Source organism: Carex rostrata, chromosome 1, assembly GCF_964058835.1.
Source record: "Carex rostrata chromosome 1, lpCarRost1.2, whole genome shotgun sequence".
NCBI lineage: Eukaryota > Viridiplantae > Streptophyta > Magnoliopsida > Poales > Cyperaceae > Carex > Carex rostrata.
The window spans coordinates 2,812,637-2,884,725 of NC_135918.1; the positions used below are offsets into that span (position 1 = coordinate 2,812,637).

Sequence of the window (72,089 nt, forward strand, 5' to 3'; positions counted from 1 at the left end):
TGATAAAAGTGGTTATCCACCTGTTTCATTTGGTAATTTAATGTTAACCAAACAACATTTAAAAGCTTGTCATGAAAAATTAAGAAGATTAAATTAAATGATTAATTTTTCTTATTTTGTCAAGGGAATTGTTTGCAGCCAAAATGCGTTATACAAAACGTTCCAGTACAGCCTGTGGTAACATTTTTGGGTATAGTATACCTTTTTGTTTACACATATTTCTGTTTGGCTTGAGAGTCATTGGTATATAGTAAGGTAGATATGAAGCCATCTTCAAATTTAGCTTTTGATTAATTGCAGTGTTGTTCCTAGCTTTAAGGTTTTTAATGCTAGTATTTTGCGTTAATTTGTGCATAGATCAGTGAATCAGAATATTAAAGAGAATATTTACATATAGCTTCTTGACCTGTAAGAAGATATTAATTTATTATTTTGTTAAACAGGTAATGTCTACCCGCCAGTGCTGCTAGTGATAGGCGGTTATGATCCATTGCAGGACTGGCAAAGGAGGTACTATGAAATGTTGAAACAAAAGGGGAAGGAGGTACAGCTAATCGAGTATCCAAATGCAGTACATGCCTTTTACGTTTTTCCTTTTGATGAGTCAAAGCAGCTGATCGGCGAGATTATGGCGTTTGTGGAGGAGAAGAGATCGAAGGCCACTTGATTAGCTAGGTGGGTATGTGTACGATTAGATGTAATTAGATATTAATAAATCATCGTTAGTTGGCATGATCCTTTGGATCATATTAGCATTCTGTGGTGGTTGGGTTTGGTTGGATTTAGATAGAAATTTGGCTTATAAAAATGTGCTTGCCGGGTAATAAAGATATTATTGTAGTAAAAGATTGCAATTGTGATGTCAGCGGTCTAGTTTTTTTGAGATAAAACTTAAAGTACAAGTCTTCTAACTTCAAAAAATTATAAGAAATTTTTTATTCGAATTTTGAAACATGTAATTTTATATGCGAAGAACATTATCTCAGATACGAAATTAGATTAAAAGTTAGTTTTTAACAGTCTAGCTAGTTGTTTAATGGGGGTGCTTGTGCACTATGGAGGGAGAGGAACAGAAGGTTACGTTCTTTCTCCAATAAGAGACAACCGGAGAGCATATTAATAAATAATATGTCATTCGATATCGGAAGATGGTTGTGTAATGCTTAGCACTAGTAGGAAAGATAGTGAGTTTTGCATCATGCTTGCGGCCATTGGGGCAAGTTAGAACAAGTAGAAAAACTTGCGAAGTGTAGTGATGTAGAGGGGTTCCTACGTGACTTAAAAAAAACTTTTTGCTACATTTGTGTAAATATAATCTTTATTTTCTATCAATAAATTGTCAATGACAAACTTTGCTTCTAATTTTCAAAAAGAAAAAAAAAATCTAGTTGTTTAAGCGAATAGGTAAGTGGGTAGGATTTCTATTCTTTTACTTTTTGCAAATAAGATGAGTGTGTTATGTTATGTTGATCAAATTGTCCTCAAAATTGGAAGAACTTGCGTGCAAGAAAGAATAACTCGTAAAAGAAATGTGAGAAACTCGGTCATATTTGTTGAACAAGCTACCGAGCTCCAACCATGGAGTGCTGCAGCTAGCATTAGACATTTATAGATAATCGTACAAGTAATTAATTCGATTTGATGCCATATGCAACCTAGCCGAGAAGTTTGACCCTTTTCAGAGAATGAAAAGCTGGTATATTTTTTATATTTGCTCAGGATGCTAATTAAATCGACTTCAGTGTAAAAAGAAATAGATAACTGGGCAACGATCTTTTCACCAATTTATCTCCAAAGACTGTAGGCAAAAAGCTCCGTTTCATTTGGCGAGTCCATTTCGAATGATAAAAGTTGTTCTCATATTGATATCGTGAACCTTTTGAATTTAGTTGGTGTTGTAGAAAAAATGACGTGTTTATGACTTGATCAAATAATGTGACATTATATAACGTGATTAAAATATTTCTAAGTGATGTGACTAATTTGATATCTGAACATTTAAGAGATTCTGACAGTTAAAGAAATTGACGATCAAAAACTCATCTTCCGAACAGGTGAGGAAGTTGTGAACTTCGGTGTTCACGGATCAGATCTCCACCGCCCATCCCTGGATTGTTACTCTAGAAATGTGCTAAATTCAAGTATCTCATATAAAATTTGAAGCAATAAATTTTAGTGTAATCTCTTCATTGCATTTACATGTTAGTTGTACTTGTTTACGCCAACCAGTACTTTCAGTCTATAACAAGTAGGGGTGGCAACGAACCGAACCGAACCGAACCGAACTTACCTTAGGTTTGAGTTTGGTTTGAATTAATTTCGAACCGAACCTGGTTTGATTTGTTTCGAACCGAACCCATTTCGAATCGAATTAATTGCGAACTACACATTTTTCGAATCGAACCCGAATCGAATCACGAACTAAATTATTTTTTAGCAGTCCTAGTTATACCGGTAGTTTATACATTAATTTTTTCTCGCGAGACAATTCACATGGCTTCCTTTTACCGGTATGAACTATGAAATGAGTGTTTTTAAGTTGAAAAATTGTTTATGAAAAAATATATCAGAGACGGCTTTCCTGGTATAAACTATGAGAGACGACTGAAAAGAGAGGAGAGACAGTCATCTAGGCCGGAGAGACAGCTAGTCGCCGAGAGCGTCGGCTAGATTTTAGAGCTAGAGGGAGAGTGAGTTAGGGAGAGGTGGAGAGAGAACTAGGTTATTAAGATTTGAGAGCGAGGGAGTATCGGCTAAGTTAAATTATGACTCTCTAGCTATCTTGGATTTTAATTTCATCAGGTAAATGGACGACCGATGTTATTATGAGATTCGAACCATAAAAATGATCGAACCCATTTCGATCGAACTAGGCTAGGTTTGGGTTTGGTTTGAATCAATTCCGAACCTGGTTTGCTTCGTTTCAATTCGAACCCATTTCGAATCGAATTAAACTCGAATCAAACCCGAATCAAACCCGAATCGAATTACGAACCTCGAATTTTTTTGCCAGCCCTAATAACAAGGCGAGGTCTTTAAAAAAAAAAGGGAAAGAAAAAAAAAAGAAAAAGAAAAGAAAAATAACAAGGCGAGGTCTAAACTTAATTTCAAAATTGCCTCTAGTTGCTATTTATAATAATAAACAGAGAACAACTGAACAAGGCGAGGTCTAAACTTAATTTCAAAATTGCCTCTAATTGCTATTTATATTATTATTATTTTGGTAGTAACTGCCTCTAGCTGTTTTACTCAAAAACAAAAAAGAATTGCCCGCAGTAGTTGTTCGACTTTCAGAAAAAAAAAAAAAAAAAAGTACTGAGAAAACAAATAATGGGAATCTCATTTTGAAGTTAGTTGAGAAGCTGTGGACCCTACACTACAGATCTGTTCCTCTGACGACTGCAATAAAATTTCTAGGTGCATAAAGACATTGACTACCCTGGCCTCATTGGCCCCGGGTGCGTATCCTCTGAGATATCTCAACTTTTGCGTGACCGACGTGTCCGGTGCCTATTCGGGGGTGATGTAGGGGTCATTATCATGTGTACTTTGAGATTCGTGTATAACGTATTTAAACAGTTGAGATTTTCCATAATGTCACGCAAAGTTTGAGATATCTCAGAGGATACGAATTCATTGGCCCCATCCCACGTTCCTCATCCTCTGCATGTGCTGCACCGCGTCCACGTTTGACGTGTGCGTAGCGGACCGTGCAGCGCTGAGGATCCATCACTATCAGAGAGCTGAGCCAAAAGTCTGATATCCATGCTACAGAGTATAGATCGTTACAGCGTTGTAGAGAATCCGAATTCATGGAGACCGTACTCAATATAGGCCGCACTGCCGCAGGAATCCGAATCAGGGGACAGGTGGATGCCAATGAAAATATCTCCTAAAATGCACGCATGGAAGAGTCTAATTCACGGATGAAAATATCTCCTAAAATGCACGCATGGAAGAGTCTAATTCACGGATGAAAATATCTCCCAAAATGCACGCATGGAACAGTCTCGCTAGATACGGATTCGATTACAGATACAAAGCGAATATTTAACGGATAATTAACTCATAAATATTAAAATACAAATACTAATTAACAAAAAAAAAAAAAGATAAAATAATAATTCAAACGAAAAAAATTTAACAATACTTAAATAATTTGGCATCATGGGACACTTAATAATAGTCCAAATTAAAAAATTCGTGAGAATAAAGAAGTAGATTTAAAAATTAGAGTTACTTGACTCATTGTAAATACATTTTTTTTATCAATCGAATTGTTAGTAGACATTAAAGTCACTAACCTTCAAAAAAGAAAAGAAAAGAAGATAGTCCAAACTAAAGATGAAATAATAAAAAATAAAATAATAGTTCAAACAAAAGATAAAAACAATAAAAATTAGACACACCAGCGCATGGAAAAGAAAAACTGTCTGGTTCGTCCAGAGCTAAAGTTATTACTCCCACATTAATTAGTTACAAAAGTATGAGACGGTTAATTCGGATCTCGTGTTCTGAGTTACGGATAATTCGGATATCAGCTCTGTTTAGGAGGCAGAGAATTTATCCGTTTCTGTATCCGCCAATTTTCTTCGTTTTTGATAGTTATCCTGATCCGTATCCGTCTATTATCAAATCCATTTAATTCGGATATGGATATCATCTGGATACGGAACGAACTCAGACCGAATAATTCGGATCCGTTTATACTCCTATCGCATTGGCATTTGAATAGAATATCATTAGTATTTTATTTTCAATAATTTGATAAAATATTCTAAAAAAAATCAGTAATATTTTACTTTCCAGAATTTGATAAAAAATATGTCTAAAATATGAGATAAAAAAAAAAATCAAACTTCAATGCACAATTTCGGTGCTGTATGAACGTCTGTATTATTTCGAGTCTTGTTTCGATATTCTAAGTGTAACCAAAATTGTTCTAATGAGAAATTTAAGTGAATAATGTCATCAAACAGTCTAAGCACTTGTCGTGATCTCTGATCGTGACAAATTAAAATCAACCTCTGCAAGACAAAACATGGAAAACATCAATCTCAAATCGCATGGAGACTAACCCCACTTAGAATATATGGTTTCATGAGGTACAAGTTCATTTCAACGCACTTGCAAAAACAAGATACTCATTTGCAATGGCACGTCAAAAACAAATAGAGGATAGATAGAACTTCAATTAAGCTCAAAGGTAAAAAAAATATACAGCGGATTGATGCTAAGCACCTCTTAATAATTAAATTATAGAGGGATGAGAGTGGGAACAATTATCAGGGCCCAAATATATATAATCTATTAACGAATACTAAGATTCAACATATCTAAAAAAATTATCCTGATCCACAGTATGAATTTGCGGTAGAAAATTTCAGTGCGCTATGATGCCGGAGAAACGGATCCAATCGGCTGTTCTGATTCTATATTTTTGGGCTCAATTAGGCCCAGATAGGTCTTCTCGGTCCAAGCCGATATTTTAAATTTTACGGATAAATAAGAAATTACGTACTCGATAAGGCCTTCAGGGAGTTGATAACGTGTTCACTGACAGAGTCCAAATGGCAATTGCTACCGTGTGCACCTCCTCCTCCGTCTTGTCAAGATTACTGTTTTTTTCAAGCTTCTAAATAGCGTTTATAGCGGTGTAGCGGGGAGACAAAAAAAAAAGCTTTAACGAATAGCGGAGCTATAGCGAAAGCTATTATAAATAGCGTTTTTTTATTTCAAAAGTTATATTTTATATTTCTACTAAATACTATAGTAAAATGAGTGATGCTTCTATGGACATAAGGGCCTATTTGTAAAATGAATATATTTTTATTTTCAAAGTTCAAATAGCCGATCCGAACCGTTCATCTTGTTCTCCATATTAATATATCTTTGGAGACCAAATTTTACATTTTTCTGAATTTATTTACTATTTATTAAGATGGGTATAAAAAATATCAAATTCAGACCATTGAATTTTGTACCCACCTTAATAAATAGTAAAAAAAAATCAGAAAAATGTAAAATTTGGTCTCCAAGCACATATTAATATGGAGAACAAGATGAACGGTTCGGATTGACTGTTTGAACTTTAAAAATAAAAATATGTTCATTTTACAAATAGGTCCTTATGTCCATAGAAGGCTTTGCCAAGTAAAAATGTCTCATCAAGAAAAAAAAGATCAAATTAATTAAGAAGTTCTAATATTATTCATATTAAACCAATACAAAGTTCAAATTGTCATTCAAAATATCCCTAATTCAAAAACTATCGATATATTTTATATTCAAAATATACCACTACCATATATTAATGCATGATACAAAATTTAATTGATATAGCGGTATAGCCCGCACATGTTCCATTGTATTGATATAGCTTAATAAAGTAAAAAAAAAAAAAAAAAAACCAATCTAGATATTAAGGCCCATTAAAATTGCAAAATCATGTTTTCAGAAAAAAAAATTGCAAAATCATAACCTATGTAGCATAGCGGACCGCTATTGCCGCTACGCGCTACGCGCTATAGCGGACCGCTATTACCGCTATAGCGGTCGTAGCTTGATTAGCGCAGTTTTAGCCCGTAGCTTAGCTTTCTGGGTCCAAAACCGCTATAGCGGCGCTATAGCTTCGCTATAGCTAGCTATTTAGAAGCTTGGTTTTTTTTGAAGTTCTGAACCTAGGAAAATCCATTGTCATTGCTTTCTTATGGTAACAGATATCCTATTTTTTTTTAGAGGAGGGGTTCAAATGCCTCCATTTTTTGTGTCTCCACTATGACTATATTTTTTAAAACTTTAATAATTCAAAATTTAAAACTTAAAAGTCAAAATAAAACCGTTGGATATGATCTAAATCATTTTATCTATGCACATGTAAAAAATTATGACATTTCAATTTTATTTGGGTTATCATCAAGAGCTTGTAAAAAAAAATACTAATATGGATAATTTCTAGACGTTGATTTTTGAACTTATTGATTCACATAAAAACAAAATTGAAATGTGATAATTTTTTATGAGCACATAGAAAAAATAATATAGATCACATCTAATGGTTTTATTTTCACTTTTAAGTTTTAAATTTTGAGTTATTAAAGTTTAAAAAAATAGAGACATGGTGGAGGCACAAAAAATGGAGGCATTTGAACCCTCCTGTTTTTTTTATTAAACTTTTATAAGTTAAATGTCCAATCCAATTCGTACAATTAGTAATTATTTATAATCAACAGCAATTGTTTCGTATTAAAAGAAGAAACAAAGGTTTCTTTTGAGGTTTTCTTATACTGATTTGCTGATCTATTTGAATTGTTTGGTGAACATTACTTTGGAAACTTCCATCGGCGTGCTAATGGATATTCTTCTTTTGTTTTTTTTTATGCCCTTTTCTTTCTTAAATATGTAAATTTTTGTTTTCCTTTTTCAGTTCTATGATAAGAAATTCTGTAATTGTTTGATTGAAGATGTGAAGCTTTGGGACATTTACATGTCGGAAGAATCTGGTTCTTAATTTTGAGGGAAGGTGGCATATATAAGGTAGCTTGCAAATGATGTTTCTTTAATTATATTCCTTGAAACAGGGAATGATTCTTCAAAATAAATCGGAAGATGTATTCATGGATTCTCTTAATTATAAGAATAAACACTAATAGATATGTCTGGAATTATAATTTTTTTTTAAATAACTGAAACCAGGGGTGTACAACAGGCGGGTTGATGATATTTTATTAAAATTTGAACCCAACTTGATTACATCGAGTTAAAAAAATTCTTTACTTTACTCACCCATAATCCAACCCAACCCATCTATTTTTTTTATATACGGGTTATGCGGGTTAGACGGGTTAAACGAGTTATTAATTCAAGCTATCATTATGGTATGTTCTCTTTTGCATAGGTCCCTTTAATACCACTTATTGCTAGCAGAATAGAGTGAACAAAGTTATTCTAAAAAATAGTTTGCTACTTTATTCTAAAATTTTGTATGAATATTTGGAGGAAGAATATAACTAAAATAAATTTTCTCAAAAGAAGTTAGATGAAGATTCATGATAAACTGTTTCCGAACCGGTACTATCTCTTTGGGTATCAAATTACAGCTAAAGACAAAAACCAATATTAATCTAGGTATTAAGCAACATACCCTAAAGGGCCTAAACAAACTAACACACCAGTGCAACAAACCTATTACAAAGCAAAATAACATAACAATCCTGATACAAAAGAGCAAATCATACAAAGTTGAAAAAAAACCCAAACTGACAACTAAAGTATATTAAGCATAAAACCTCTTTGTAAACTTCAAAATCAGCAGTTCAGCACCCACATGCCTTAAGCTCCAGCATGTTCATCAGAGATTTTCTCTAACTCTCTGGTGAGAAGGAGATAAGGAGATAAGGAGATTTAATGTGGGATTAAAGAGTGCAGGTTCACGGGATTAAAGAGATTTAATGCAACTTCACGGGTCCGGGTATAACGAGTTCCAAAACTCTAAACCCACGATCCGATCCATAATAACATGTTTGTCAAAATTCAACCTGTACTCGACCCAGTTATATCTCAATCCGGTAAAAAACGGATTGGGTCGGACGGTTTAGACAGGTTGGGTGAGTCTCGGATATTTTTGTACACCCCTAACTGAAACAATAAACTAGAGGAAAGAACCATGGTGCTTTAAATTTTCCTTTTTATTATGAAATTTAATATTCTGATGGTCTTCATTTTGTCACATTCCTCATCAACGACAAGAACGTTAAAAACAAGAGAAAGCACTAAAGCCAAATTCTTGTCTCGTCCGAGGATTATTTATGGTAACAAATATTTTTGGGCTAACTTATAGATATCTTTAATTAAGAAAAAAAAAAGTTGCCCAAGATCATTTATTTTTTGTATATATAATCATATCAGAAGTTCAGAAAATGGTTAGGCAAAGAAAAAGTTTCAAAAGTTCTATATTTTTTTTTTTGAGCCTGATAATTGTATTTCAAACAAAATTTTCAAGCGCGCCCCTCAAGTAATTTAACAGAAAAAACTTCCAAGATTATCTAACTTTCATTTTTAGCGCTAATATCCAAACATTTAAAACTCTGTTTATAACATTTTACAATACTAGTTATTCGTAATCATTTATACATCTATCTGCAAGCATTAAAATTCTAAATATGTATAGTTTTAACTCCTAACTGTTTTTTTTTCAATAAAAAAAAAACAGAAAGATTTCTTTCATCTATTTTTTTTTTAATTTTTTTTTCTCTAATCATTCTCATCAATTTTTTCGGCGATCCGTGATGAATTTTGCAAATCTAAAAATACGAACGTTTTTTACTCAATTTTATATTTCAAATGAGATCCATGAAGAATAACTTTCGAGTTATATTTGTGTCGTAATTTTTTTTATGACTTTAAATCTCTGTGACTTTTATTTTTTTATTTTGTTTCAAAATAATTTAAACCTATATTTACAACCTTCAAATCTCTATTATAAACCTCATTAATTGCACTTTAAATTTCTAGAATAAAACATATAAACATCATGTACAAAGAATTTAAATCTCAACAATAACACTGCATTTACAAAGCTCATGTACAAAGCATATAAATCTCATGTACAAAGCCTTGAAAATTTTAAAGTGCTCATGAGTTTTACTTTAAAAAAAAACAAATAACTTTAAAATTACTCAAAATTATTTCTTCATGGATCTTATTTAAAAGATAAAATCAAATAAAAAACGTTCATATTTTTAGATTCGTAAAATTCATCACGGATTGTCGGAAAAATAAATTAGAATGATTGGAAAATAAAATAAAAAAGAGTAGATGAAAAGAATATTTCCTTTTTTGGCTTGAAAACAAAAATTGCTGAGAGTTAAAACTATCTAGAAATGTTTTCAGAGGTTTATATGTTTGCGAATAACATTTTAAAATATTATAAACATACCTTTAAATATTTAGATATTAGCGCTGGAAATGAAAGTTAGACAATATTTGAAGGTTTTTTTTTTTCTGTAAAACTATTTGGGGGACGCGCTCGGGTATGATGGTTCGGGAGACCAGAATATATATATATATATATTATTTTTTTGTGTAATGATGTAAAATAAGGATCATCCCCAATCCCAATTCCCCATTCGTTTGGGCATTACATGCATAAAATTGCGTCAATATGACACTATTTCAAATGAGAATACTTCGGTCACTGTTATTGGTGCCTGGAAAGGGTGAGGGAGACAGAAAAAAATATCACAACAATCATTTGAAAGAATTTTGTCAAATTTATTCTTTTCTTGCATTCTTCAAAAAGCCATTCAAGTGGAGATAATTGGGCGCTCTCTCTCTCTCTCTCCCTACAGTCTCATCACTCTCTCGGTGGAGTATAATTCCGAGGGAAGCAAGAAAAATTCAGTCAAATATTACGAAGCAAAATATCTTTTTGAAGGTATATACCAAGGAATATATCATTTGAAGCCCCTACATGCCACTGTGGCGCCAAACACCCCTTCCAAATTCACACCATTCGTTCCTTTGGGGCCCATATCTCACACTTCCTCCTCCTCTTCTCATCCTCATGCTACATTTATCCTTGCCCTCTTATTTTATTAACTTATTTCTTTGGAATCCTTGCAATTTTCTTCTTCTTTTATATACATTCATGTAATATGTGTATATTGAATTGAGTGAAATATAGATCGAACTGAGTGGAATATGAACAAGTGAACATGATTGATTTTAAAAATTGTAGGCCGTTTATTAGAATTGTTATCCTCTTTCCACAAAGATAATAAAAACATTAAATAATAATTTTTTTACAATTTTTTTAATATGTAGAGAGAATTTAACGGCTCAGATCTACCGTTTAAATATCAACAATCGAGATTTAAACTCATACTTTTATATTCAATAAGGAAACAGCTAACAGTCCCCGGCCCTCAGTCCCTCGAAAATCCCCGGAATTTTTACATTAATTCTATAAACAAGTTAATTAGATCCGGTAATACTATGAAAACAATCCTATAAACAAGTTCAATGGATGTTCTACAGATGAAACCGCGTGGTCCCAGATGAAAACGCATGAAAGCTGATGAAAACGCGTGGTCAACGAACAAAGTACAATTGAAGTACAATTGGCAGTTAAACTGGGGACCGCCTTCTAGAAGATATTTAACGATCACCTTCTAGAATGTATCTATTGAACCGGGACCAAATTTAAATTATACAAATATACCCATAAATTCTTTTTTTAAAAAAAAATTATATTTTTATTTTAATTATTCGATAATTTTTTTTGGGCACCATTTAGAAGGTCTTTGTTCAACAGTTTGTACGTTCTATGCACTTTATAATTTTATTTTATTTGCGTGATACTTCTATAAATAATGATGAACAATTCTGTGAATTAAAAAAAAATTAAATCAAAATTTTAAAATATAAATTCATATTTCAAAAATGAAATTTATCAAAAAATTATAATAAAATGTGAAAAAAGTTGAAATCTTAAACAACAAAAGATTACATCATTGACATAACTCATCACACAATCGTGTAACATTATACTACAAATACTGTAAACATATAGGAATGATTCTATTAACAAGTAAAATTCTTTCAACAATTATGTCAACATATACAACGTAACACTGAAAAAATACAATAATTTTACATCAGACAAATCACTACTTGCATACTCTCTAAAAACTATTCTGCAAGTGTGTCAAAACTCTCATCACAATAGTAACCCAATCCTATAACATAATCAAAATAATCCTCTAAACAAAATGCCATATTTCTATAAGCTAGTAAAATCTGTTCATCAATTCTGTCAAAACATAGAATTTAAAAAAAAAAAAGAAACAATTTTACAGCAGACCCACAAACATATACAAACCTATAAGAACATATGTGTAATTCTATAAACAAAACAAATAAATTATGTAAACAGTACATATAATATGCAAGCAACCAAGTCTATTACCAAATTATCACAATTTCTCATTCATCAACCAAAGATTGAAAGTTCAGTTGATGTATACAGTACACATAAAAATGACAATCTAAGCTAATTTACTAATTCTAAAATTGTAAAAAAACTATCATACTATGAAGGTGTAATTGAAACATAAACATGACAATCTAATGTAATCAATCCTATTAACAAAACTATTGGATCCTAAACAACAATTAATAGGATCCAATGAATTCTGTTCACATCATAGTTACAATAAGTAATAAGCAATCAATCGTTAAAAAAAACAATCCATGTAATTTTCAAAAACTAAATTGAAAAATTTAATCAAAAAACTTGATTCAAAATCGTTACCACTCTATAATGAACAAAATTGATCTAAAAGCAATATTGAATGAGTAAAATGACCTGTAGCTTTCAAAACTTCGATACTGTTCTTCAATGCTGTTCTTCGATGCTGTTCTTCGAAGCTGTTCCTCAATGCTGATGGTCATCAACGATGATATTCAATGGACAAACGGAACTAAAATTACAACCAAAGGAGACGATGCTCTTCGATTCTGCGACTCAATACTGGATTCAAACAAACTAGAAAAAGAAAAGGAAAAAAATCAGATCAGAAAAGGAAAGAAAATGCAAAAACCGATTCAATTTTCAAAAAATGGAAGGCGGTAAAAAAGGAAGGGTTTAAATAGGCAAGATGGCGGCTGCAGCAGTGGGGACCGCGTTGTTGCCGGTTATGGCAGTTGAAAGCACGTGGCTGAAAAAGTACATCTTCCGTTAACGGCGGTTGAAAGCACGTCGGAACTAGGCTAAAAAAGAAAGGTTTTTATATGCGGGGATTTTCGGGGAACTGTAGTCCGGGGATTATACCTTTTCTCATTTTTAAAATAATTAAGTTGAGCTAAAATTAATTTTAAACGAGTTGATCGAACAAAACATCCGTTAATAAAAAAAAGATGTATATTTAGGGTCTAGTTTAATAAAGATTAATAACTTTTGGACTGAAGGACATTATAATTTTGTGGGAATAAGAATTTGAATTTTTTTTATTAGATGCTGGTCAGGCGGTGGCAACCGAAAGTTCGAAAAGGAGCATAAATAATTGTTGTAGGCTTGGAGAATAATATATTGGTACATGTTGGATTGCACCAGAGAAGGCTTAATGCTTAAATTATATTGTCTTTTTTTACCATCGATTTTACGGGTCGTTCGTTTCATTTTATATTTATTTAAAAGTGATTTTAAAATCGGAATCACGAACTCAGATTTAAAATATTTTTATTTTTTTTAATAAAACACAAGAAATATTTTAATATTTCATACAACTGCAAAAAAATCTGGCCTGAAAAACATCGATCCGGATTAGTTGTCGCAGTCTTTATAATAAATCGAATTATATATTATTTCATCTATTTTCAAAAAAAAATATAAAATATTTATAATATTTCAATACAAAAAATAAATAAATGAAAAATACATGAAACTAACTTATCAGCTTTCAATCTCAATTTTCTAGTACCATCTCTGAATAATTGCAATATATATTGTTGAAAGAGGAGGGTTCAAATGCACCCAAATTTTTGTGCACCCAAATGCACCATATCTTTTAAATCCTTTTTATCCGTTTTCAAAGTCCGAATAGCTAATCCGAACCATTAGATGCGATCTATATATTAAGATGTGCTTGGAGACCAAATTTTACATTTTTTGAATTTTTTTTACTATTTATTAAGCCACTTTGAAAATCGCTGATTTTACATTTTCTGGACCATTGGATTAGCGATTTTCAAAGTAGCTTAATAAATAGTAAAAAAATTCCAAAAAAAATGTAAAATTTGGTCTCCAAGCACATCTTAATATGTAGATCGCATCTAACAGTTCGGATTGACTATTTGGACTATGAAAACAGAGAAAAAAGAGAGGGTGCATTTGGGTGCATTTGAACCCTCGTCTTGTTGAAATTATCATATCAACAATTGCAATTGACTTGCAAAGTTGATTATAGCAATGCAATAATAAATGCATTTAATTTTTGAATGAGTCTTAATTACCAAATTGAAGTTAATTTAGAGATAAATTTCAAGGATAAAAATGATTTAGGAATAATTATTGAAGTCGGAGATGTGGCAGAATATATAAAAAATTGTCCTAAATCTCACGATAGATATATTATTCTATACTTATAAATTCTTACTTATAGACTTCATGAGATTTTATGTTCCATGAAAAGTGTTTAAGTAAGAGCATGCCAATTCTTACAAATACAAAACAATTATAAATCTCTTCTGACGTCATCCAACAAGAATGAGACACTTTTCGCGAGGATAAAAAAACGACTTTTTGCGACGGACTACTCTCATTGTTCAGCTTTTTCTTTTTGCGACGGACGACCGTCATAAAAGCGTTTTTTTCCTCGCAAAAAGTGTTACTTTGTTGACTGTAAATTAATACGAGCAATTCATCCTTAATTTCATGACTGTAAATTATCTCATATCTGTTTTAATTAATTTTAGTTCGGTATCTCTTCTACGATTGACAATTACAAATTTAGTCATGTAGATGTGAAAGTTTCAATGCAAGTTGCTACTCAAGATTGAAAATTAGTAATTAATTGACTTACACATATGTAATACGTGTACAACTGCTATTGTAATTATCATGTTAATGTTTATAATTAATATGCACGTGCAGCCAGGGCATCCGAACAAACCCTCGGATAGTTCTAAATCATCGGATAGGCGCTTTTGAAGAGGCCTTTGATATTTTAAAATTCAAATGAATAAGCGGTTTTGAACAAAAAAATAAATAAATTATGTTATTTACTTAATGACGAGGATCCAAATAAATCGGGACCCTTGGATGTCTGCTGATTTCCTGGCGACTCTTATCAGCTATCTTCATCAGTAACCAACCAGTAACACCTCAATTAATTAATAACCGCTCTCTCCTTTCCTTATATAAGCAAGAGAAGCTAGTCTCTTCTCTTCAGACCATAAAAAGTTCTCCATACAACCATCAAGAAAATTTCCAGAGATGGCAGGAAACGAGTGGATCAATGGTTACTTGGAGGCCATATTAGATGCCGGTGCAAAGAGAAAAGAACAAACTCGATCTCATCATCTCTCTTCTTCTGCCAAGTTCAATGTGGTCATGGAATTGCAAAAGTATGGTCATGACAAAGAAAAGGAAGCTGCATACAGCCCGACCAAGTATTTTGTCGAGGAAGTCGTCAGCCGGTTCGACGACAGCGATCTTCATAAAACTTGGGTTAAGGTTGTGATTATGTCAATGACATTTAAATGATTAAATCAATCTATTTCCGTAGAATATGATTAATTTCATATATATATCTGGCACTTGTAGTATCCTCATTCCGAGGCAACAAAAAGACACGAAATTAAGAGTCAATTCAACCAGTATACATCTAATCCGTTATTTGAAATTAATGTTATGTAGATATGTCGTTATCTTTATTTTTTTTTATGGTTGGTAAAATTATAACGCTGAAATTGTGTACGTAGGTGGTGGCAACAAGGAATAGCCAAGAGCGCAACAACAGATTAGAGAATTTAGTCTGGCGAATATGGCACTTGGCACGCAAAAAGAAACAGGTACATGCTTTTTTGTGAAGATGTGTTTAATTGATGGGATATGTGATGTGTTATGCTTTATTCTGGTATGGTGCAAACGGCAAACAACGATCACACTTCATCCACGTGTGACATGTAAATTCTGAAAAGGAAAAGGAAAAAAACTTAAAAATGAAAATTTCTCTATCTGTCCTGTCTTTAGGGACTCAATGCCTATAGTGGATAGCCAACTTGCTGGGAGCAAAAAAACCTGACTACTCTAGAATAATATTACGTAGAATTATCAGAGAAACCCCAGTTTCATCTATTCGTTTAAACTTGAAATTGTTGATTGAACAAAATTCACATAATTTATGTTCTCGATATTAATTGACAAATTAAAAAGAACCATATTGTTTTACAAGAAATATATGATACTCGCAAAAATATCTAGCAACTCCTTGACTCACTACGTTACTTCCGCAACAGACCGAATGGGATGACACGCGGCAGCTACTGAGACGGAAACTAGAGCAGGAGCAAGGGAGCAAGGAGGCAGCGGACGATTTGTCGGAGCTGTCTGAAGGTGAGAAAGAAAAAAACGATGGTAGCAACACCCAAGGCGCATCGGTTGACAACTCGAATGCAGTGGATCCGAGGATGAACTCAATCGTGTCTGACGAGGAGGATGAAGAGGGAGAAAAGGAACATCTTTATATTGTTCTTATCAGGTAATAATAAGATTGAAAAAATCTTGCATTCATATTTGGATGAACTAAATAATTAATTATGAAAATGATCTGTGTGAGTTATTGAGGTTTAATTTAATTTGAGTAACTGCGCTACCAAATTGGCGGGCGTGTAATTGATATGAATTTGTAAAAACAAGACACCTCATTTGTACTAACCAAATTATCCATAGGATAGCTCCTCTTAATAATTCAACTAATAATCTACCCTTAAAAGGAATAGACGCATCTATCAACCATAAATCTTCTAAAGTATAACAATTATAACTAAAGTTATTATGCTCGGCTATCCAGTTTCATATTAAGCTAATGTAAGAACATTGAACAAAAAGATGCTCTGTACTCTCTATTTAGTCAAAGAAGACACATTTTGTATCGCCTTGCCAACCTTTATTTACTAAGTTAGTCTTAGTCAAAATCTTGTCTTTTCGGACAAGCCATAAAAATATTTTAATTTTTAATGAAATATGGGATTTCCATATGGTGCTATAGGTAGAATTAGGCATTCCCCCATATTCTAACCATTGATAAAATGAATGAACAGTAAAGGTATCATCTGTGGACCAGCGCCATATAATCCTATCCTCTAATTGGTCAGATAGAGTAAAAAGAAAAAATCTATTTTGCAAAGACACCTCATTTGTACAATGTTTAATTCTGTAATTGAGATCAATTTATCTGCTTATATATGCATTCGTTCTTGGTGCAGCTTGCATGGCCTCATACGTGGAGAAAACATGGAACTGGGAAGAGACTCTGATACTGGAGGCCAGGTCAGACATTAATTAAGCAGCAATTTTCATTTATACTCTTTAAGTTATATAAAATAGCTGTTGTACCCTTCCAATGGGAAATCTCATGCATATCCGTGCAAAAAATGGTAATGACGTGTCCCCCTAATAGCCCTATGAGACATAAGTAGGACCTATCCTATTATCGTTCTTTTAGTGCAATTCAAATTACATATTCCAAAAACTAATGTTAACTTGACACTTTTGTCATTTACTGGTCTTTTTTTTTTTTATTACATCATTTAGGGCGTGTTCGGCGTTTAAATGGGATGGGGAATGAGAATGAGAATTGAACTAATTTTTACTGTGCTCGTGGAAAAAAAAAATTCAGTCTGAGTGAATTTTTTTTTTTCCCACACGCACAGTAGCGCACCGAACAGGCCCTTACTGGTCTTGTGGATGAGAACATGAGCCAATGCCGGCCCACTGGCCGAGGCGGTAGTCCCAAATAACAGTACACGAATGACATTTTCAATTTACCGGACAGTGTACGGTAATATTATGTTTTGCAGCAGCATGACATGACATGGAACATTCCAATCTTAAATTACTTGCAATACTAGTTTGGTCCATTTACCCTGCCTTACACTAGAAAACTTGTACAAAAATCAGGTGAAATATGTGGTGGAGCTGGCGCGAGCACTTGCGGCCACAAAGGGCGTGTATCGGGTCGATCTACTAACCCGGCAGATCTCCAGTCCAGATGTCGACTGGACGTATGGCGAGCCCGTTGAAATGCTTAGCAGTCCGTCTGACATGGAGGACGCTGACTCCTGCGGGGCCTACATAATTCGCCTTCCTTGTGGGCCCAAAGATAAGTGAGAGCCTTTATTTCTTTTTTATTTTTTTTAAAATTTTTTTTAACTGTTGTCGAATAATGAATGAGGCATGTTCGATGAAATGTCTGTTCAGCTTGGAATGACTTATTGACTGCATTCAGAAAAAAAAAAAAATTTTAGTTTATAAAGTCTCATATCCACAAGGCGTTCCAAATCAGACACTAACCGTAAGGGTTGGTGATCCAGTACATGAATTGTACCATGGGCTTGCTAACGTGAAATTCATAGTGCAATACCAAACACGATAGCAATTAGTAGTTTCAACTGCCGAAGCTCCATTATTTCTCATATAATTTTCAATTTTTTTTTTACTAGTGAATGCATAATATTTGAGATATACTGAATAAGCATTATAAGGGTATTGCTGAATTGGTTGGTGTCAACAGATCTACTGCCTGTAAAACCCAGAACTAGTACGCCTTGCTGATATTGACAATCCTTTACATTCCAATTTTGAATCAATTAATCAGGTATATACCAAAGGAATCGCTCTGGCCCCACATCCCGGAATTTGTGGACCGAGCCTTGGCCCACATAACCAATGTGGCCAAATCCCTTGGTGAGCAGCTTTCCTCCAACCCATCCAGTCCCTCAATTCCAGTATGGCCGTATGCAATTCACGGGCACTATGCGGATGCTGCTGAAGTGGCGGCCCACCTGGCAAGCATTCTGAGCGTCCCAATGGTGATGACAGGGCACTCATTGGGACGTAATAAGCTGGAGCAGCTGGTCAAGCAGGGACGTCTGACAAAGAATGACATTAACTCAACATACAAGATCATGCGGCGCATCGAAGGGGAAGAAACCGGGATTGACGTGGCTGAGATGGTTGTAACGAGCACTAAGCAAGAGATTGAGGAGCAGTGGGGGCTGTATGATGGGTTCGATTTGATGTTGGAGAGGAAGCTCAGGATTAGAAAGAAAAGAGGGGTTAGCTGTCTTGGTCGGTACATGCCTCGCATGGTGGTAAGTCAAAGTAATTTTTACCTGTAAACTTAATTTGGGTTACCTCGCATGGTACATGCCTCGCATGTGAGCTTACCTCTGAGTTTGTGTGCGTGCTCGCACATTGCACGTACGTGTTGCACGTGAAGATATTATGACATATAAAGTCGTGTTGATGTACTAAATTTTAGATACTTTATTGCTATTTCTCTCATGTTTTGATAGGTTATACCACCTGGGATGGATTTTAGCCACGTCAACACCCAAGATTTGGAAAAAGATGGCGACCTTCAAATGCTAATTAATTCCGACAGCTCCCAGATCAAGAGGGACCTACCTCTTATTTGGTCTGAGGTAAACAATAACTATAAGTCAATAACTCATCTTTAATTAATCACCGACTACCATATTTTCTTTATCTCATTTTCTACATTAGAACAGGTAATGAGGTTCTTTTCAAATCCACACAAGCCAATGATACTTGCACTTTCGCGGCCTGATCCAAAGAAGAATGTTATGACACTTTTAAAGGCCTATGGGGAAAGTCGCCATCTCCAAGAACTTGCTAACTTGGTACTTCATAATAATTTCATTATTGTCTTTCTTAGTTGATTATGTTACTGGTAGTCTGTTCATGTGGAATAGGGATAAGTGTTTTCACTCTTTCTTCTAGACATTGATTTTAGGAAACAGAGACGATATAGAAGAAATGGTGGGCAGCAGTGCAACAGTTTTGACCAATGTACTAAAACTTATCGATAAATATGATCTCTATGGTAAGGTGGCATATCCAAAGCATCACAATCAATCTGATGTTCCACAAATATATCGACTTGCTGCAAAGACCAAGGTAATTGATTATTGCAACTTCAATTTTGGTTTGTTCTTCTGGTATTGAGAAAAATAATGACTTGCTATTTTGATTGGCAGGGAGTGTTCATCAATCCAGCCTTAGTAGAGCCTTTTGGCCTCACACTCATAGAGGTACCAGAGAGATTGCACTAAAATTTGCACTTTCAAAAGATATGCAAAGTTTGGTAATGTATTTAGATGAAGTTGTCTTTAAATACGCAGGCAGCGGCCTATGGTTTGCCAGTTGTGGCGACTAAAAATGGTGGTCCTGTAGATATTCTCAAGGTAATTATTCTTCTGCTGATTTTTCTATGAAGAATTATATAATAGGGAAGAATTAAAAATTGTCCATTTCTTCTTTATAAAGTTCACGGATATTTTATCTTCCACTTTATTTGGCATTTAATTTAACTTGTGTCTTATGTTTTTCTGGGTTCTATTTGTCATTTTTAGGATCGACATGAGTTTTTCATATTACCTTTTCACTGATTCAGCAATATCGTTTGATCTATTGCTATCTTCTTTCTACTGATCAAATTTGTTTCAACATCTGACTTTTACCAATCTTTTTATGTAAAGGCACTGAACAACGGGCTGTTAGTGGACCCACATGACCAGGCAGCCATCTCCGAGGCACTGCTTCGCCTCCTGGCTGAGAAGTCACTATGGCTGGAATGCCGCCGGAGTGGACTTCGCCACATCCACCGCTTTTCCTGGCCCCATCACTGTCGCCTCTTCCTTTCTCATCTCTCATCCCTTGTTGTCCACTCATCCTCTCCTTCCCTCTCCCTCTCTGCCCAACGGGGTCCACAATCCGAGCCTCTCTCCGAATCACTTCGTGACCTCTCTTTGTATTTTTCGACTGACTCTCCAGATGCATTGGCCACTGAGTCTTTGATCGATTCACACCGCCTCCACCGGATAGAATCTTCATCAGCTCTCTCCTTCTCTCCTGGTCACAGGTATTATTGGAGACAACTTTGCCACTGGAATTTTGACCAGTGTGAGGGACAGTTTGGTGACCTACTTGCATGATGCAAAAGATAAAAAAATATAAAATGTTTTTGTTTTTTGTTTTTTGCTTATTTATATTGCTTTCTCTATGGATTGTTTTCATTTTTACTTTAGCCGTATTCATTTCTTTTTTTTTCTTTTTATTTCTTGTTGTTCACCTGGTTGCTATAATAGAGTTAGTATTGAGATGGAGGCTCCAAAGCACTTTCCTTTTACTTGAAATCCTCTTTATTTATTGTTGCTAGGCTATATCTCTGCAAAAGTGAACAAAATTTCAACTGCTGCAATTTATAGCAAATTTTTTGTTACCTCACTTCAGTATATGTACAACATGTTAAAATCTTAATAAATTTTCAGGCAAAGGATATTCGTTATTACCGTCGACTGCTACAGTGCCGAAGGAACAATTGAAATCTCCAATCTCAAAGAAATCCTTGATAAGGTGACATCAGTGGATGGATTAAATGGCCGGATAGGATACGTGCTCTCTACTGGCTCCACTGTACTTGAAACCCTCGAGGCAATTCAATCATGCCACATTGATCCAACAAGATTTGATGCTCTGATTTGCAGTAGCGGGGCAGAGGTGTGCTATCCGTGGCGTGACACATCAGCTGATTTGGATTATGGAGCACATCTAAGGTTTCGCTGGCCTGGGGATCATGTGCGAGAGACTGTTACCAAGGTTGGAAAGTTGGATGGAGCTGTGGATGATGATATGGTGTTTGATGAAACAACAAGTTCTGCTTATTGTTTAGCTTATGCTGTTAAGCTTGAAGCCAATGTGAGTCATTTATTCATATTTCATTTCATGGTTACGTGTATTGTAATCATCTTAGGCTTTTTGTCAGTCCTTTTTGGAACTTCAATTGACCAAAAAGTTGTGCAAAGCGGGAAGGTAATACATGTGTTTCCCTTTTATTAACTACAATGGGAACTAATAGTATACAACTTATGAACAGAAATTCTGAATTTTAAAAAACACAATAACACTAATATGTTGTTTTGATATTTAAGACCAATATATGAAATATATTTATCGTATTTTTTAGGTGCAAAAGGCAGATGGCATTAAACAGAGACTGAGAATGCGTGGCTTCCGATGCAATCCAGTTTACACACATGCATGTAGACGGTTAAATGTTATTCCTCTTTTTGCATCTCGATCACATGCATTAAGGTAATATCTTCTCTAAGAACTAACTTTTGTTCCATTATTTCTTCAAAGGTACTTAATGTTTGCCTACACTCAATGTGAATTGATACAATATTTTAATATAATGATAGTTCTTATAATGCTCAACTAAAACCTAGATTGCCCAATTTTAAGCCTTAGTTTATCTAATACGTGCAATTAGTCACTATTTCAATCCAATTTTGCTCTCAGAATTGTGGGATTAAGCCTCAATTATCCTAAACTTTGCAAGCAAGCTCACTTGAGACAACTGTTTCTCAAACATCTCTTAGCATCTCAATTGTGCAAATAAACAGTTTATACTTAAATTTTACAGTTACAGAAAATTATATGAATGATTCTCTGTACTCGATCAATTAGGTACTTGTCGATACAATGGGCGATCGATCTTTCAAAGGTGGTGATTTTCACTGGAGAGAAAGGTGATACTGATTATGAGAAGCTTCTTCCTGGCCTTCCCAAAACTGTGATTATGCAAGGCTTTGTCAATACTGGAAGCGAGAAGCTACTTAGAGAAGAAGATAGCTACAAGTTCGAAGATGTTGTTTTAATTGAAGCTCCTAACATTATCACTGTTGATAAAGATTTTAGCATGTCTGATATGACAAGTGCTATATAAAAAATGCATTTCTTTCTTGCGAGAGAAATTGGGAAGTAAATGTGATAATGTGATGTATTTTAATACGATACATGAAAATAAGTCATTAAAATATAGCACTATGCTAATGTTTTCTGGATTGTTTGTCTTTAATTTATATTATTTTTCTGAAGCAGATCTTGTCAGAACGAGGAGTATGGTGCATGCAACATGTAAAGGAATAAAATAGTAGTATAAAACTGAATTAAACTTGAGAGAAATTTCAAACATGGCATTAGCCATTATCATGAGTAGTGAAACATCATTCGTAGAAAAACAAAGAATATACAAATTGTACAAGATAATAATCACAAAACAACTAACAAAGACCAGGCGGGGAGTGAAAAGAAAAGTCAATCGCCTGGCCTTTGATGTTAGCTACAAGACTCGCTTTTGTAATTTATTAAATTTTCTGGACCAAACCCGAAAGACAAGCCCAAACTGATTTTTTTTTTCTTTCTTTAATTTTCTTTCTCTTATTTTCAGAGCATGCACTCAGATTAGCCCGACAAGGATGCATTAATCATCCGGAATTTTTATATATAAGAAAATAAATAAATAAAATATTAAAAACGAGAATGGGTCCGTAGAAATTTTAAAAACAGGAAGGGATACGCAGCCCATGGCGTCCCTGAGGGACGCCATGCCAAACTCCAGTCCGATGGAAAAAAAAAATTAACATGCCATGGGATGCCATGTCATGGTTGTATCCCATGGGACGCCATGCCAAACGCTGGTCTCTGAAAAAAAATGGAAAAAAAAAAAAAATCTCAGGGACGCCATTGGAAAAAACAGCCCTACCCCTTTTTCTCCTTCTCCCTCCGATACGTTTTTTAATAGAAGTAAATGTGCAGTGCCTAATCGGAGGGAATAATAATAATAAAAAGGAACATGGTGCTAAATTGTGCAGTGCCTAATCAAATGATTTTAAATGCCTAATTTGATGTTAGTAAATAGTAATAAATAAAAAGGAACAATAACTTGCTCAAAAAAAAAAGGAACAATAATAATAAAAAGGAGCAATAGTAGGGAAGAATAAATATTAGTCCGTATCGGAGGGAGAAGGAGATAAAGGGATAGGGCTGTTTTTTCCAATGGCGTCCCTGAGATTTTTTCTTTTTTCCGATTTTTTTCAAAGACCAACGTTTGGCATGGCGTCCCATGGAATACAACCATGGCATGTTAATTTTGTTTTTTTCCATCGGACTGGAGTTTGGCATGGCGTCCCTCAGGGACGCCATGGGCCGCGTATCCCTTCCTGTTTTTAAAATTTCTACGGACCCATTCTCGTTTTTAATATTTTGTTTTTTAATTTTCCTATCAATAAAAATTGCGGATTAATCATTATCGATTTTAATAAATTTCAAATGAGGTTCGGCCCAATAAAATTAAACCCATTTTAAATTCTTACATTTTTATAAGGGTTAATTTCCTATGTACCCCTCACAACTTATGTAGTTTCTTATTTACCCCTAAAGACTTGAATTTATCTTATTTACCTCTTATCTCTTACATTCTCTTCTTATTTACCCCTCATGTAATTAGTCCCTTGTTAACTTTAATTAAATTATTAAAAAAACTTACTTCATCTGTGATTAAGAATTATAAAGCCAATTAAAGTTCTCATGTACTTTTTTTTTTGAAGGTTGTCGACAATTGTCGGCAACAAATCTATTGAAAAGAAAGTTTATTTACAAGTTTCGTACTTAGCACCAAAGTAATCTATTTAGTAAATATTGCTGCCAGGAGTACACAGTATGCCCCTGCCTGGTCTAGCAAACCCCTCTTACACTTAATTTTATATGAAAAGCTCCCAATTATGTAAATTCGTTGTGGTTTCATCTATTAATACACTCAAGGTCTTTGTTGTGCCCGCGAAGGTCCTCCTGTTCCTCTCCTTCCACATAGTCCAGCACCCTCCTGCCCAGGCCATATCCCATCTGCTTCTTGCCCTTCCCTGCAGTGTCATTCGTCCTCCCAACCATGCATCCTCTATGTTCTGCTCCATGCAGGTCGGTATATTGATCTGGGCACACAGGCCTCTCCAGAACCTACTTGCAAATGGGCAAGACCACATGATGTGTCCCGTCGTTTCCACACTTTGACTGTTGCACAGCTTGCATCCCATGTTTATCTGGCATCCTCTGATAATTAGGTTTTCCTGTGTGAGGATCTTATCGAGTAGCATTAGCCAAATGAATACCCTAACCTTCATTGGCACTTTGAGCTTCCACAAGACACGATGATACGGGGACTGTATCCTCGTGTTGTGAAGTTCAAAGTAAGCCGATGATACCGTGAACATGGCATTGGCACTCCAACGCCAAACTCTTGCTGCTTGCCCCGTTTGAACAGTGACTGAATCCGTGTAGAACGACGCCATCGCTGCCAGGTCTTTCAAGAAGAAAGATTCTGACACCCGCTGTGCCATACTCACCTCATCCGTTATTCCATATAGGTGACCCATAGTTTGTGCCCACTGCCCTTCCGGTTTGTGTTGCAGCCACCAAATCCATTTGAGTAAGAGGGCCTCATTCTGGCGATCCAGGTTGAGTATTCCCAAGCCCCCGTTACATTTTAGTGCACATGTTACCTCCCAATTAGCTAAGCAATTGATACCCCTACACTCTTGAGTTCCCCGCCATAAGAAGCTTCTTCTCATTCTATCAATATGCTTGACTACTCCCTTTGGCATTCTCAATGCCTGCATGAAGTGCAGGGGTATGGCAGAAAGTACCGACTTGACCAGAGTGATTCTCCCTCCATATGATAGTAGATCAGCTTTCCATCCCTCTATCCTATTCCTGACCACCTGCAACATTGGTTGGAAGTGAATCTTTCTCGGTTTCCTGATGGTCAACGGCAACCCTAGGTATTTAACCGGTAGCTGCGTCGGTCGGGATTCCAGTATTCCCGTAACTGCCTGCACCATGTGATCAGGTAGGGCTACTGGTATAAATGCACTTTTGGACCTATTAATCTTGAGGCCAGATAACTCTGCATAGACTGCTAAGATCCGGCTAATAACCCTTAGCGAAGTCGGGTGCGCCTCTGAGATAATTACCGTGTCATCTGCAAACTGAATCGCTTGTGTCCGAAGAAAGACATGTGGCCCCATTGCCGGTTGCGCATTGGATAGGAATCTGGTCAGGGAGTCTGCTATCAGAATGAATAGCATGGGCGAAAGGGGGTCTCCCTGTCTAAGGCCTCTCATGTGGGTTATGTGCCTGGTCTGAACTCCATTGACTCTGACCGATGACGAGGAGGAGCGAAGTAATGACGTAATTGCCGATAGCCACTTCGGCGGGAATCCCCTTTCTATAAGGAGGTTTGTCATGAAGCACCAGTCCACCGTATCAAATGCCTTTTCAAAGTGCACTTTGTATAGCACCGCGGGAAGCTTCTGCTTAGAGCAAAAAATCAGTAATTCTCTAGTCACCAAGAATGACTCCATCATGGAACGTCCTTTTACAAAAGCCGTCTGGTTTTTGTCGACCAGTTCTTGTAGGTGCGGTTGTAATCTGTTCGCCATGATCTTAGTCACAATTTTGATCACCGTGTTGATCACACTGATTGGCCTGTAATCCGTAATTCCTAGTGGGGACGACTTCTTGGGGATCAGTGTGATGGTGGCCTGATTGAGACATCTTACATTCCCCCCTGTTTCAAAGATGAAATTAATTAGAGAGATAGTGTCGACCTTGATTATTGGCCAGAATGATCTGTAGAATTCTATCGGCAGGCCATCCGGTCCGCTGGCTTTATCCTTTGGCATGTCATTAATGGCGGCCAATATTTCCTGTTCTGTGATGCTATCATCCAAGGATTTCAGTGCCCCACTCATTCCAGGCCCCACTCTTTCGGTCAAATTAAATGGTCTAGCTCGTGGTCCCCTACGGCCAATCATCTTCTTGAAGTGTCGATAGATGTGGTTCTGAAGTTCGCTACTCGGAACCACCACTCCTTGTTCATTCTGAATGCCCGAAATAGCATTGGGAAACCTTTGGTGAGTACATTGAATGGAACTCACAATCAATGCATGTTGTCAGCACGAGTCAAGCCGAGGCATGGGCAATTTTTTGGAGGATACAAAATGTTGGAGAAATACAGAGATGTGTCAAGGATGGTGCTCTCAGGCTCTTTAGAAACTGTAGCATCTATGGCTTCTGTCTACCTGAACATACAAAATTGGAGATCATACACAGAGGTCTGGCAGACTTGGAGGCTCCAGGCAGAGAGAGAGAGACATGCGTATACCAGAATAGGGAAAATCATCATATGAAGATAGCTCATAAACTGACAAACATGGGTAGCCTGCATGGCTGGATTAGAAATGAGCACCCTGTACCGAGTTTTATTGCTGAGGAGGAAATGTAATTGGACCAAGGGCCTTGTATTTAACAAAAAAAAAAAAAAAAAAATAGCATAACAATATGCGCATCATGAGAAGCCCTAACATAAAATATAATTACAAAAATAACAATTTTACATAGTCCAAACAAAATAACAACAGCTCATAAATACTCAATTACCAACTTAAATAAAATAACAATAACATTCAATCTGGATCGCATATTTCTCTTTCTTGAAGGGCTCGTAATCAGTAAGTTTAACAATGTCTAACAATAAATTGCAAAAAGGAGTGAAAATTGCCAAACCAATTTTCCTAAAACTTAAGAATTTTACTCTTTAGTTAAATGATATTGTAATTATGTGGATAGAGAGATAAGAGTAGAACCGGTACAGACTTTTTTTTCTTTACAATCAATATAATTTGTCAGCAAGCATCAAGCTTACTAACATTAAAAAAAAATAAAAATGAAGCACTCCAATAGTCAGTACCAAGCTAATGTCCATTTCGTGAAATTGAAAAACATTAAAAAATTTGTCGTAATCCTGATAATTAGTGCTGATTAGCGAGTACTTTTACCAGCGGATGAGTCGAATGAGGCTTTGGCCAAACTTTGACCCTCTAACACCCTTGATCAGCAACAAATTGAATTGAACATAAGTAATTCTCAATTTGAGCGAGAAACACCAACAACAGAGTTAAAAAGTTAATGAACTTAAAATAGTTTCAAATTTCAAATTGAGTGATGTTAAGTCACTGTTTTCATTGAATTTATATTTCTTTTGATTTGCATTGATCTCCATACCAATGTCATCATGTCGTGCTTCAAATAATGCAGAGATAGGCTTAAGATGAAGATCAAAATAATCAGAGAAGTCACGGGTAATATTTTATCAGACAAGCACATCTACAGTTGGGACTGGAAAATTGCGAGAAGAGAGAAGAGAGTTTGGAAATCGCGAGAGAGAAGAGAGTTGGGAAATCGCCAGAGAGAAGAGAAAAGTGGCCTCGAGAGTTGCAGGGTGGTTTGTGCTCTGGGAAATCGCGTGGGAGGGAGGTGAGCGGGAGAGAAGGCTGGAGAGGAGAGGGTTTATCAATGGATGCATCCAGTTAATGGAGGGCTAAGTACATGAGTACTTTAATTGGCTTTATAATTCTTGATCACAGATAAGGTAAGTTTTTTTAATAATTTAATTAAAGTTAACAAGGAACTAATTACATAAGGGGTAAATAAGAAAAGAATGTAAGAGTTAAGAGATAAATAAGATAAATTCAAGTCTTTAGGGGTAAATAAGAAACTACATAAGTTGTGAGGGGTACATAGGAAATTAACCCTTTTTATAAGCACTAATAAATCCATCCACATAAAAACTCACGTTTCCAAGTCTTTCACTCGTATCTGATTGGAAGACAGCTTAACTTGCGAGCTTTTGTGAATTTTACAATGAGTTCTCAGGGGTCATTTGAGTTTTATTTAGATAATCATATAACTTTGTGTAATTATAATTTAGTCCCTGTAAACACAAAACCGATACCAAAATCGAAACTAAGGCTGGTACCGGTGGTGAAATGTACATAAATAGTTGTTTATGCAAACTTTGAATTTAAACTATTAACAAAAGATACAATAAACTGCAAATATTCTAGTTAAAAATAGGTATTCTTTACTGGTTTAAGAAAATTAAATGAATCAATATCCTGAAAATAATATTATGGGTGGATGTTGGTTGTTACTCACTGCACTACCCTATAATATAGTTGTTTTAAATTTTATTAGTTTGTAAATTTTTTTCTTTGATTGATTTTTTCTACTATCTCACTAATCTCAATAATAATTATTCTGAAAAAAAAAATAATGGAACGGCTCACTACTTTACATAAAATAAGTTAGTTGTTAATTTTTTTATCAATTACTATTGGCATTTTGACCATGTTGTATTTATTTTTAAAGTTCAGTCACACAAGTGGTGGTTAATCGTCACATTTTAAATATGAGAAAGCAATATTTCAGTGATCTCATGACTACTTTATGTTTCATAATCTTCTATTTTGTGAGTTAACCACTAACAATGGTTGGATCATATGGTTAACGATTTACACTTTCGTTGCATTTTATCAGCCTCAAAATCTTCCCTCCTCTAATTTCTTATATTTGCCCCCCTGAGTACTTATTAATAACAGCTTCATCATTTGCAGATAATAATTAATTAATAGCGACTGTTGTTGTTTATCGCCTTCAACTTTCTTGTTTGGGTAGATTTTTTGAGGATAAAAGACTGTAGGGTTGGTCCGTACGCCGTACTTAATGTTTCTTTGATGTAACATGTAAAAATGACTTGTTTTTTAATTGACAAAATATTCAATACTTGATAACATATTTAACAGTTTGAACTCAGTACAAAAATATTTTTGAAGAGAGTAAAATTGACTTACATAACGAGAAGGCATGAAAATAAAAATAAGAAAACACCATTTAATAGAAATTAAGTTAATAATTCATTATGCTCGCCACTTGGATTTATAAAAAAAATTTAAATGTCAAAAAATAAATTTAATGTTTTTTTTCCTCCAAAGGACTGAATCAAATTTTCTGCATGAATAGGGATGACCGAAAATTTGGTTTAATGCCCCTGTTACAGCGAATTTACATCTCTCCAGTACCGTAGAAGGAAATATTTTAGTATTAGTGGATTCAAACTGTTCTTTTAACTTTGCACGAATCTCAAAACCATAATAATACTGCCCCCTACGCTAGTCTGAATCTCAAAGAGGCTTAGAGTCAATCTCAAACCGTGAGGAAGAGAATCTTCTATGATGGAGAGGATACGTGTTATGTCACAACGCCATGCCACTTGGTTCACAACATATTTGGTACATGGGGATGACCGAACCAAATTTTTGGTCCCTCTTGCCTGGACCGAAAATTAGATTCTTAAAACTTGATAATGGCTACTAAAGTGATATTGATAGATGCGATTACAACAATAGTTCGTACACTATTACATCAGTTAATTAACTGGTCTCGCCTACTTTGATACACCCCATACCCCTGATACACTCTGCTTTTCCCACAATGTCGATCTCAAAGTGTTGCATCTTCCTTTGTTCGATTTGCCACAATCCAAGTTGGTAACTTTGAATCACAAAATATGACCTATTTCTTTGTCGAGGAGGGTTCAAATGCGTCCATGTTTTTGTGTCTCCATCATGCCTCCATCTCTCTTCATCATTTTCAAAGTTCAAACAGTCGATCCGAACCGCTCAATCTAACCTCCATACTAAAATATGTTTGGAGACCAAATTTTATATTTTTAGGAATTTTTTTACTATTTTTTTAGATAGGTAAAAAAATACTGTTTTTAGATGGTTCAGATTTACTGATTTTGTACCTATCTAAAAAAATAGTAAAAAAATTCCTAAAAATATAAAATTTGGTCTCCAAACATATTTTAGTATGGAGGTTAGGTTGAGCGGTTCGGATCGACTGTTTGAACTTTGAAAATGATGGAGAGAGATGGAGGCACAAAAACATGGAGGCATTTGAACCCTCCTCTTCTTTGTCTCCACCAGTGTTTTAATAATCGGTTCTTATTCGGTATTCGGAAAGCCACCGAATACCGCATATACAGTATGCGGCCGCATATTTTAATTTTTATTCAGATTTATATATTCGAATTTTCAAATAAAAAATCATAGACATTAACACCAATAAACATAGATAAACATAGATAAACATTACAAATAAAAATAAATAAAACATAACAAAAGTTAAAACAAGTTAACCCACAGTACAAATTACAAAACTACAAATAAGCATAAATAAAACATAAGTTCAAACTTAAATAAATTAAATTATAACTTATTCGGTTCTTATTCGGATTATTATTCTCTATTCGGAAAAATTTGGCCGAATAGATAATATGCGGAAAAAAATATGCGACTGAATATGCGGTCGAATATTCGAAACCGAATATTAGACCAAATACTCATTTTCTATTTGGATTCCAATCAAAAACGAATATTCAGCTGACTAAACCGACTTTTAAAACACCGGTCTCCACGACACTACAGTAGAACTTACTTTCTGTGATCGGTATCAGTGACCGGTACTGACATCGGTCGTAGATACTCAATTTCTCAAAAAAATAAAGAATTTCACCTGAATTAGTGACGATCGCTGAATTTTTTTTTTTTTTTTTTATCAACTCCGCTAAAATTTTGGATGAAAAATGAAAAAAACGCACGGCTACTAAAAAATAAAACGCGCCACACGATGGAAACCCTCTCCGCCAAAACCCTCGATCCTCCTTTCTCGGTCCTCCGTCAGTGCCAAAACCGACGGGTTGAGGTCTCACCGTGACGAGCGGTCCTTTGTTTTTTTGGCGGCTCCTGAGGATCCCAAACTCCCAATAGGGTCACTCCTGGTACTTCACCATGGCCGCCGTGAGGTATTTTAATCAATTTTGTTTTCTTTTAATCAACAATGGTTTCTAGCTAATCCCCATAATGCAGTCAAAAGATTTGGGTTATTCAATTAGCCCAACGAATTTACCTTTTTTTTTTTTTTTTTAGTTTTTTAGTTTTTTCCCCTCTTTTAGGAATGAGGGCAGTGAGGATTGCATATGATAGGTTTATTATTCAATCATGGCTGTAGAATCAAACTAAAATTACAGATTTCTGAACCCCCTTCAAGTAAAATCCACCTATTGGACATTTTTATATTTTTTCCATTTTTGGAATAATTACCCAATGAATCTAACATACTGCAAACTGATAGAAGCCCGAAATGTTTAGACTAACTTGAATTTTTTTTGGAGATGACATGAAATGCTCTTATATATTAATATTTTTTATTTCACTATGTACAAGACATGTCAGATCTGCTGTGCGTAAGAAGCGGGCTGATGCAAAGAGTGAACTGAAAAACCTTCTTTTCGATGGAAAACCAGTTCAGGTAAGCGTCTTGTAATCTATTGTGCTGCCAACTTTGATAGTAAATGGGTAACTAAATTTATCAATCAAGCCTTGATAACCAAAACAATTGAACTTACTCTAATTGTACTAAGCTTTTATATGAAGGTGAAGAGAGATCGAACGCTACAGATTTGATGATCCTTATATTTTAGGGTAAATTATACCTTATTCATTTTAATTTGGGTTGGCTGAGAGCTATTTAGCATTGGTTTGATCTGAGGAAGATTAGAACTTAGTTGTACAGTTAGAGGGTATATAAATTGGTGGTTCTTTAAATGGATTACAGATTCAGGTCCGCTGCTTTGAAGTGGCATCTAGACAAGCATGTAGGCCCTTCAAAGGTTATTTTATTCAATTTTATTTTCTCAGTTTCTAAGTTAATTTATTAATCTGAAATTAAATGAACAAACCTAAGTAATAATACAAGAATGTAAGAATAGATTGTACCACCAGTACTCGACAGAAAATTATTTTAGTAATATCTCTCAGCTTTTTTCATCTACTTTTATATATGCTTACCTACTTACCTGGCTGGTTGATTGCTTGCTTTGTTTGTTTCAGAGGCGGTGATATAAGATGGTGTTTCCTTTGCTGTTAGAGCTTGCTAGGTGTTATAGAGCAACTGCTCAATTTGAGGCTACAAAGGTTATTTCTTTTGGATTTACTTAAAGCACTAAATTTTGGTACAGTTTAGTTTTATCTACTTCGGTTTGTTAAAAGTGAGTATAATTTGGGGACTTGAATGCAATGATTTTACGAGCAGTAATGAAACTTGTGTAATATTTGGGTGAATCTATTTTTGGGATGATCCTTGTCAGATTATTGATTAATAAGTTAATCATACATTATTTTTTTAGCTTAAAGTCTTGTTGTCTAATATATTTGGGTGAATCTATTTCTAACGGAAGTTAAGTTGGCCTTTAGAATCTTTGGTATGAAAAATTTTACAAGTCTCAATTATATATTTTCAGGGAAATTTTTGTTCTCTTCATTTACTTTTTGTATAGCTGATGTATATTTACCAGTTGATGAAATGTCAAGTTACTAAATATAGTTTTTGTTTCTTTGCTTGTAGATGTTGCTTTATGCTGTGAAAAATACGAGGTAGAAACAACGGGCATGTGTTAATTCTCTTCTCTTCTAGTAGAAATGAAACTAATAGCAGGTGAATAATAATAGCAGTAATTCATTTCTATAGAGTGTAATTATCATAAATATATGTTGTCAATATACTCTTGCTTGGTATGAAAAGATTATGTCAATATACTCTTGCTTTGATCGATTTTGTTTGATTTGAATGTTGTTTATTGTTTGTATGTTTAGATACTATTGTTTATGTTTGATCGATGTGAATGTTTGGTACGTGTGGTACCAATTAAATGAGGAAAAAATAACTAAAAAAACTAAAAGAAACTAATAGAAGAATATCAGGGATCGGATTTGATTATCAGCGACTGTTTTTTTAGTCGCAGATATCTTTTCATGACATTAGCAAAAAAACAACAGCGATAAAAAAAAATTGATTGCAGATAAATTATCAGTGACCGGATGACGTCATTCAACAACCAGTGACGTCATTGGGAGAGTATCTGCGACCGGCGCCATTACTTTTTGCGACCGGAAAACCAGTTGCGGAAAGTCTGATCTGCTGTAGTGCGAGGCATCCCATGTCACTTGTATCGAATGCCTTCACTGTATCAGAATCTGAATTCGATTCCAGACTTCCTGCGCATTAGTGCATTCAAAGAACAAAAGGTGAGTTGTTAATGGACATTGATAGTGAAAATATTTTTTTATTTTTTATTTTTGTTTTATATTAGTTGGTTAATAATCTTAATATTATTTGTTTATAAGTGTATTATTATAATAACAGTATTATTAATAATTCAAATAAATATTAACTCTATTTTTTGGCATCAGACAATTACTTTTTGAACTTGAAAAAAATTAGATGACTTTCGGGTTATGCCCGGAACTTTCTCCTGTAGATTTCTTTACGAGCTTATCGGGGTCAAACACTGAAATAGTGCCAAATTAATTGGTAGCTCAATAGCTCATTGAATGGTTGTAAGATCTCACGCTGATAAAATAATTCAATGATAATTCTTTCATGTCTTAACCATCAAGATCATTAATTAATCGCCCGTATTCATGTGACGATAATTTACAACATGTGTCGGTCTAATAAATACTATTTCTTTTGCATATGTACTGGACAAATTAATTAGTTATATTATTATACTTCAAATATTAAAATTACGCAGCATATATACTTCCTAGTTTCTTTCACTAGAATAATGTTGCTAGCATCACAAAAGGTAAGAGCTTTATCCGCGTTATATTTACATCAAATGAAACAAACTAAAACGAAAAAAAGAAATAAAGTACTACTATACTTGATAACGATGTTATTTTACACTTTTCTACAATTCCAGTGATAATTACTGATAATATCTCATCACCTGGCTGCAATAAAGAAAACAAAAGAAGAAAAATAAATGATGGTAGATCAACGAAGACCAGGACGAGCATGGAAAGCGAAGTACGGCGTGGTTGCCACTGCTCTGTCAAGGTTGCTTCTTTCCTTTTTCTCCTTTCTCTTACAAGTATTTTCTTCTTTTTTCCCGTTTGTTATCTTTTCTTGCTTCTCTTTATCCTCCTTTGAAGATGATTGTGACGTCAGCGGAAGCACCTTTGCTAACGATTTCATGCTCAAACAGCTCATCTTTCTATCTCCTCCTCTTTCTTTTTGGCCTCTCTCTTTCTTTGTGAAATTTTTAGTTCACTGATGATCGATGATTTGTAGATAGAAGATGGAAAGGGGCATGAATTTATAGACTTCGGGAACATAAGTACTTACCGTAGGCGGAGACTGGTCAAAATTGAAGAACTGCCTTGCATCCGAAGGAAGCTAGGTTGTGTATCAAAATGTCGTTATCCATGACGGAACCACAGATGATAGTGTTACATTTGGTGATGGGAGGTGTATTTGACTTGACCAAACCACTCCCCAGCACCTTCCCGAGCAAGGAAAAGGTACAATTGAATATGTTGACTAGTAAAATTAAAACAAGCTTCGTGGACAAGGAACAATTTTTCCAACTATCAAATTAGGAAATAAATCTGCTGTTATTCCAATCTCAACAGTCACTACAGCAGAAATACCCTTCTGCGACCCATTAAATGGGTCGCAGATGGGTGAAGCGCCGGTCGCAGAAGGTGGGTGCCGGTCCCAGATGACCAAAATGGGTTGCTGATGACCCGGTCGCAGTTGCTCCGTCACTGATGACTGTCCTGCTGACGTCACCGGTCTCTGAAGAGTATGGTGCCGGTCTCAGATGAGTCCTTCAGCGACCGACGAGATCCGCCACAGATGCTGGCCTAAAGACCCATCAGAGACCGACTGGACGGTCGCAGAAGGGTCCCAAATGGGTCCCAAATGGGTCGCAAAAGGTTATTTTTTTATATTTTTTTTTCCCAATTGATACAAAATGTATCAAACAAATATAATATTAAACCCATTATATTCATATATTTTTCTCAATTCCCAACTGGTACAAAACATAATTCACAAGCATTTAACATCAAATATCAAACAATTGACAATCAAACAATACACATAAATACACATTATCTGAATATTCTTTATTACAATTTCAATACATGTGGATATAATAAACAATAATATATTATCACAAACAATAATATAAAAAACCAGAAACCAAAATTCAGAGAAACAATAGAGCAAAAAATACAATAAAAAAAAAAGTCTATGCCTTCATCCTAGCCCTGCCCTTGGACTTCTTGTTCTTGGACTTGGGCTTGATATGGTGAAAAGTCTTGTAATCAGGTGCCTTGTATTCTGGTATGTCACGGAGACCTAGTTTTGACAGTACAAGGCAGTACCTGAGCAAAACCGCAAATTATCCCAATATACAACAAAAAAGTGAAAAATCATTTATCTCATTAAATGGTCCAAATATTCCCTTTCCCATTTGACTAAACAAACAACGAGAATTTACTGTTCCTCATCACTGCTGCTCAGTGGCCTAACTGATATTCCCTTGAATTAGAAGGCTACACATGATATCTCTTATTTTGCCCCTAAACATATTTTGATGTTTTGCAGGGAAAATATGAAATTATTCTCAAAAGAAAATTCACCTTGAACTCGTGCAGAGCCACAATCTGACTCTGACATCTTAAAAAAGGTATCAATAGCATTAGCGAAGCAAGTATATGCATAAGAAACAAATATATTCCATATAACAAAGCAACTTTTATTCTCGATAGAAAATAGCTCTTACAGGACTTGCAGTTGACTCAGGTTCCCAATGAAAGCAGGGACAGGACCCGTTAAGTAATTCTAATCCACTTTACTGAAACAAGTTAAAAGGACAATTTTACAAAAAGGGGTAATACGGAACATCTTGAGTTCTAAAATTACATTCTGAAAGCAAAATTAAAAAGGAAAAAAGTGTGAGAAAAAAAAAGAATACAAGACTTTTTAGCAATCTTCTTACAAATAATTGAGATATGTGAGATTCTGGAGCTCATCTGGAAGAGTGCCTACCACTTCCAATGCATACACTCTCCTGTTATAATTCAAAGAGCCATGAATAGATTAATTAAATACTATTAAAAAACACTGATTTTAGGCGCTCAAAAAGTGTATATATTGATCAGCATGAATATTACACCATTATGAACAGATACTAACATTATCAATTCGGTACCAGACTGGTACTGGTACAAGCATCTCGGTACCGGACAGGATACACAGAACCCCTAAATCACAGGAAAAAAAAGAAGAAATCACAGAATAATAGTAATCTCCTCTCCGTCCCCTTAGTACTAAGAAAAAAAAGAAGAAAAAAAATATTACCTACGGGAAAGGGGGATCAGAGCCAGTGGTCAGTGGTCGAACGATAGGGTGATCGGTCGTTGGTGGTCGGTGGTTGAACGGAGAGGACGAGATCGGTGGAGAACGGAGAGAACGGAGAGGAGGAGCTAGATGATCGGTGGAGAGGAGATGAACGGAGAGAACGGAGAGGAGGAGCTAGATGATCGGTGGAGAGGAGATGAACGGAGACAATGGAGAGGAGGAGCTAGATGATCGGTGGAGAGGAGATGAACGGAGAGAACGAAGGTGGTCGGCGTGCGTCCATTTCGCTGGAGAGGTAGTCGGCGTGCGTCGATTTCGCGGCAGAGGTGATCGGCGTGCGTCGATCTTTTTTTTTTTTCTTTTTTTCTTTTTTTTCCTAACCTAACACAAAAAGCGGGAGAGAGATATACTGGCGCTGTGACCTTCTGGGACCGGGCTAAATGGGTTCCAGAAGGGTGTGGGCGCCGGTCCCAGAAGCCTGTGGTCAAATCCGTCCCCGTTGTTTTATTTTTTTGGATTTTTTGGAGTCTTCTGTGACCGGCGATCGGACCAGTCTCAAATATTGGTCCCAGATAAGTAGTTTTGCTGTAGTGAGTTGAGCTTTGTTGAGATTTGTGTATGAAAAAAATTCTTCATTCATTAAAATTTGTGCAAGAAAATATTTGAACGGTTGAAATCCGAATAACATATTACTGTTATTCCATTAGAATAACAGCAGATTTATTTTCCATCAAATTATGATTCAGTCAGCCACTTAATTATTTCCAAACAAAATGACAAAAACTTGACTACAACAGTACTGAAGAAGGTAGGTCCGTTATGTAACACAAAAATGTGAAATAGGTCCTGCAGAACAACTTATTTATATACCTATGCGGCATGTGCTTAATAATTTTTTTTTATTTAACAAAAAATGTTATATAGTTCAACTCTTTTTATATAATATTAAATATTTACTTGTTGTCTACTTCTATTTTATGGGTATAAATTGAGTTAAAATTCCACCTATCATATATTTTGCATTTTAAATTTTAATTCCTCTTAAGATTTTTTGATTCCGTCTCTAACGACATAGTGTGCAAGAAAAATAATAAGTGTGTTATTGTGTCATGATTATATGTTTGACATTCAAGCTAAGTATCCATCAAAAATATCGAATCAATATTTTATGTCAATTTCAGAAATATTAAAAATATATATGCAATCAGATGCCTGTTCTAGCTAATAGGAAGGATAACGCTGTTAACATTAATTTAATCATTTTTAATCAAATATGATCTTGTGGTCTCGACACGCTTTGGAGAGGTATTCTGTCCAAATACCATCGGACAGATCGAAACCCAACCCTAATTATGTAAACAAAAAAGGAACAAATCCATACACTAATAAATCGATTCTTATATTATTTACATAAATATATATGTCGCTGGCATCAATATAAATAAACTTTCTTCACTTTTCAACAAGAACCAAAAAAATTAAGGAAAAATCAAACGAACTAATAATTGAAGCCGAATTTCTCCATTTCCCATGTTCTTTGATAACTAATACACATCAATCATGTTGAGCATCAGATACTGGAAAATGATAGTAATAATTTTTAGATCAGTGAAGGCCAGGACGAGAATGGAAAGCGAAGTTCGGACTGCTTGCTGCGGCAGTGTCGAGGTTGCTTCTTTGTTTTTTCTCCTTTGTTTTCTGAGGTTTTCCTTGCTTCTTATTCTTTGCCATGTTTTCGTGCTTCTCTTTATCCTCCTCTGGATTTGGCGTTGACTGGATTGCAAATACCTTGACCAGGGATTTCATGCTGAAACAACTCATGATCTCTCTCTCTCTCTTTCTCTGTGACTTCCTAAAGTGCGGGAGATTTGTTGCTTCAGATGACTTGAAGCTGGACCAGGCAGCATTTTATAGGGAGCCATGGAGGAAAGAAGTAAGAGTCTGACCATATATTTTATCGGAATTACAAATTTGCCATTCTTCGTTTGCTAATAGTTATCATATTGAATTTTCCTATTTGTGATCAGTTTGATCATAATTCTCTTTCAGTCTTTTAGCTCCAATGATGGGAGTCAGCCTGGGTCCGATGGCCATCGGACTCAAAGTGGTTCCAACGGGTTCTCTCACCGTCAAATTTGTTTTAGGATTCATGTGTACAGATTTTAAAGCAGACGCCAAATTGCAGGCGCAAATTCTAAAGCAGATCCGACGGTGAGAGAACCCGTTGGAACTACTTTGAGTCCGATGGCCATCAAACTCAAGCTGTTTCCCAATGATGAGGAGCAAAGAATACCATGAAATCTGACTAAATGATAAATTTTGAATTGTTGACCTTAACATACTTAGTTAATCAAATATTCAATATAATTTTTTATTCTTTTAAATTCATCTTGTGAAAAATTATTGAAAAATAAATACGCCAAATAATTTTTTTATCTTACAACTTTGATTCTATACAAAGTTGCTCGAAAAATATAAAAAAAAAAACTCTTATAACCTAATAAATTTGAACAATTCTTGCTTAAACTTAGTTGTATATCTTTATTGTTAAAAAATTACATTGTTATTGTTGAATATATAATAACGAATTAACTATAGCGTATTTCATCTTTAATGATACATTCGTTTAGTTCATCACTTGACAACATTATTTAATAAAATGTGATAATGCAATTTCCATTATTTAGACTGGATGTTTATCACAATTTTGAATAATTAAAAAAAATGTTGCTTTATTTTAGCCAATTTAAAAAAATCTAGCAATTTTAGGAACCCCAAAAAAGGTTCCACTTGACAAAAATTATAATTATATTTATATCACGGATGATAATTATATCAATATTTTATTTTTACGACTCAATGACAATTGACAATTACGAATATTAAAATACAAATATGATTGTTTATTTCACTTTATATTTTGGTAACTTTTAAAGTCCAATCAATAAGTTTGGACAATATATTATTGTATTATTAAAAAAAATATTTAGTAAAAATTATGTTATTTTTTATATACACATGATCACATGGTATAATTTAATTGAATAAATATTAATTATTATTCAGTAATGTTTAAAATAGTACATTCTGTGAAAATGATATTTGTTTATTAATTTATTTGTTAGCATTATTAATTCAGTGTAAATCTCTCCTTTTAAAGTAAAAAATCTATGTTATAGTACAGTTGAAAGTGGTATAACCTCTGTTGCATGGATACGGGTACAAGTACGGGTATCGTATTAGATACGATACGAAAACGGCGATACAACAATTTTTAAAAATCATAGATACGACACGTCTATTATAGATATTAGTTTTTATTTTTATTTTTATTATAATATTAGTTCAACACTTGTTTTAAATATATTAAATATTGAAAATTCTGAAGGGGGAGATACAATAACTCAAAGTATAGATTAAATAACAGAGTTAATCCTTTCTAACAACAAATGTTGTGATGTAGTGGTAAGGTATTAGAGTGGCATGGTTCTTATGCATTGGAACTGGGTTGGATACTCACTTGTTGCTAGAAAAATAATTTTAGCACATGGTCTTAGGGCTGCTAATGATTAAGATTCGGCTCAAACTCGACTCGGCTCGTCAATTGTAGCTCAATGATTCGACTCATTTTTGAAAGAAAAAGCTCAGCTCGACTCGACTCATGAAAGAAAAAGCTCGACTCGCCTCGGCTCATAAAAGAAAAAGCTCAACTCGGCTCCCGAACTCGCGAGCCGGCTCACGAGCCGACTCATATTTTTAATACATGTATATCTTCATTTGATATGAGGCCTACTTTCATGCTAATGTTTAATTAATTTACATGTAGAGACGAATTTTTTCAAATTTGTAATACATGTATATCTTCATTTGTCATGAAGCTTACCTTCAAATTTTTCAGATTTCAAATTTTTTTCAGATTTCATAATTTTTCAGATTGCAAAATTTTTCAGATTTCAAATTTTTTTCAGATTTCAAATTTTTCAAATTTCAAATTTTTTTCAGATTTCAAATTTTTCAAATTTCAAATTTTTTTCAGATTTCAAATTTTTTCAAATTTTTTCAGATTTCAAATTTTTTCAGATTTCAATTTTTTCAGATTTCAAAATTTTTCAGATTTCAAAATTTTTTCATATTTCAAATTCTTTCAAATTTCAAATTTTTTCAGATTTCAAATTTTTCAGATTTCAAATTTTTTTCAGATTTCAAAATTTTCAGATTTCAAAATTTTTGAGATTTCAAATTTTTTTGAGATTTCAAATTTTTTTGAGATTTCAAAATTTTCAGATTTCAAAATTTTTCAGATTTCAAATTTTTTTCAGATTTCAAATTTTTTCAGATTTCATTTTTTTCAGATTTCAAAATTTTCAGATTTCAAATTTTTTTCATATTTCAAATTTTTTCAAATTTCAAATTTTTTCTGATTTCAAATTTTTCAGATTTCAAATTTTTTTCAGATTTCAAAATTTTCAGATTTCAAAATTTTTTAGATTTCAAATTTTTTTCAGATTTCAAAATTTTCAGATTTCAAAATTTTTCAGATTTCAAATTTTTTTCAGATTTCAAACTTTTTCAGATTTAAATTTTTTTTCATATTTCAAATTTTTCAGATTTCAAATGTTTTTCAGATTTCAAAATTTTCAGATTTCAAAATTTTTCAAATTTTAAATTTTTTTCAGATTTCAAATTTTTTCAAATTTTTTCAGATTTCAATTTTTTTTCATATTTCAAATTTTTTCAAATTTCAAATTTTTTCAGATTTCAAATTTTTTTCAGATTTCAAAATTTTCAGATTTCAAAATTTTTGAGATTTCAAATTTTTTACAGATTTCAAATTTTTTTCAGATTTCACAATTTTCAGATTTCAAAATTTTTCAAATTTCAAATTTTTTTCAGATTTCAAATTTTTTCAGATTTCAAATTTTTCCAGATTTCAAATTTTTTCAGATTTCAAATTTTTTCAAATTTCAAATTTTTCAGATTTCAAATTTTTCAGATTTCAAATTTTTTTCAGATTTCAAATTTTTTTCAGATTTCAAATTTGTTGAGATTTCAAATTTTTTCAGATTTCAAATTTTTTCAAATTTCAAATTTTTTCAGATTTCAAATTTTTCAGATTTCAAATTTTTCAGATTTCAATTTTTTTTCAGATTTCAATTTTTTTCAGATTTCAAACTTTTTCAGATTTCAAATTTTTTCAGATTTCAAATTTTTTCAGATTTTAAATTTTTTTCAGATTTCAAATTTTTCAGATTTCAAATTTTTTCAGATTTCAAATTTTTCAGATTTCAAATTTTTTTTCAGATTTCAAAATTTTTAGATTTCAAAATTTTTAAGATTTCAAATTTTTTTCAGATTTCAAAATTTTTCAGATTTCAAATTTTTTCAGATTTCAAATTTTTTAGATTTCAAATTTTTTCAGATTTCAAATTTTTTTCAGATGTCAAATTTTTTTAAATTTCAAAGTTTTCAACATGTAATATGAGCCGGCATTTTGAAATTATTTTAAAAAAATGATATTTTTTTCAAATTTCTTTAGATCATTTATTTAAAAAATAATCAAAGTTTTTCAACATGTAATTTAAAGTCACAAGAATATCTCTATCCCACTTCAATCATTTCTTTAAAATAATTAAATGATCATTTTTTTAACATGTAATATGAGCCGGCTCATGAGCCGACTCGCGAGTCGAGCCGATTCGAGCCGATTCGAGCCGATTCGAGCCAAGTGTTTACATGAGTCGAGCCGAGCCGAGCTTTTTTCTTTCAAAAGTGAGCCGAGTCGAGTTAGGGCATTTTTTAGTTTCGAGTCCGATTCATTATGAAATATTGAGCTGCTCAACTCATTAGCAGTCCTAAATTGGTCTATGCATGGTCCACGAGTGCATGGGTACGGATGCGCATTGGGTCCATACGCGATGCACGGATCTAGTGTATCCCATGCGTATCCAAACAGAGAAGGTCATAGCCAAGCGTTTCAACGCGTATTGGAGACTGTATCGGGTGGTTTCGAATACACCAACTCGTCTGATACGCCAGGTGACGTATCAAATACGTATCGGACGCGTATCGGTATTTGATACGTATCCGATAAGAATACGGGACTGATATAGAAGTATTGGGATAACATAGGGTATAACCATTATTTCAGAAAGGCATAGACATGGCGTATTGGGAACGTATCGGACGTGTATCGGTATCAGATACAAGACTGATATAGAAGTATCGGGGATAACATAGGGTATAACCATTATTGCAGAAAGGCATTGGATCGAATCATGCGTTTAGAGAATGAGTTGTGGGATAGGGGATATGAATCTGCTGCTTTTCTGAATCTAACCGTTCAAAATTTTATATTTACGTATCTCTATAAAGAAACTTTTTTATGCACAAATCTCAACAAATTTGAACAGTTAGATTCGAAAAAACAGCCTGCTGCTTTTCTTATAGAAAAGCAGCGGAGTTCATTCCGTGGGATAGGTGTGTTGCCTATCAGCTGTGATAAATAAAAAATAAAAGGAAAAAGGGCAATAAGGTAATTTCCAAAGAAAGGGACATTTTTTTTTTGGGATGCATATTTTGACTTGAGCAACCTCCGAAGCACCGCGGTGGAACGGATCGAGAGTTTTGTTGATTAGTAAAAGAAACCTTGGCGAGCAAGGATATATATATATTCCTTGCAAAAAATCTATACATGAAAATTTTGACTTGATCAACATATATCCAATCCATTAGAAAAAAAATTGTTTTCTTTTTGGTAAAGTACTTCGCAAGCAAGAATCAACCCGAATAACATTCCTAGCTCTGGATAATCTCAACTTAATATTCCGCATGCGAATTCAGTGAAAGCAATAACTGCTGAGGTTGACTTAAGTGTTAAAAGAGTCCGTGAATTTAGTGAATAAAATCAAAAGATCAGATTTTTTTATTTTGACAATTATTTGTTGAATTCCTTTTTTTTTTTTGGAAATGTTTCTGATAAATATTTAGCCACATTTTTTTTAGTACAATTCTTTTTCTGAGCATCTTCATCATAAGCAGAAGCAAAAAAATAAAATTCTAAGAATTTCATAGGAAACTGGAGAAACCATATAAGATTTTTCAAAAAAAAAAATTGATTCTAAATTTTTATTTTATTTTTGGTCAGATCAAAGTATTTTTTGGAAGAATCTATTAAATATCATGCAGATTTTTTTTCTGCTGAATTCTTTGGTCTTAAGAATAATTATGAAACTTATATCAATGTATTTTGCAGTTCGTATTGTTCAAAAAGTAAGTAGAAGATAGAAAAGATGTAACATGATCAATGTACTTGAGAGATCCTCTACGAATTTCTAACGACTTATGATGCATAGACTTCTAGGCATAAACTTTTAACTCAGTACATAGATTAGTTGCAGCGAGCAAAGAGATGCTACACAAGACATAAAAAATAAAAATCTAATTAACTAAAATTAACTTAATAATTCATTATGCTGGCCGAATGGAAGGCCATAATTTAGATCTTTATCTCTGCACTTCATGGGATGATAATTTAAAACACATGTCCGTGAAATATATACTATTTCTTTTGCACCCTGGAAATTGCCTAGAATCAACAACCACCGGTGAATTAACACCCAAAAATATAGCATAATCACCAAGGTCCATGCATGCATGGAGACAGCTTTTTGCCCTCTAGATCTACCTTCTGCACATCAAATTTTTTTGTGACAAAATGCCCTTCTCCTATTTTCTTTAGACTCCTATATGCACCAGCAATAACTCATCCATAAAGTCCACAAGATAACAAGCTCCCATGAGAGGCGGTCCCTTAGGTCCCACCAACCTTGCTGTTGGATTTGGTCCAAGTTTGATTGTATAAATCGAACCCATTGAATAAACAACATACAATCTTCCTTGAAAGAAAATAGCATCTTTAATTGTTCCCCTTATGCACCTTATGTATGTCCAAGCAATATCACCAGGGCGCCAAAAGACTGCCTGCATATCTTTAGAGTATAAAAATACTACGGTGAAATCTGATTTAACACTTGGGTCATCAGATAAGATAGCCTTAATGATCTTACCCCTGTTCATTATTTTATCCATTTTTTGGAAATTCAGGTAGCCCGTAGAACTCGCTAGTAAAAGGGTTCAATAGACGATGGCCCTTGAACTTGTGGTCAACAGTGAAAAGCCAACCATGCGATGAACCACAGCAATACTGCCTGCTGTACAAGTGTGGGATGTCAATGTAATACTCCCTGTTTTCTGTCAGGTTGAAGACTTTGTGTCTCACGCCGGAAGCTTCCTGCCGCATCACCAACCAGGGGAGCTGTGCGGCAGGAGAACAGTGCTTGTGTTTTGCCACCTATTGCCAGTTGCGACAAACAACACTAAATCAATGATGATCTGTCAGGGGGAGAAATGTAATGATGTGCCCAAGCACATCGTAGTCGAAGTCCGACCAGCTAGTCATTTAATTCTAGTTAACCTGCATGTAATTAAGGATCAATTAGTCACAATGCTTATGAGAATTCATATAGGATATTATGTTGCAACAGAGATCACACTTTTCAGCTTGTTGAACAGTATGATTGTAGTAGTCATGGTGTGTAGTGTCATACTTGAACTAATAAACTTGAAAACTTTAGTCTTGAATTTTTGCACATGAAGAAATAACAAAATTTACAATAATAACCAACAAATAACAGAATTTACAACGAAAGCATTTCCACCTGAACTAATATAAATTTGCCAAAAAATTAGATATAGTTTGATTTCATTGTTCTTAACCAGTGACAGTGAGCTATCCTTCCTCTTTTCTGTAATAATTTTTTGTTTACTCGAACGTGTTTCAGGGACTTCTTGTAAATTAACCAATTGTTTCAAATACCATATGGTTATTAATATGGACCTGTTGTGTCTACAACTACACTAGTTAGTTCTTAAGCTCAACCAATCACAGTAGAAAACTAAATAAATAAAAAACTGACTAATACAGGTGGTGCCAAATGATAAATACCCACTACCCAGATCACACAGTTCAACATCAAATTATAGAAATCCTTGGTTGAGCTTAAGAACCAAGTACCGATCGTGCAAGAAAGAGAACCAAGTAAAAAAATACACAAAAGATCAAATTTTGAACAACATATTAATGATTACATGAATGAGAACTCATTTACAAACAGGAAGCAAAATCAGCATTGGGTGTGTTCCAGATCAAAAGCTCTAATGCTCCAATACTAAAATCCAGTCCTATGCAAAATTAAAGGTAAGAAAATCAACATTCAACATTTCTAGATCGAAAGGTTCCAATTACTCAAGTAGACTAATTAAAATCCTTCACAATTGGAAAGAGAAGTCATTGCATGGGTTGAGGGATCAAATGAGCGCCAAAAATCCAGTCCTTTGCAAAGACGGATAAGGATGATTAAATCAATACATGAACAAAAAGAGTTACATCAGATACATGTTAGTTTCACACCAAATGGTACGTATATATAAAATTTGCAGGTGAAAAAGCCCTCCACAAGCTTTTCATCAAACAGGTCTTGTGCATTCTCCACTGACTTGGTCGTGTATATTCTTGTGCATTTCTCCACTGGCCCGTTTTTGCAAACCCCATCAACTAAGACTATGTATACCCCTATTTTGAGTTTATCTCTAAGATTAAATAAAATTTGTACATAGTTTTGGGTTGGGATTGTGTACCTCTCTGATCTGGTCTGGGAAGGATGGGAGGTTTTAATATTTGGGATTATTCTAAAAAAATGTACAGAAACGTCAATAGATTATTATAAAAAATTAATTAATTTTATAAGTTGAACTAAACATATCCCACATATTGTCTGGATAATCAAATACGTCTATATTTGAAAAAAAAAAAATGTTTTCAAGGATAAGCAGGCAGCAGCTGTTCTTTTTTCGAAAACTCCAGACTAGGCTTGGAGTTTTGGATATGAATCGAGGTTTGTTTTCATGCATATTCAGACCAATACAATTCATTGTCGTCCCTATTGGTCACATTCTTTTCTTTTTCTAAGAAAAACAAGTTTTCCTTAATACTTGCACGGCCCATAGGCCAAGCATGGGCTTAGATATTTAAAAGGCTTTATTAAAGCTAGTTAAATATTACGGCACCCTTGTCGTTTCACGAGAAGAAACCACGGCAAAAATGAGATGGTCTCGGCCACCTCCCGCCACTCTACCTCTCTTCCCGGCGAAGAAGCGAAACCCCTCGATTCCACATCCTCGCGCAGTGTCGCGCAAAATATCGCGAGAAATCTCTCGATTGATTCCCTCCAACAGGCTCGTCCGGTTGCTGCTGCTCATCGGTTTTCTCGCGCTTATCCCTCCTTTCTTCTTCCACCTCCGCCTTCGTCGTTTCCAACAGGTCAGTGTCACTTTACTTCTAAATTGCTTTGTAAATGCTTCCTTTATCATGTGGTCTGAATTATATGATAGATAGGTAAGATAACAGGGGATCAAAAAAAATTTTGTATCCAAGTCAGGTTCATATTAGATTGTATGATATTGAAGAAACTAAACAATTATTTTTGAAAATCCTGATCCAGCTGGGATGGATCTGATTTAAGCCAGTGTTTAGCATTATCTTATCCAAGTTCTATTCATGAGGCATTAAGAAGCTGCTAAGTTTTTGCAATTTTTGTAAAATTTGGTAAGTTTTTCAATTAGAAAACTAATATACGTTTACAATGTCTTTCTTTGTCAGATGCAAGCACATAAGTGTGGCTGGATTGAGAAACCACCTCTAGTATGTGCTCATGGCGGTGATTCCAGCAAGGCTGCTCCAAATACAGTTTGTGCTAAATTTAAAAGTACTTAGTCAATATTGCAGAGAATTGTGACTTTCTGATACTTTTGTCCATGTTTTATTTGTTTTTTAGATGGAGGCATTTAGAATTGCACTCCAATCACGTGTGGATTGCATAGAGGTGGATGTTTCTCGCACCTCTGATGGATTCTTGGTTGCTCTTCATGATAGGTGTGGCTATTTTATTTCATCTGTCTTGCATTATGTGTAATAGATTTGATCTAAATAAACTTAGTTTGGATCTGATAAATGTTAGTCCTTAGGGTAGTTAGAAATCACACAGAATATTCTCTTTTTAAATGTACTTAGTTTGAATAGAACAGGTTTTTTCTGACTTCGCGTTTATGGACATATGTGAGGTTTCTATTAGGATTAAAAAGGCTTCTTAGATACCCAAAATAACCATAATTATCATGAAATTGTAGAAGTACAAGCTGAATACATACAATATGGAATGTAGCCCTTAAATTTATGTGGATGTTCAGTAACTTCTTTGAGCTATGATTTGCATGTGAAATTAATTTTTATATGACACAGGCAGGGATCTACAAAGAATATCTGGTAATAGAACTGCAAAAGTTGGGCATATGACCTTCAATGAGGTGAGATCTCTACATCAAATAAAATGTCACTTTTGTCTTGGATAAATGTTCGAGATTTGTTTTATCATAGTCTTAGTTTTTTGTCTTTATTCCTGAAATTCTAACTTCGAAGCTTTTGAATAGATAAGGGAGCTGGATGCAGGTTATGAATCAACAAAAGAGTTGCAAAAGCAAATAGTTCCTTTGGTTGAAAATGCCTTGGAGGTACACACGGTTTCTCTAAAATGAGCCGATGATAATACTGTCCTGCAATAATCGTTGGTGGCCATCTGTCCTTTTAGGTCCTTTTTTTCATATTAAAATATAGATTGAGTTAATATAACAAGATAATGATGCATCTTATTTGATATATGCAGCTGACATCTGAATCGGTGAGGCAGGTGATTCTTGACATCAAAGTGGGCCCACCATTGTACGAGCAAGGCTTAGCAGAGGAGACTTTGTCTATCGTAAGTTCCTATAGACCATTACAACCTTTTCCATGGTAAGAAAACCAATTGCTTAGTGGACTTCAGGGTTAGTAGGTTATAACTTGTCAAATTCATCACCTTTTTTATCTGTAGTTTTTAATTTTATTTAGAATAAACAGATGGAGTTCTCAATTTGCTTAATATTCTTCATCCAACATTTAAAATTTTAAAAACTGCTAATATTCGTGGAAATTGTGGAATGCTGGCTCATCTAAGTTGGTCTCACCAGGTTTAAATGCCAGCAATTTTCATTGATGCTGTATATATATTATCTTAGTTATTTAGTATGTAAAGTTTTTATCTAATATAATATTGGTGTCTCCTTGTTGGACCATAGGTTAAGAAAACTAAGTGCAAAAATTGCCTTATCTGGGCAAAAAGTGACGCTGTTGCAATGGATGTTATCAACTTATCGCAAGATGTGATGGTAAATATTATAACCATATGATTCAATGAGTTTAAATAAAGGAAAGAAAATAACAATCATGCTAGGTTTTCATGACAAGCATATATATATGGCTGTAGGTTGGATATATTGTCATGAAAGATCCCTTGACAGGTGCAGCAAGTAAAGTGGGAAGAATAAAAGGTGCCCATGTTGGTGGTGTATACCATCCCTTGGTTAATGAGAAACTTCTAAGAAACTTTCACAGGTATGAGACCTGGTATTTAATTTGTATGTTTAATAGCCACCTTTCACCATCATCAATTCTCTTATGTGGCATGTTCTATACATTTGGTCTTCTCTGGGTTTTTGTGGCCATTCTGTTTTGCTCTTCGGAATGACACGGACACACGGTCATATTTCACTGTACTCCATGCTTCATTTCTTTCTCTATGTACGTAAGTATTATAATAAGATTATTACGCACATCCATTGGTGAAAAAAACAATTAATATAGAGTTGGTCAAAGCATCTATGGGATTGAAATAATGCCAACTCCTCTACTCCGGTTCATATTCCAAAAACTGGACAAATAAATCCCGAACAGTGCAGTTTGAAACAAAACACTTGTCAAGTGGAAGGTTTCATTCATTTCAGCTGGAATTGATCGGATTTTCATCAGTATCCGCTACAAGAGTTTTGTTCTGTTTTTCCTGGAATTAAATCAATCCAGAATTCTTTCTCTAACAGAATGGTTGACAGCATTGATTTCGCAACAAAATGTTGTGGAACAAAAGTCCCATTTCCAATACCATACATGTTGATCCAATTGAAATGCAACTTATTTCTTCACTTGTGGTAAGAACAGGAGGGGCGAAAAAGTGTATGCTTGGACAGTTGATGATACTGACTCAATGCAAAGAATGCTTACAGAGCGTGTCGATGCGATAGTAACAAGTGATCCTACTCTTCTCATTCAGTTTATGCAAGACTCCAGATCTGAATGCCTCAAAGAAGGCTTCTCTTTGCCTTAACCCGTGATTTATTATTTTTGACCCATTTTTGCCCTCTTAGTTGAAGTGCACTTTATGGTAGGTTTATGTCTGAGATGTGGTTCTCTCTTCGTTTCTTGGTGGTGTTTTATACACTTTAGTATTGACCAAGGATTGTAAATAGTAAAATCCTGGAAAGAGTTTACTTGGGAAGTGAGGTTTGTTATTACTTTTATTGTACTTAAAAAATGATGTATTACCGAGTAGTTTACTTCCTATTTCTGCATTAATATTTTCCTATGTGGCAGAAAAAGTTTCGTTCAATTGTGAAATTCTGTCTATCCGCTGTGGATGGCAAATGGTCTAAAATCATTAAGAATGATTTCCACTGTAATTGTACGGCTTTTATAGCAAGTTTTTTTTTTTTTTTTTATCAAATTAAACACACTATCGAATGGTTCAGATCGGGCATGCAACTATCTGATCTAAGGTCATGCTCAATCTTAACTATTAGACGTAAAACGAGCGCTTCATTTCTGTCACAATACAAAGTCTAATGAATACCGTACGAATATTGGATCCGAAGTTCTGAACCCCTGTTGCGGACGTGGTATTCACAATACAAACTACATCGTCAAATTTTCTTGAAGGATAATAATGTACTGTTACCTTCTTATTTTTAAGTACTAGTATTGTACCTGTGCATTGTAACATAAGCATATTATAAAATAAAGAAGATCAAGAGTTTGATTTACAAATTAAATTTCAAAATTTTGACGTAAAGAGATTAGATTTAAAAAGAAACAAATAGCTTGTAGAAATATATACATTTCATAGGCAAAAGCCAAAATGACAAAAAATACTTATTAAAAGTGAATTCATATTAATAAATTAGTTACTCCATTTTGTGACACTAATTATAGTTAATGTTACTAAAATCTCTTCTCAATATATGTTCTCCATATAATTAACAACTGAAACTAAGAATGAATCTGAACATACTAATAAAAAAAATTATCTTATCAAATTTGAAGAAGTAAAATTGTAAAAAGATTCACTATAGCTTAAATTGACTATATATTAAATTTGAAGATATCAAATATAAGATATCAAATGTTGATAAAATATTTTTAAAAAATGTCAACATTTAATATTTTTAAAAATAAATTGATCATCATCATGATTCTTAAATAAAAAAATAAGAAATGTGAGATAGTTGGAGAGGAGAAATAAGAAAATGAATAAATTGATTTTCTTTTCAATTTTGTTCTCTATTCAATTTTAATTATAACATATCGTCTGACAGTATGTGTGATATGTTTTTAACTAAATTTAGACTTCTACGTGTAAAAAGATACATTTAATTAAAATAAGACAAATTATTTAATTAGAGGGCTGATATTAAATCAAAAATTCCATCTTTCAATCATAGTCTTTGACGGATCAGGACATCTACGTGCATAATATAAGAATGGAGAAATAAATTTCCTAACATATTCCAGTGATGCGTCTGTAAATTGTCAATAGTAGGATAGCTATTTGACTGATTGTAAAACATAACAGCGGAATTTCCAATCCGAAAAATCACCACCTAGAGCAAAATAATCGGCGAAGCGCTCGGTTGGATTTTCCAGGCTGGAGAGCCAGTTTCAGTCACAAATTCTGCGATGCACTGATCAATCTCAGTCGCCAGATGTAGAACCCTCCAATTCCCAAAATAGTATATCCTTTCATTATCCTGTACGACCTTGGTCAGACCCCGTTTCCCTCTGTTTCGGTCCAATCTGCCTAAATATGCGCCATGTCCACTCCAAAAAAAACACTTCCAAGCCTCCAAACCAAATCTCTTTCTCTCTCTTCCTCCGTCTCTCTCGTCGGAAACCACTTAATTACACAATGAACAAAAAAAACCGATATGGCTTTGTTTCCGTTTGGATTCTGTGACGCTATTTAAGTTTTGAATTATTGGATGAACTTTGGTTGTTGCTGCCTTGGGACTTAAACAAAAGCACTCGGCCTCCATTGGCCGGGACCATACAAGGAGGAGTTCGAGGCCGGGTTCTTGAAACAAAAGCCGATTATTTCATCATTTATACAAAGGTATTAATTCCTTTGTATTTATGCATTTCCGATGCCTATTGTTCTCTCCGTGATCCGATTATCTGTTTTCTTTTGCATTAATTTGGTTGTCTTTTTTTATGGAGTCTCGATTTACTCTTTGTTTTTAAGAGGAGATGAAAAGATTGTGCTAAGGTCGAGAACATACAACTTAGGATTTATTTCCTTTCCCCATTTATATGTTCAAGAAAAGTATACGGAGAAATTTTAAGTGTGCACTTTGTTTTAAATTAAAATTTTCTTCAGATTTAAACATTACTTTCCAAAGCTTTATAGCAAAAAGTTCAAAGCAAATATCTACTCAACAATCAACATGACATGAAAAAGGCTTAAATGCATCCGTTTGAATTTGAAAAAATCCGTCCAAGCTGATTAAGGATTCAACACCTTTCTAAGTTGATCGAGTTGATCACAACCTAAATGTCAAAGTAAAATGATCACAAATCCAATAATTACTAGATCTCTTGGTTAATTTCTCTTGCACTCGTTTTCTTACTAAATTTGATTGCCAAAACCACATGCATGCACATAATGGACCCACGACTTAACCTCCATATGACCAGCTAATTTCCTTTTCCACAAAAAGCCAAAAAATAAAGAGATAAATTCCTTTTCCACAATTAAGTCTCTACTCTTGGTAGACCTTATAGAAGAAGGAAATGCTGGTCAAAGTGGGCTTGCCATTGCAAGGCTCTTGCTAATTGACAAAAACTTGGGGTTCACATTTCCTTAACCGCATGATGTGATGTCTTTCTGTTTTTGTTGAGGCCTAACACATGCCCACCCCAGGACTTGATTCCTTCCAAGGAAGAATTTGCATTAATGCACCTCATCTGCCAAGTTGATCCCAAGCCAAATAGATATAACAAATCTTTCTTAATCGCCAAGAGAAGGAATGCTAATTAGATAGACGCTTCCCATTTATTTGTGCCTAAAGTTGGACTAATAGGCTATATATATATTTATATATTTTTCTAAGTGATGCCAAACTAGCTAGGTTACTCTTGCCTCAAGTTAGGTGCTAAAATTGAAGTCTCGTGGTGATCGAATATAGTTCTTTTATAATTTAATTATGTGGTAGGAGTTGATCTGAGGTATAGCTCCTCTAGCTAGTTTACTCCCATGCATTAAAAAAGGCAATGAAATAAAAATAACTATTATTTCTAACTAAATAATGTAATTTGCAACTTATTATCACTCGTAGGAAAAAATAAGGTACTACTTTATTTGTTGATTTGCTATTCTCTAGATTCTGTTGAAAATAACAATAAATCGTTTAGGTAAATATGTATTTGGTATTCAATCAATGTAGATCTAGTTTGCAAAAAAAATAAAAAATAAAAATCTTAGGGTATTTGGTCTAAGGCGATGTGGTGTACCAAGTCTATCCATACAATGCTCCAGTCCCTCCAAAGGGAGTCACTTTCATTTCCATAAGCCAGAGATTCCCGCCTGGTAGTGCTAAGTTTTTCGGTTACAAGCAATTAAAGGATATCATCATATCAATAACATTTATTTCTAGTCATACACGAAATGCCATACGTCCTTTTCTCTCACATGACCCTGACAAATGCCACCTTATGAGATAATCTCTTTCCTTCTATGCCTTGCTTTACATAAATACCCCCTTATATATATTATGTCAAATCTTCAGCTATAATCAAATTAAGTACACCTATATCTCATACCTTTTTCTAATTTGTCAAGAGATTATTTCTGTTTAAATTTCAGGTGAAGCGATTTTAGAGATAAGATCTCTCTATATTGAAGAAATAATGAATTGAGAGATTGCTCCATTCACATGCAGTCAAGGGAAACTCAGGGAAGGTACTTAACAAGTTTGTACTAAACCTTTTAGTTTTTTTTATTATATTTCAATAAGTATATGTGAATCTTTAGTTGTGGTAGATTGCATCAACTTTTTTTTTTTTTTTTTAGTGAAGATTGCATCACAAAAATTGTGTTGCTCTGCTGCTGTGCCACGATTCCAAAATGTACCCATTTAAGAAGCCTAACCCCCCCCCCCCCCCCCCCCCCCCCCCCCCCCGTAACACACCACACACCACACACCACAAGGCATGCTAATTAATTGGGGTAGCATGATTTTTTTATTTGCTCGGGAAGGGATTGTGGAATTTATCTCAATTATTTGAAGACTTGGACCTATAAGAAATTATATGATGAACTGGTCCTGGGAAAAAAATTCACCGAAACTTGAGTATATATTGCTCCCTTTTTATCTTGTCAACGTCATGCAATTAGTATTACATGTATTCAATTCACTACGTTTTGGAGCATTTAGTATTACATGTATTCAATTCCGAACTCTATTCCGTGTTTGAATGGGTGAGTAGATGTTGGGGAGCCGCTAACCTCTGCTATTCCGCTATTTCAATGAAAGGTTGGGTTAGTGGCTGTCTCGAACTCTTAGGTTGGCTGCTAACCTCGCTAAACGCACTCTCAATCCAAACGCATATATATATTCATGATTTTTCTTATATGCCAAGGAAGAATTGTGTTTGTAGAAAATTGACATACAAGATTGTTTTGAAAAGGATATATTCTTGGGAATCTTGCCCCCGTGTGTGTGAAAGTTCCAAGTATATAATTTATAAAATAATATTGGTTTATACCGTTGCATTTAGCAGGTGTGCAATTTATAATAAATTACTACCTTCACTGTTATCTGCATGAACTAACGTGAAGTTTACAAATGATAATATATCTTTCATGCTTTCTCCCTCATACGTTACTTAATAAAGATATATTGTTTCTGGCCATGCATGCAGGGCCTCCAAAATAACCATTGCTTCACGCAAGAGAAGTCATGGAGAGGCCCCCTCCTTCCCCTTCCTCCTCTTTAATACCAGTAGCAGTCCCTACCACCACCTTCGTCCAAACCGACCAAGCCACCTTTAAAGAACTCGTACAGCGTCTCACCGGCCCCACTAGTACTAGCACCAGTACCGGTATCTCTGAACTCCACCACCACCATCAGCAGCAGCAGCAGCAACAACAACAACATCCTTTCTACCATCATCAGTACCACTCAACCCCACCTTCGCCAACAGGCAAACCCCCAGCAGGTATCATAAAACGGCGTCCCGCATTCAAAGCTCAGGGACACCGAGCAAAGCTTACCATCCTCAAACCGGGTCCCGTAAACCCGATACTATTTGCTGCACCCGGCGTCATCTCACCTTCATCAGAGGTCGCAAGCTTGAGCATACGGGATAATGATCGGAGTCCGTCAGTGGAAATAAATGAAGAAGCAGAGCAGAAAGCAATAAGAGAAAGACGTTTTTATTTGCACCCATCACCCCGGTCACGGGAAAGCGTGTCCGAGCCAGAATTGCTGCCACTTTTCCCTCTTTCCTCGCCTGGGTCTAGCGACCAATCTTGAGAGTCAGGTGATTGTTTGATTGATTCATATTGTTGTTGGTTGATTGTTGTTCTGTAAAGATAGCATTGTATGTACATTGTTTGTAAAGATAGAAGGAATTACAAGATAGAAATAAAAATAAAAAATTAACAAGATCATATAATTATTAACAAAATCATATAATTTTAAAGTATGATGGGATTAAAAATTTTCTCGACTATTTTTCTTTAGAATTAATTTTCTATTTACCCTTCAAAACTTGTTTAGTTTTCTATTTACCCTTGTACTCTTTATTATATCTAATATATCCTTTACCTTTGTTTAACCTTTTCTATATATCCTTAGAATTAATTAAGCACAATTAAATATTATTAAATATTATTTTTTTCCCATTATACCCTTCCTCTTTCTTCCTCTTTCTCTTGATCTTTTTCATTTCCAATGAACAAATTGCATGCATTTTTATTTTGATTTTGTATTATCTCTACAAAATGTACTGACATCACCTAACTCAATACTAATGAATCTCATCTAGGTCTAAATAAATCATTCCGAGATATTGTTTGGTTTTATACTTTTATATGATCAAATCTAATCTGTTCATTCGTACAAGTTTGACAAGTTTGTAAATCTCAAAGCATGGTTATTGTGTTTTTTTACATTTTTTTTCTCATTCAACTCTACATTTCTATTACATAAATTTTAGTGGTTTATAGATCCGGAACCTGTCCGAACTCCGAAGACCTTTGTAATGACATGATCATGTCCAAAACGGAATCATTTCAGGAAAATGTCGGTTAAGAAGCTATCGGGCCTAGTGCTTTACAGTCCAACATTAGCTATTAAATACATAAAGTTTCGAACTTTAAAAGGCATCAATAAATTGGGGGAAAATGGTAAGATATCTCTTAGATTCCGTTATATAGATAATATATCTATGATATGGAATAAATTTATCAGTCTTGTACTGTTGTTATGATCATCTTCTTGCAAATTTAATTGTAAAAAAATAATCCTAACTCTTAAAAAAAAATATATTGTGAGTTAAAAGAACCCTTGAATATACAACCATCACTTACGCTTAAAGTTTCAGCTCGATCGTCTAATGAAAATTTATTAATCTCTAGATGATATGGTTGTCAATATTGATCTTTAACTCTTTACAAAAGTTTTACCTAAAGACGTGAAAAATATTTATCAAAATGCAACCATAATATATATATATATATATATATATATATATATATATATATATTTTTTTTTTTTTTTTTTTTTTGAGTAACAACAGGAGTCATGCACCATAATATAATATTAAGAAACAACAATTAATATACGTATTGGCAAGAAGGGGCTGTGTGGTGGTACCGGGTTGCAAGTTGTGCGCAAATAATTTATTGGAGAAGGCGCAACACTTGTTTTGGAGTTGTCCTTTCTCTGCGAGATTTTGGAGGGGTATTTTTGCCCATTATAACCTCCAATACCCTTCTACCTCAAACCAACGCTTACCACAAATTTGGTGGGAGGGTGGTAGGCCAATGCACCGAGAACAAAGAGGTAAGTGGGATACTATATGGGCGGCGGAATTTTGGGCGTTATGGCGGGAGAGGAATAGGAGGCACTTCACAAACAAGAGACAAGTGGTGCAGGTGCTCATCTATGAGACAACTCGACATACATATCTGGTCAACCGGCGCTTAGACGATCGGGTATAGCTAGGGAAATAACTAGTTGAGACCTTGTGAGAATATAGGGTATCTTGTAATTAGATTACTTTAATCATGGATTAATTGAGGTTAATCCAGGTACCCCAGGGCCTTGTAAATAATTTTTCATTAGTAAAATCAATCGTTAGTCGGTCTTTGCCACTAACCTTCCAAAAAAAACAATTAATATACGTATACTACAATAATCTGCTACTATATATGTGCAAGAATAAAAAATAACTACAGCCGAGGATCAAGGGCGGAGTTAGACTTTCATACTATAAGAGTCAAAAATAAATGGGGATCAAATATATAAAAAAAATTCTACTACGAATGGGATCAATTTCACACTATCCATAATTTTTTTAGTATAATTATATTAAAAATATGGTATAATTACAAAAAAAAATTGAAAATGAATGGGTCAATTTGAATGTGGATTCGCCTATGCCGAGGATAAGCTAACATAAATTGTTATTTTTGAGAATATCCCTATTACTGACAGGACTATCCAAGATAATATCGACATTATCAAATATTTTTTCAAACTTTTTATTTTAAACCAATTAACTCTATTTTCATCAAAATTCCATATTTATCTGGATCACAGTTTGAAACTGCAGTCCTATAGTTTGTACCGCAATTTCAATCTACGATCCAAGCTTTTCACTCATTTCCGAGACTTTTTTAGTACCTTCTTGAGACTGCAGTTTTAAACAACAGTCCTCGTAAAAATAGAATTTTTCAGAAAAAATGATTAATTAGTTTTTTTTTAAATGGTAAAAAAAAAAATTTACCCTCACGTATAATGGAAAATTCTCGGGATAACAATAATAGCGGTTATGATAATACTGATGTTTATGCTGATGTTTAGAGTGAAAAAAACGTGTCATGCCGTGACATGACTAATATACTGATTTTGGGTTTGTGCCGTACCATGACTAAAATATCAAGGGGTGGTCACGAAACACGAATAGTCTTACCACGTGAGTCACACCATGCCTAAACATGACTCGCATGACCATTTTATCATAATTTACTTGCGTTGCAGGAGGCCAAACCTATCGTGCCTGTTGCGACTAGTTCTGAAAAGGAACAAACTGCACATGCACGGTGGATGAGGTCAAATCGCTTGTGTCTCTGGGTCATGCAAAAGACCATTCATGAAAGTTTTAGGGGACCAGTTTCTGATTCCACTCTTGCTAAAGACTATCTTAAAGAAATTGAGCAGAGGTTTGTTAGATTTGAGAATGTTGAAATAGACATTCTTTTAAACAAACTATGTACAATGAAGTACAGTGGTAAAAGCAATGTCAGGAAGCAAATTCTTGAAATGATGCATATCGCTTCGAAACTGAAGGGACATAAGATAGATATATCAGATGATATGTTAGTATATTTGGCCTTTAACTCTCTTCCTGTCTCATTAGGACAGTTTAAAGTGAGTTACTACTGTCAGAAGGACTCATGGACAGTTAATGAACTCATCTCACACTGTGTTCAGGAGGAAAAGAGGTTGAGGTCGGATAAGAGCGAAAGCACAAACATTGCTTATACCTCTAAGAGTAAAGGGAAATAGAAACGTAAGGCCAACTGCAACTACAAGTTCGCAAAATAAGCCCAATAAGGATAAGAAACCGGTTATCGGATCAAAGCTGAATAAGGAAAGAGTTCAGAGTGGACTTAAAAGTATTGAGCATATTGGTACAGCTTCCATGCTGGCAGATCCACTGACTAAGGGACTGATACCCAAACAGTTTCGCAAGCATGTCGCTCACATGGATATCTATGTTAAAGAGGATTGTAGCAAAATTACAGGTTAGGTCAGGTCAATCGATTACCGGTTACCTCCCTTCTTCTCCTCTTCTTTCTTTCTCTGAAAAGTGCTCATACGGGCAAATCCGACTTTCCTAGCCAAAGTTATGGTTGTTTAAAGTTTTTTCGAAAGTTAAACTTTGGAAAATAACTAACTGTCGAAAAATCCAAATAAGTTGAAATTTATGTCAATTCTGTGTATTTTTTAATGCTCTACATGCTGTTGTAATCACTTTTGCAGTTTAGTCCATGTATCAATCCATACGTACTGATTTACCAGCAAAGGTCAAATTTGATGTTTTTAGTGCATTGCACTATACCAGTGGCCTTTGCCTAGTGCTGAGTTTGGACTTGGTACCATACCAGAGGTCAGTCTAGGGTGCTTTGTGCATGAACATATATCTAATAAAGAGAAGATCAACAAGCTGTCAGAGCTTGAAATTTTTTGAATAAAGACCAAGTCCTTAATTAGTGTTATATTTAGACTTGTGATATCCAACTGACAAATAAAATCAAAGTTATAAAGAGTTATGACATCAATTCATAAATATATCAAATGTCTTTTTTTTAGCATACACTCTAAACAAGAAAAAAAAAATTTCACAAAATTATTTAAATCAAAATACTAAGATCTCTAAAAAAAGAAAAAAAAAAAAAGGACCGTCCGTGGGGGGGGGGGCGGCCCGCTAGTGCTGTGACCCACCCGTGGGGAGGGCGGTCTGGTGGCAACAGATGGTAGGGGCATTTTTTAAATTAACTTTTTTTGGTAGGGTATTAATAAAAATGGCCATACTCTACATTCTAGACTGAATTTTGTTATATATCCATATTGCAAATGGGCAGTGGCAATTGGCAAAGAAAACACAAGATGCTATAATAATTTCAATTTCTCTGATCTGTTATTTGAGAATTAACCTGATTATTTTGAAGTCCCCTTCGTTTTTTATTTATTTTTATTTACAGACTCCTTTTACGCTCTTTGCCTTTCTCTTAGGCTTTGCTTTATTGGCAACAGTAAAAAAAATTCCTTACAATAACATACCAGAATCATGTTTAGAGGTACCGGCAACGTATCCCGAGACGGTGCGTTATGTTAAGTTTTATTCTGCATGTTATTTTGAAGCACTTGCAAACCGGTATAACTATGTTTTATTTTTGTTGGAATACTCTTTATTTTTTATTATGATAAAATTGAGAGAGATAAACATTAATTTTGCAACTTGTATGAATTTACTCATGTTTTAAGAATTGTAAATCTATGAAAGGGACGGAGAGGACTGATTTGGATATTTGGTACTGTTTTTGGTTGATTTTTCATATATTGGAGGCCAGCATGTAGCTTTTAATTGTGCTCTTAGATGACATATGTCTTGCTTGTTCCATGTTACTTGTTAGTGATTGATTGCTATTTGCTAGTCTGTACTTGTCCAGTATAATAATTGATTGCTAGTCTCTTTATGCTGTTGCATTTGAATATTATTTTACAAGGCTCCATTTTGATTTTTGATATGCTATGTCAGGATTCCTTTTGATGAAATTGCAAGGGCTAACTAGTAATTTTGCAAGTTGTCTGCTTTTACTTACAAAATGTTGAACTGTGAGATAGGCATAATGGAAATCTAGTTATTTAATTGTTCGTAGGCTTGTCAGAAATATCTTTGTTTACTCATACTTGTAAATAGATTGTTAATCATGATTACATAGCGATGTTAAATAAAAACTTTTTGTTCCGATAGAAGGCTAAACAAGAGGGAGAATCAACTTTTGACTAAAAAAATAATATTTTTTAGTGCCTGGTGCAGCTAATTACTACAATAGATATTGGAAACGCGTGCAGATATGACAAGGAATTAATAGTAAGAAATGTGGCTTAAGAGGAATGATATCATTCTCATTATTGGAGAATATATAAACGGAATTAAATCCTGCCGGTTTATTCTCTTAATTTGCATGCATGATTTTATAACAGCTAGTTTTCTTTAATTATAAATAAGCCTTTGAGAGAGGGCAGATTAGATTAGAGTCATTTCATTTTTGTCTTAGTGTGATGTTAAGCTTAGGGTGAGTGAGTCTCTTTCGGGTCTCCTTTGGGTGAACGAGTTCCCATTGGATCTCAGGTAAGCAAGTCCCTTAAGGGTTGAGTGACAAAATGAGTCATCTCTTGATTGATTAGCTCCAACAAATATCTTGTATCGTTACTATTTTATCAATATAATTTTATCTTTTTGTCCTTCAAAAAAAACAATATAATTTTATGTTTTTAAAGTTTTCACAGTCTACATTATGTTTGCAATATTTTTCGCTATCGAATTAGTATCAGAGCAGGTTGTGCCATGCCGCGAGATATATCTAGTGCAAATCAAGCAGACTCGAGGTCGAGTCTTTTTCAAGAGGAGGAATAGGTGCAGCTAATTACTACAATTGATATTGAAAACGCGTGCATATTTGACAAGGATTTAATAGTAAGAAATGTGGCTTAAAGGAATGATATCATGCTCATTATTGGAGAATAACATAATTGAATCCAATTTCAAGGGACCCTGGAATTGGACGGCCATTTTTATTAATATCCCTAAAAAAAATCAAAATTTTAAAAATGTCTCTGTCTCCCATTTTTTTTTTAAAATGCCCTGACCGCCAGAATTACAGGCGGCCCAAAACACAAGCGGAGCGCCCGTGGCTGGAACGCTCCATGGTAACTAGCGGGGCGCCCCATGGCCCTTTTTTTTTTTTTTTTACAGAGATTTTAGTATTTTGATTTGAATAATTTTGTGAAAAAAAAGTGTTCTTATTTAGAGTGTATGCCAAAAAATAAAATATTTGATATATTTACGAAGTGATGTCGTAAATTTTTATAACTTTGATTTTTTTTTTTGGTGAACTTTGATTTTATTTGTCAGTTGGATATCACAAGTTTAAATATAATACTAATAAGAACTTGGCCTTTATTATGATTTTTATAATATATGTATAATATACACATATACATATACATATACATACACATACACATATACATACACATATACACAGACACATATACATAGACATAGACATACACACATACACATACACATACACATACACACATACACACATATACATATACTAGTATTTTGATTTAAATAATTTTGTGAAGAAAAAGTTTTCTTGTTTAGAGTGTATGCCAAAAAATAAAACATTTGGATATATTTATGAAGTGATGTCGTAAATTCATATAATATGCAATAAATTTTTTTTTACGAAATTGATTTTCAGTGGTTCGTATAAAAGTTATACAGATTCAATTAATTTTATGTACAAATATTTTCTTATAATTTTGAACGAAAATTTTAACTGAAAATTTTTATTTTTTATTATGTATGCACATATATGTTGATGAATGTCATTTGGAGATGCAATATGTTGGAGATCTTTAACCAAGAGACATCATGTCATGGATCACATGCATACTCTTTTTTTGATATGTTGGATCTAATACGCCTTAGTTTGTATGAAATTTCGGTCCAAACTAGATCATAACCAAGCATTTTGGCAATTTGAGCCCGACTTACTGAATTTTGGGCCAAACCTTGATCATGTGGTTACTAAGTGGTAAGAACATAACTTTTATACAAACATTGTATTTGATCCAGAGGAGTATATGTTATGTTTTATCACATGGGATTGCATGTGTACAAAAGGCAATATGTATATATGTTGCATGAATTGTAATCTTCTACCTTGTTTTGTCACTAACTAATATTAAATTATAATTGTATTATAGACCAAAGCAAAAGTGTATGTGTATGTGTATACTAATATTATTTGTTAGTTGGATATCACAAGTCTAAATATAACACTAATTAAGGACTTGGCCTTTATTCAAAATAGTAGTTTAGAGCTACTAAAATAGTATGTGTATATATGTAGCTTTGTATATGTATATGTATATATGTATATATGTATATGTGTATGTGTATGTGTATGTGTGTGTATGTTTGTGTGTGTGTGTGTATGTATATGTGTATATGTGTATATTATACATAGAGTAAAGCTAGCGTGTGACATGCTCACCAAGAAAATTTGGTGAGCATAATTCCAAAAGTATATCGGATCGACGTCAAATGCCAAATCCAAACCGTTGAAATCCATGTACTTCATGAGTGATGCATATATATGCAAAATTTTGAAAGTTTCGAGTTTATTTGTTACACGGTCAAGTGGTCAAGGAAATGAACATTTTATTATAAGTTATTTTATATATTCAATTTTTATTATTTCTTTGACCACTTGACCGTGTAGCAAATAAACTCGAAACTTTCAAAATTTTGCATGTATATGCATCACTCATGAAGTACATGGATTTCAACGGTTTGGATTTGACATTTGACGTCGATCCGATATACTTTTGGAGTTATGCTCACCAAACTTTTTTGGTGAGCATGTCACACGCTAGCTTTACTCTTATACATATATTATAAAAATCTTAATTAGTGTTATATTTAGACTTGTGATATCCAACTGTCAAATAAAATCAAAGTTCACTGAAAAAATAAAAAATCATAGTTATAAAAATTTACGACATCACTTCGTAAATATATCAAATATTTTATTTTTTGGCATACACTCTAAATAAGAAACCTTTTTTTTTCACAAAATTATTCAAATCAAAATACAAAAAAAAAAAAAAAAAAAAAGAGCCATGGGGCGCCCCGCTAGTTACCATGGAGCGCCCCAGCCACGGGCGCTCCGCTTGTGTTTTGGGCCGCCCGTAATTATGGCGGTCAGGGCATTTTTAAAAAAAAATGGGATACAGGAGAATTTTTAAAATTTTGATTTTTTTTAGGGATATTAATAAAAACGACCGGGAATTGGATATTCCGTGGAAATAGAGAATAGAAGGAGACTCTTTTACCCTCATTTATGGTGACGTGGAATTTATTTTTTATTTTTTATTGTTTGTATCCTTCTTCCTTGCGCAGTTACAGAGGAGAGAAACAAGTTCTTTCTCCATCTCTTTTCAACCTCTTCTCCGGCGATTCTTCACGAAAATAGCAGATTAAAAGTTAGGAGAGTAACACATTTGATTTTATCTTTGAGATAAGATCCATTATCTTTAGAAAATTACGATAAATCTCTTTTCTTCTTGATCTTTGTCCTCTCGTTTCGAAAATCATCTTTCCTTTTCAAGAAATTTGTTGTTTGAACTATTAAAGTGTTTGTTCAAATTTGTTCTGCGAGTTTACCTTTTGTTTTGCTCAAATAAAATAAAATCAAAAGGTGTTATGCACAAATTATTTCTTCTAGCATGAACTGTTCGAGCACAAATTGGTGACCTGATTAAAGAAATGCAAAACGATAAAGCATTTGGAGTAATTACCAAAATCTCAAAACGATAATAAACAAAAATCAAGTGAATTAAGTGAACTAGGCAAATGTTAGTTTCAAATCTAATAAAAATGATTTTATGTGCCTTCTCTTGATAAGTTATATATGTGCATCATCCAAGAACCAGGTTGTACCAGTATTGTATAAGTCAAGAAATTGGTCATGCGTACCATTGACTGTACCATCATCCAGGTACTTGTACCAGTGGCCGTATTGATGGTTTAGAACTCTTACCGACACACTGAGTCGTACCTGTCGCGACTCTTACAATTAAATTAAACTAATGTATTGATAAGAAAGGGGTATAATTGGCCAGTATCTGTATGTTATGCAGATCGGCTGAGAAGACCGGAAAGTACATATTTGAAGAGTGTACTTTCACTAGAGACCTATATGATCGAATCCAAGCATACATACCAGGGGTGGGCTGGCCACGAGTTCTGACAATGGGGATAACAAACTACAAAAACTGGTAACATATAGGATTGTTTTTCTCCTATTACACAGCTCGATTCTTGCGAGCTCTCTTATTTTCCTTTGAAATTGTAAGTTACACAATTGGTGTAACCAACTCCTTTTATTAATCAAAGATGATCAAAATATTCTCTTTCTGAGTATTTCTGAGCAATCAGTAAGACGCTCTTTATAGTTTAATCAAATGGATATTTATTTATTACAATCTTCAAATACTGTGTGAACATATAGTTTATAGGACCATTTTAATGAAGAGAAGAGAAGTGTATGGCGCAGTATCAAATGATCTATGTATGGTGCTGTACCAAAATTTAACAAAGGTTATAAGAGTCATTTCTTATAATTATTATATTTTAATGAAGAAAAGTGTTACTATTCTAATTGTTGAAAGTGCCGAACACATTTGGAATAGAAAAGAAGAGTGATCAATTCTCAATTTCACAATTCCTCTATTCCTTTGTTATTCCTCCCCTCACCGAACAGGCCGTTAAGGATTGAGTGAGTTCTCTTTTGGTTGATTAGTCTCAACAAATATCTTGTATCGTTACTATTTTATCAATATAATTTTTTATTTTTAAAGTTTTCGCAATCTACATTATGTTTGCAATATTTTCCGCTATCAGTGCCTTATCAAATTCTAAAAATAATTCACACCTAAAGTCAATTGTAATTTAATCATTAAACCAAAAATAAATAGAAAAGAAAGAGAAAAGAGACATAAACTTTATATAGATTTTAAAAAAAAAAAAAAATTGATGACTAATTCAACAAAACTCCGTGTATAAATCAGAGATTCCCCCCTTCACATCTTTCATTATCTTCAATAGAAAGAATCGGATAATTTTACAAAAATATATATTTTTATAAACCATGAAAATTTAGAATTTAGAATTTGGAGATGGTCGTTTCTTCTTAGAAGTTCTATAAATCTCCTTCCAAATCTGAAACAACCATCTCCAATTTAGTTTGCAAAAAGTGAACTACGAGTGTAGGTTCTAAGTTAAAGGGGCATTTTCAAAGAAATTTACTTTAGAGAAGTAACATGTCTGGTCCCGGATCAGTTACATTCTTTCACGAGTTTTGCAATAAGCTTCGTTCGCAGAAGCAGATGATGAGACCATATATATATATATATATATATATATATGAGATGAGCTACGGTGAGTTGCGAAGTAAAGCGACTATTTTACTTCATGCTTATTTTTTATGATTTAAAAGTTCAAAACATTGATCCGAACCGTTCATCTTGTTCTCCATATTGAAATGTGCTTGGAGACCAAATTTTACATTTTTTGGAATTTTTTTACTATTTATTAAGCAATTTTGAAAATCGCTGATCTGATGGTTCAGAAAATTTTACTATTTTTACTGTTCACAGCAAAACAGCAATTTTCAAAAATGCTTAATAAATAGTAAAAAAATTCCAAAAAATGTAAAATTTGGTTTCCAAGCACATTTCAATATGGATTAAATATCTAACAGTTCGGATCGGTCGTTTGAACTTTCAAAATAAAAATACGGCGTGAAGTAGAAACGCGTTTTACTTCACAACTCACCGTAGCCCATCTCTCTCTCTCTCTCTCTCTCTATATATATATAGGAATATACTAGCATGCTACGCGTAGCATAGAGGGCCTCCGTGCAACGGCTCAATATTCGACTTTTCAAAATCCTAACGGTCGATCCGAACCGTTCATCTTGTTCTCCATATTTAATATGTGTTTGGAGAGAGAGAGAGATAGGCTAATATACAATCGATTGTTCCTAGCCTTCTGTGCAACCAAATCATTTTTTTATTTTTAAAGTCTAAATGATCGATCCAAACCATTACATGTGATCTCCATATTAAAATGTGCTAAGAGACCAAATTTTACATTTTTTAGAATTTTTTTACTATTTATTAAGCCACTTTGAAAATCGTTGATCCAATGGTAGTTTCTGATTTTAATGTTTGGTTAAGCCACCATTGGATTAGCGATTTTCAAAGTGGCTTAATAAATAGTAAAAAAAATTCAAAAAATGTAAAATTTGGTCTCCTAGCACATTTTAATATGGAGAACAAGATGAACGGTTCGGATCAATGTTTTGAACTTTTAAATCACATCTAATGGTTTGGAACGATCATTTGGACTTTAAAAATCAGAAAACAACTTGGTTGCACGGGAGGCTAGGAACAATCGATTTTATAATGCCTATCTCTCTCTCTTTATTTATATTCGCACTCATATCTCTAGTTTCAAAGTCCAAATAGCTGATCCAAACTGTTAGATGTTTAATCTATATTAAAATGTGCTTGGAGATCAAATTTTATATTTTTTTAGAATTTTTTTACTATTTCTTAAAATAGTTTGAAAATCACCGTTTTTTAATAGTGCATAATTTTAATAAAAACAACGATTTTCAAACCATCTTAATAAATAGTAAGAAAATTTCAAAAAATGTAAAATTTGGTCTCCAACCACATTTTAATATAGATTAAACATCTAACGGTTTGGATCAGTTATTTGAACTTCGAAACTAGAGATATGAACACGTATTAAAACAGTCTATTTAATTCGTGAAGTAGCATAGCCTTACATATATATATATATATATATATATATATATATATATATATATAGAGATGGGCTATGGTGCATTGCAATGCATAGGCCATGGTGTGCATTGGACCATAAATCACCGATTCAAAGTTCAAATGACCGATCCAAACCGTCCATCTTGTTCTCCATATTAATATGTGCTTGGAGACCAAATTTTATATTTTTTGAAATTTTTTTACTATTTATTAAGCTACTTTGAAAATCGCTGATCCAACGGTGACTGTTTGGAACAGTAAAATCAGAAGCCACCGTTGGATCAACGATTTTCAAAGTGGCTTAATAAATAGTAAAAAAATTCCAAAAAATATAAAATTTGGTCTCCAAGCACATATTAATATGAAGAACAAGATGAACGGTTTGGATCGGTCATTTGGACTTTGAATCGGTGATTTATGGTCCAATGCACACCATGGCCTATGCATTGCAATGCACCATAGCCCATCTCTCTCTCTCTATATATATATATAGGAATATGCTAGCATGCTATGCATAGCATAGAACTCCTCCATGTAACGGCTCGGATTTTGAGTTTTCAAAATCCTAATGGTCAATCCGAACCGTTCATCTTGTTCTCCATATTAATGTGTTTGGAGACCAAATTTTATATTTTTTGAAAATTTTTTACTATTTCTTTATATTTATTGAAAATTGCTGTTTTCAGTAAATCTGGACCATAAAAAAACAGCGATTTTCAATAAATCTAAAGAAATAGTAAAAAATTTTCAAAAAATGTAAAATTTGGTTTTCAAATACATATTAATATGGAGAACAAGATGAACGGTTTGGATCGACCATTAGGATTTTGAAAACTCAAAATCCGAGCCGTTGCATGGAGGGGTTCTATGCTATGCATAGCATGCTAGCATATTCCTATATATATATATATATATATATAGAGATGAGCTATGGTGCATTGCAATGCATAGGTCATGGTGTGCATTGGACCATAAATCACTGATTCAAAGTCCAAATGACCGATCCAAACCGTTCATCTTGTTCTCCATATTAATATGTGCTTGGAGATCAAATTTTACATTTTTTGGAATTTTTTTACTATTTATTAAGCCACTTTGAAAATCGCTGATCCAACGGTGGCTTCTGATTTTACTGTTTCAAACAGTCACCGTTAGATCAGTGATTTTCAAAGTGGCTTAATAAATAGTAAACAAATTCCAAAAAATATAAAATTTGGTCTCCAAGCACATATTAATATGGAGAACAAGATGAACGGTTTGGATCGGTCATTTGGACTTTGAATCGGTGATTTATGGTCCAATGCACACCATGACCTATGCATTGCAATGCACCATAGCTCATCTATATATATATATATATATATATTCTTTCATCGTTTTTGCATTTCACACACTGCCTTTTGCAACTTTAGACAGAGGCCCGAGTCCCAGTGTGGGCGTTCCTTGTGGACGCGTCCTCTCTTTTTAGGCTGTTATGGCAGGTACTCTGCCAAAGCAGAATTTGTATCCTTTGCATTAACTCACTGTGTGTTAATAGATCTGGATTGTTGAGATCTGCATTAATATTAAAGGATTTTGTGCATCATAGATGTGAGTCGGATTGGCTCCGATAACTGACATACATTAAACTCACTTTTGAGTTAATGGAGAGGATACGCATTCGCCAAAGCAAGGATGGAGGCAATAAAAAACTGAGGGAGTTCACATTTGTTGCCGTTGCAAGTTGCAACACAATCCGGTTTTGCAATGGTTCCAACCAAGTAAAAATTGTACTATCAGAATTGAGTAGTGACAAGCACAGTGCTAAATATTGGCTCAAACGGAAAATGTTATTAATAAACTTAATTACTAGTCAAATGTAGTTAATGGTAAGAACTGATCTCTAAAATTGTCAATGAATGTATTGGAGTTCTCTAGAAGTCATGATGTGGTCTTCTAGGTTGTCTTGAAAAATGAAAAACGTGTATAGAAAATAAAGAGAGTTTATGAGATGATTAAATGTCATTTAGTAATAGTGTACGTAGAAAATTCATATATATATATAGAGAGAGAGAGAGAGAGATGGGCTATGGTGCATTGCAATGCATGGAGGGGTTTGTGCATTGGACCATTAATCTAAATTTTAAAATCCAAATGACCGATCCAAACCGTTCATCTCGTCCTCCATATTAATATGTGCTTGGAGACCAAATTTTATATTTTTCTGAATTTGTTTACTATTTATTAAGTATTTTACAAAATTGTTGATCCAACGGTGGCTGCTGATTTTACTGTTTTGTTAAGTCACCGTTGGATCAACAATTTTGTAAAATACTTAATAAATAGTAAAAAAATTCAAAAAAATGTAAAATTTGGTCTCCAACCACATATTAATACGGAGAACAAGATGAACGGTTTGGATCGGTCATTTGGATTTTGAATTTTAGATTTATGGTCCAATGCACAAACCCCTCCATGCATTGCAATGCACCATAGCCCATCTCTCTCTCTCTCTCTCTATATATATAATGTGTAAGGAGTCTTTCAAATGTAAGAGAACAAGATAATATTGATAATAAAAATAAAATTTTCTGCCATGAAGTGTTCTCTCTACACTACTAAATAAATTAAGTTTTTTTTTATATTAAATTGATCCTATTAGAAAATTCTAAAATTAAAAACTAACATTCAATTTGTTTTTAAGATAAATCTTTGCCCAATAGAAAGTATGTACCAACTCATTTGACTAATTCTATGTATACAATAGTTTATTTAAATGAGTATATAGTTCAACATGTGACATAAATTAATTTATGCATATTATCTGCCGTGATTTTTATTAATACCCTAAATAAGAAATATCAAATTAATTTTAAAAATGTCCTCATAGTCCAATGTTGGGGCGGTCAGCTTTTTGTACCAAATTGCTCAACTTTTGAACGGTCAACATTTTTTTTCAGAGATCTTAATATTTTCATCTAAAAATAGAAAATGAAAAATGTTCAATTTTATAGCAAACATTTATTTTGATATTTTTCTTAATGTTCAATTCAGTGCTAAAAATGAGAAATGTCAAGGCAATACCCCGCACCGCGAAACATCTGGGTAATAAATATAACTTGAAATATAGTAAAAAAATATATCAAAATATTTATTTTAATGTCCAATTTTTATAGCAAACATCCAGTCTATACACATTAAACATCTCTAAAAAGATGTTTAGTTGACCGCTCCATAGTGGGGTGGTTTGCTATAATTTTTTTTAGAGATGTTTAGTGTATATAAAATGAATGTTTGCTATAAAATTTGGTATCCACATATTCAAAAAAAATAAAAATGAAAAACTTAATCGGAAACTTCAACTCAAGTTTGGAGGCTCTTCCCTTTGATTTTTGGCAACTTTGGATATGTATTTGTCAATTTTACGTCTTCAATGGGTGCCTGGCGGCTGTTCAAGTATTTGCAATCTAATCTGACAAATTAGAATGCCTCTTCAAAGTAATTTAATATGATCGATACAACAGCACATAATCTCTCTATGATTACAATTTCTCACCTCCACCTCCGCCTCTCCCACCTCCCTCTTTCACCTCCGCCCCTATCTCCCTCTACCACCTCTACCTCCCTCTCCCACCTTCGCCTCCGCCTCCGTTTTTCCATCGATAAGCTCCTCCCTCTCCCACCTCGAAATAGTAAATACGATAAGCTCCCTCTCTCTCCTACCTCCGCCTCCGCCTCCGTTTTTCCCATCTATGCTTGTTACTCCCGCTCCAGCAGACATTCTTCCGGAGATCATCCGTCACTCCATTCCAATCAAGCACGCCTTTGCCGGGATTTAATACTTCAACATGTATGAATGAATACTTGAGCACGCCTCTACCGGGTCAGATCCATCACTGTCGACCGTATCAAAATATTTTTGTATCTGTGGATGCAATTAATCCCTTTCATGTCTATGTTCTCCTTCTTCATGAAATAGCGAGTTATTTGCAAAGAACAAAGCTTTATTCATGATGAATTAAGCCACTGCATACTAAGAAATGACATAAAAAAAATTTGAAAAAAAAATAAAGGTATACGAATGAATACTTGCTATCTTAGATATGAATACTTCAATGTGTATGAATGAATACTTGCGTAACAAGATATGAATACTTGTGCAACGGATAACTCGAAAGTATGTCATCATGGATCTCATTTGAAAGATAAAATTGTGTATAAAACATTCGTAGTTTTAGATTTGCAAAATTCCTCACAAATTGTTAGAAATATTGTTTAGATTGAACAGAGAAGAAAAAACCATCTCTAAAAACGTGTCAAAGATGGATGAGTGATATATCCAGTTTTTATATTTACACTTTCACGACGAGGATAAATACTTTCTCAATGAGATATGAATACTTGCATAACGAGATATGAATACTTGTGTAACGGACAACTCGAAAATATGTCATCATGGATCTTATTTAAAAGATAAAATTGTGTAGAAAACATTCGTGGTTTTAGATTTGCAAAATTTCTCACAGATCATCAGAAATATTGGTTATATTAAACGAAGAAAAAAAATCACCTCTAAAAATGTATAAAATATGGATGAGTGATGTGTCCAGTTTTTATATTTGCACTTGCACAACAAAGATGA

At 34.0% G+C, this 72,089-nt stretch overlaps 5 protein-coding genes and 2 long non-coding RNA genes across 10 annotated transcripts in view; 6 read left to right on the forward strand and 1 right to left on the reverse strand.

Annotated features, from left to right (window-relative positions):
- The window catches only part of CXE18 (carboxyesterase 18), a 2,177-nt gene extending 1,375 nt beyond the window's left edge, over positions 1-802 (forward strand). The window contains exon 3 of the mRNA XM_078299996.1: positions 444-802. Within this exon, the coding sequence (XP_078156122.1) occupies positions 444-667 (224 nt within the window). The 3' untranslated portion in view covers positions 668-802. The remainder of the gene's footprint in view (positions 1-443) is intronic.
- A 14,136-nt stretch (positions 803-14,938) lies between these two features.
- LOC144551980 (sucrose-phosphate synthase 4-like) lies at positions 14,939-22,651 on the forward strand. Of its 2 annotated transcripts, XM_078300095.1 has the most exons (15): positions 14,940-15,235; positions 15,484-15,573; positions 16,021-16,262; positions 16,990-17,053; positions 17,684-17,889; positions 18,381-18,876; positions 19,081-19,209; positions 19,297-19,428; positions 19,529-19,705; positions 19,786-19,839; positions 19,930-19,992; positions 20,287-20,669; positions 21,079-21,505; positions 21,774-21,901; positions 22,277-22,651. In XM_078300095.1, the coding sequence occupies exons 1-15, from the start codon at positions 14,996-14,998 to the stop codon at positions 22,533-22,535; spliced, it is 3,090 nt and encodes a 1,029-aa protein (XP_078156221.1). In that variant the 5' UTR covers positions 14,940-14,995; the 3' UTR covers positions 22,536-22,651. The 2 variants fall into 2 exon arrangements, with proteins under 2 accessions (XP_078156228.1, XP_078156221.1); XM_078300102.1 differs by lacking the exon at positions 19,081-19,209 and having other exon boundaries at positions 14,939-15,235.
- An 8,522-nt stretch (positions 22,652-31,173) lies between these two features.
- LOC144552017 (uncharacterized) lies at positions 31,174-33,243 on the forward strand. 2 transcript variants are annotated; one of them, XR_013510922.1, is made up of 5 exons: positions 31,174-31,352; positions 31,774-31,858; positions 31,984-32,219; positions 32,440-32,523; positions 32,954-33,243. It is a non-coding gene; the product is annotated as an uncharacterized LOC144552017 (long non-coding RNA). The 2 variants fall into 2 exon arrangements; XR_013510921.1 differs by having other exon boundaries at positions 31,774-32,219.
- An 885-nt stretch (positions 33,244-34,128) lies between these two features.
- LOC144552027 (uncharacterized) lies at positions 34,129-34,955 on the reverse strand. Its single transcript, XR_013510926.1, has 2 exons — positions 34,306-34,955; positions 34,129-34,268 (listed from the first exon to the last, which is right to left on the reverse strand). It is a non-coding gene; the product is annotated as an uncharacterized LOC144552027 (long non-coding RNA).
- An 11,884-nt stretch (positions 34,956-46,839) lies between these two features.
- On the forward strand, positions 46,840-50,292 carry GDPD4 (PLC-like phosphodiesterases superfamily protein). Its single transcript, XM_078300008.1, has 9 exons — positions 46,840-47,141; positions 47,481-47,567; positions 47,656-47,753; positions 48,124-48,184; positions 48,308-48,388; positions 48,541-48,633; positions 48,992-49,081; positions 49,180-49,307; positions 49,908-50,292. The coding sequence occupies exons 1-9, from the start codon at positions 46,923-46,925 to the stop codon at positions 50,071-50,073; spliced, it is 1,023 nt and encodes a 340-aa protein (XP_078156134.1). The 5' UTR covers positions 46,840-46,922; the 3' UTR covers positions 50,074-50,292.
- A 1,599-nt stretch (positions 50,293-51,891) lies between these two features.
- Positions 51,892-55,689, forward strand: LOC144551913 (VQ motif-containing protein). Of its 2 annotated transcripts, XM_078300026.1 has the most exons (3): positions 51,892-52,131; positions 53,881-53,976; positions 54,939-55,689. In XM_078300026.1, the coding sequence occupies exon 3, from the start codon at positions 54,977-54,979 to the stop codon at positions 55,550-55,552; it is 576 nt and encodes a 191-aa protein (XP_078156152.1). In that variant the 5' UTR covers positions 51,892-52,131; positions 53,881-53,976; positions 54,939-54,976; the 3' UTR covers positions 55,553-55,689. The 2 variants fall into 2 exon arrangements, with proteins under 2 accessions (XP_078156152.1, XP_078156143.1); XM_078300017.1 differs by lacking the exon at positions 51,892-52,131 and having other exon boundaries at positions 53,675-53,976.
- Positions 55,690-57,066: 1,377 nt separating this feature from the next.
- Positions 57,067-58,813, forward strand: LOC144564457 (uncharacterized). Its single transcript, XM_078314057.1, has 2 exons — positions 57,067-57,237; positions 58,286-58,813. Exons 1-2 carry the CDS (start codon positions 57,067-57,069, stop codon positions 58,811-58,813), a joined length of 699 nt encoding a protein of 232 aa, XP_078170183.1.
- Positions 58,814-72,089: the final 13,276 nt, after the last annotated feature.

Coding starts and splice junctions, on each gene's coding strand:
- LOC144551913 (XM_078300026.1), top strand. CDS start 54,977: ATGGAGAGGCCCCCTCCTTCCCCTTCCTCCTCTTTAATACCAGTAGCA.
- LOC144551980 (XM_078300095.1), top strand. CDS start 14,996: ATGGCAGGAAACGAGTGGATCAATGGTTACTTGGAGGCCATATTAGAT. Junction 19,706..19,785: donor GACTTGCTGCAAAGACCAAG/GTAATTGATTAT, acceptor TTTGATTGGCAG/GGAGTGTTCATCAATCCAGC. Junction 19,993..20,286: donor GTCCTGTAGATATTCTCAAG/GTAATTATTCTT, acceptor TTTTATGTAAAG/GCACTGAACAACGGGCTGTT.
- GDPD4 (XM_078300008.1), top strand. CDS start 46,923: ATGAGATGGTCTCGGCCACCTCCCGCCACTCTACCTCTCTTCCCGGCG. Junction 47,754..48,123: donor TTGGTTGCTCTTCATGATAG/GTGTGGCTATTT, acceptor TGACACAGGCAG/GGATCTACAAAGAATATCTG. Junction 48,185..48,307: donor GGCATATGACCTTCAATGAG/GTGAGATCTCTA, acceptor GCTTTTGAATAG/ATAAGGGAGCTGGATGCAGG.
- LOC144564457 (XM_078314057.1), top strand. CDS start 57,067: ATGCACCGAGAACAAAGAGGTAAGTGGGATACTATATGGGCGGCGGAA. Junction 57,238..58,285: donor ACCGGCGCTTAGACGATCGG/GTATAGCTAGGG, acceptor CTTGCGTTGCAG/GAGGCCAAACCTATCGTGCC.